At 43.3% G+C, this 61,367-nt stretch overlaps 4 protein-coding genes across 8 annotated transcripts in view; 1 reads left to right on the top strand and 3 right to left on the bottom strand.

Annotated features, from left to right (window-relative positions):
- Nucleotides 1–2,729: 2,729 nt before the first annotated feature.
- LOC311035334 (perforin-1-like) lies at nucleotides 2,730–16,084 on the bottom strand. Of its 3 annotated transcripts, XM_084043481.1 has the most exons (7): nucleotides 15,956–16,068; nucleotides 10,460–10,590; nucleotides 9,758–9,963; nucleotides 9,192–9,424; nucleotides 8,260–8,431; nucleotides 4,580–5,166; nucleotides 2,730–3,905 (listed from the first exon to the last, which is right to left on the bottom strand). In XM_084043481.1, exons 6-7 carry the CDS (start codon nucleotides 5,131–5,133, stop codon nucleotides 3,242–3,244), a joined length of 1,218 nt encoding a protein of 405 aa, XP_083899607.1. In that variant the 5' UTR covers nucleotides 5,134–5,166; nucleotides 8,260–8,431; nucleotides 9,192–9,424; nucleotides 9,758–9,963; nucleotides 10,460–10,590; nucleotides 15,956–16,068; the 3' UTR covers nucleotides 2,730–3,241. The 3 variants fall into 3 exon arrangements, with proteins under 3 accessions (XP_083899607.1, XP_083899609.1, XP_083899608.1); XM_084043483.1 differs by lacking the exon at nucleotides 10,460–10,590 and having other exon boundaries at nucleotides 15,956–16,084; XM_084043482.1 differs by lacking the exon at nucleotides 8,260–8,431.
- Nucleotides 16,085–20,546: 4,462 nt separating this feature from the next.
- On the bottom strand, nucleotides 20,547–27,631 carry LOC311034956 (perforin-1-like). Of its 3 annotated transcripts, XM_084042989.1 has the most exons (5): nucleotides 27,542–27,631; nucleotides 26,976–27,208; nucleotides 26,044–26,215; nucleotides 22,397–22,983; nucleotides 20,547–21,722 (listed from the first exon to the last, which is right to left on the bottom strand). In XM_084042989.1, exons 4-5 carry the CDS (start codon nucleotides 22,948–22,950, stop codon nucleotides 21,059–21,061), a joined length of 1,218 nt encoding a protein of 405 aa, XP_083899115.1. In that variant the 5' UTR covers nucleotides 22,951–22,983; nucleotides 26,044–26,215; nucleotides 26,976–27,208; nucleotides 27,542–27,631; the 3' UTR covers nucleotides 20,547–21,058. The 3 variants fall into 3 exon arrangements, 2 of the variants coding, with proteins under 2 accessions (XP_083899115.1, XP_083899116.1); XM_084042990.1 differs by lacking the exon at nucleotides 26,044–26,215; XR_014599658.1 differs by lacking the exons at nucleotides 20,547–21,722; nucleotides 22,397–22,983 and adding an exon at nucleotides 23,798–23,953.
- Nucleotides 27,632–50,210: 22,579 nt separating this feature from the next.
- Nucleotides 50,211–51,221, top strand: LOC311034524 (V-type proton ATPase subunit H-like; the record flags this gene model as incomplete). The annotated part of the gene is made up of 1 exon (XM_084042403.1): nucleotides 50,211–51,221. One exon carries the CDS (start codon nucleotides 50,211–50,213, stop codon nucleotides 51,219–51,221), a length of 1,011 nt encoding a protein of 336 aa, XP_083898529.1.
- Nucleotides 51,222–60,639: 9,418 nt separating this feature from the next.
- LOC311034523 (leukocyte elastase inhibitor-like) overlaps nucleotides 60,640–61,367 on the bottom strand; it is a gene marked incomplete at both ends in the record, with an annotated part of 3,809 nt that continues 3,081 nt past the window's right edge. The window contains one exon of the mRNA XM_084042402.1: nucleotides 60,640–61,367. This exon is cut by the window's right edge and continues 381 nt beyond it. Coding sequence (XP_083898528.1) covers nucleotides 60,640–61,367 — 728 coding nt within the window.

Here is a 61,367-nt window from a genome sequence, read left to right as displayed (position 1 = left end):
ATTCTTCCAGACCATGATGCGTTGAGGTTTGGGGCCTTCTTTCTCCTGGTATGCGTGGTCAAAGGCATCATCTTCTGTCTGTGTCGTCGGCTCTGAAACAACCTTACTATTCCCGTTGCTGATGCTGGACCTGATGATGCGCTTCACCGGATAATCTGAGCTCTCAGCCTCCGTCATGGTTGGTTTGGCTGCTAATAATATTGTCTGCAAAAAAAATCTATAGAAAATAAAAAACAAATAAAAAACGACATATATTTTTATATTTGTATATATTTTTTTAATATATATTTTATATTTTTTTACATTAGATTTTTATATATATATTATTAAAAAAAAAAAAAACGACATATATTTTGTTATTATATCAGATCCTTTGTCAAGACCATACGGTTACAAAAGCACGTCTGCATTAATTGCAGTGCTGCTGCTTTGCCTGGGCTTGGAGACAGTGTTGCCAGATTCAGCGAGGAAAATAAGCAACCAGGTCTATGAAAACAAGCCCAAAAGAAGCGACTATTATAGGCCACCTGAGCGCCATTTGAAAATAGAGCTTGTAGAGCTGCTATTTAAATAAAATCATGGGAGGGAAAAAAAGAAGGGGAAATGTGGAATAAATGAACACAAAATCTTGCATGGGGGGCTGGTGTCCCTGTTACAAAATCTTTTTAGATGGGGAATTGGGGATGGATGTGCGGACGATTACATATTAATCTGGGGGTCCTTGACATGAAAATATGTGAGAACCACTGGTTTAAACAACAATAGGAAACAAGCCCCAAATAAGCAACTACACTTTAGAAACAAGCCCAAAAAAATAGCCGCAACAACCAATAATTTACGTGTACGCGACAAAAACAAGCCCCAAAGTCGCGTCTAATAAGCGGACATGGCAACACTGCATGGAGACAGACAGGATGGAACGTGATGATGCTGTTCAAGCTGTTGCATAAGCATAATATTTATATTTACAGGGAAAAATCGAATATAGGAAACGCGCAGCCAGCCACCCACGCCTATTAATTCATACTCACCAGATGTAGACTTTGACGAGGGTTGAAGGGTTTTTTAATGAGTGGTATTAAGTTATGTTGCCACCAAAACTACGACTTACAGAAGAGGAAATAAACGGACTGCTGCTGATGTTGCATCTGTGTGAGAATTAGATGAAGTGCGGCTCGTCTGGCAGCGATTGGACAAGCGGGCAGTGTTGCCAGATTGCATGAGAAATAAGCAACCACTGCCAACCAGGTTTTTTTTGATTGATTTAATACTTTATTAACAGTTTGCATTTCCTGGTGTTAAGCTTAGACGTTAATAGGACCAGACCAGTTACCATTTGCAGGCAGATGCTCTTTTATGGTGGTTTTGAAGGAGAGTAAGGAATCACACTCTTGGTAGGGCTTAATTGATTGATTGATTGATTGATTGATTGATTGATTGATTGATTGATTGATTGAATACTTTATTAACAGTTTGCAAAGACAAGCACAGTTCAATACAAGGTCTGTTAAGAGGATTTTAAACCCAAGAAAGCACTATATGGCTTGTTTCCATTGGGGTCCTTTCTTTGTACTCAATTCATCATCAATTCCACATTTTGGTGGCATATTAGCAGTAGAATGAATTTAACCCCGCTTGTGCTGAATCTGGGTTGAGTGAGATCAGTGGAGCTCAATGAATAGCATGAATAGCATCCCAAAATAAGGGACTATATGCTACAGCTAGTTGAAAATAGCAGATCTACAAGCTCACAATGCGTTGCGACGCGTTGTGAGCTTGTAACTCTGCTATTTCCCCCCAAAAAATAAATATTTCTTAAAAAAGAGGTCATTTTGGAATGTTTTTGAAACATAACAACACAAATCTTGTATGTATTGGGTTGTTAAAATATTTTCAGATGGGGGGCCGGTCTGCAGACAAATATAATTAATCTGGGTGTCCTTCCTTGCCATGAAAATGTTTGAGAACCACTGGTTTAAGCAACATTGATTGATTGATTGATTGATTGATTGATTGAATACTTTATTATCAGTTTGCAAAAAAAGGCAAGAAAACCGCAAGATACCAATATTTAGAAGCAACTTTACAGGGGGGGAGCCCAAAGTAGCTTATAATAAGCGGACATGGCAACCCTACTCGATGCCCACCTTACGACGCGTCTCATTGGCTGTCCTTTTATCTGCTGTTCACCGGTTTATTCATTCGCTGCCAGCATCCCATCCCATGGCCCCGAGGGATGGCAGGCCTGTCGCGCTGCGATTGGCCCGCCGTTGGTTGTCAAGCAACCACCACTGGGGCTGGTCTGGTGGGTCTGGTCTCTGGGTCTGCAGAGTCAGTGTTGTTATTATGAGTTTCCACTAACACTCAGTGGTGGTGGAAAGTAACTAAGTACATGTGCTCATCAAGTACTGTAGGCTACTTAAGTACACTTTTGAGGTATTTGTACTTTACTTCAGTATCTCCAAATTCCAATACTTTTACTTCTACTCCACTACATCTCAGAGGCAAATATTGATGCATATTCATGCAATGAGCTGACAAGCTCATTGCATGCACTTTCACATGAGTATGAAATGAAAACAAAAAATGACACATTCACAGCCCCCCACTAATATCTCTGGTGTAAGCCACCAGTCCCCGTTGATATTGTAGCCCTCTCCAACGACAACTGTGTGATAATAATAATAAACTTTATTTGTATAGCACCTTTCATGACATGAAATGCAGCTCAAAGTTCTTTACAGAGAAAGAATATAATCACAGAAGAAGTACAACCATTTTTTTTTTCTTTACATTTTTATCCCGCGATTTTTGTAACCCATTTTTTTCACCCGGTGCCAATTTCCTAAGTGATCCTGGGCACTACACCAGCCCTACACCAGCGCTACACCAGTCCCCCACAGCCTAGGGAGGCCAGGGCCGAGCTTATGCTTCGTTCAATGCATGAGAGCCAACTGACCTTCTTGTCACCTGAAAGGGGGGAGTTTCCTCGGTAGGACGTAGCGTGTGGAAGGAACACGTTATTCCAACCAGTTCCCTTCCCCTCCATCAGGCGCCCCGGCTGTCATGGGGGAGGCGGTATAGCGACCAGGATTACTACATGTTTTTGTGAGGGTATTAACTACCCTAGGAGACACGGGGAGAACATGCAAACTCTACACAGAGTAGGCAGAAAAGTACAACTAATTTAACAATGAAGCAAAAAAGAAAAGCAAAAGCATAAAACAACATTAAAATAAAATCAAAAAAAGGCATGACCCCTCCCAGGGGGAGCAGCAGTCGGGAGAGGGCAGCTGTGTATCATCTGTGGATCATTTGTTTGAATGCCATTATCAATTATATACTCTCTAATGGCTTTTCGCAGGTTGGACTTAATCTTTGCGTCTGCAACCAACTCGTGCAGTGGCGACAGATTGAAAGACAATATGTCAGGCGACGTTTTAAGGCTGTCCTTCCATTTTGTGAAGCCGGCCGAGTCCTCTGTCGTCAGAGAAAACTCTCCGCTCCAGCCGTTTCCTCCAACCACCTCAGTCATATGCTTAAGAAAACCGTTTTCGTCATTTGTCACAGTGTCGCGGTTGTTGAGAATCTTTCTACATGCCTCACTAGTCATGTTGGGGGCCACTTGGGCCAGTTTCACGAGCCCCTGCCCAACCATGATCCCCATGTTCATGCAGTGCTCCACCTGACCTACAGTGACAGTATTCAGGGTGGCCAGACAAGTGTCTATGGTCGTCACTTTGTTCATTCGACCCCCCAGGTCCACCAGACGAATGTAGTGCGTCCCATAGATCTCAATGAAGCTGCGGTATGCCTCAGTAGTGTTGGCCATGTTCTCCAGTGGAAGAGACTGGATGTCTTGCTGGAACTGCACTGACAGAGGACTTCTGTTGGGCACTCGAAATCTACAGTATGAAGGAGAAGGATGGCATGTTTCATTAGCTTTGAAATATGGTATGGTTAGTTGTTAGTCGTTGTACAGTTTGTGTCCTCAAGTGTTCTGTTACCTTAACGTTAAACGTATTCATTGAGCACCACAACTACTCAATAACTAATAAATAAATAAATAAATAAATAAATAAGTATTCTGTGTGTAGTGATTCGCGCCAAATGTATACGTTTTATAAGAAATTGAATATAATACACAAGATAAGGAGGGTAGGGTGTATATTATCATTTTAGATAATTATATATGAATTACATTATTACATTATTTAATTATCTGTTTAATTTCTCTGTGGTGAAAGATTTAAATGTTTATTTAAATGTACAGTATACCATGTTGGTATATGTGAAAATGTACACATCAAGCGATGCCGCTTGACGTCTCCTTTTTCAACATGTAGAATTATAGTATTTTGTTGCCTGAGGCTTGTTTTTGATTTGTTTTGTATTTTTTATTATATTGCATATATTACATTTTTTGACTTGGTTGTCTAATTTTAACATGTTCGAAATAAAGATTTTCATTTATATAGGGTTTAAGTGATTAAAGACGATGGAGAGACATGGGGATGATCTTGGATCAGCCCTAATGACTTTAGATAGAACAAGCAAAGAGCAAAAAACATGATCTGACCTGTAGTGTTTGCAGTGGAACTGGTTGACGTTGAGAGAAGTTTTCTCTGACTGGAAAGAAGAGGATGAAAAGCTTTGCACCTTAGACTTACTGCCCGCCATCTGCACCTCACCCTTCAACCCACCCCCTTTGACCGGCAGTTCTAGCCCCAGACGCCAGTTATTCATTATCACAGAACTGGCACTCTGCACCGCAGAGGTAAGCGAGGAAAAGGTCTGATTTACACTCTTGCAACGGTCCGAGTGAGTGTGCCAGTCTGCCATGTAGTGAGGAAGCTTCTGGAACTGGTCGTCCATCAGAGGATTAGTACAAATCGTGCAGGAGCTTGTTGGGCTCAGGTATTTGTTGACTTCAAACACATAAGCACCAGTAGGCTCCAGCTTCACCACATCGTAGCCCTCTCCCGCTTGGTCGTGCCCCGGTACGAACGGGAGAGTGTGACATTGTTCCAGGGTACCTGCGCGGCACATGAAAGCTCCATCGATGGCATCGAGGTTAGAAATGATCAGGAAACCCAGGGTCATCAGGGTGTGACACATGACTGAGGTCACCATTGTCTTTTGCCTCCAGCAGTCTACAAGGTCTCACTAAAAGAAATTGGTACCTGTTACTTTACTACAAAATGCACTTAGTCTGGTCATTGATAATAGCTGAGCTTTCTTGTGGCCCCTGGAACATACTGTATTACATGTTCCAATGTAAAATTAGATGGTTGGTTCTACAGGATGACCCTTTTAATGTTTTTTCATAACCGTTAACCAAAGCTCGTTAATGGTTAATCAAACATTAACAGATATAAGAATAAAATGTAGGCTACTATGGATGAATATTAGTGACTCACTCAGGGTCCCAAATTAACAGCTACAGTGAGTAAGTCACCCAAAAGAAAATCACTTGAATATACACACAAAACTAAAAAAACATATCAGAAATTCATACATTTATCGTCGTGTAAACACTCAATTCTTACCGTCAGTCTCTCGGAGCTCGCAATGGAAAATGACGAACGCACCAATGACACCCTGTCAACTAGTAACACTGATGCCTGCAGGACACTTCGTACTGACTAGTGAGCATCCACTCTATTTATATGGGTTTGGTCTACCCATGTGGGTGAAACCTTCTGTTGATTAATCACGTGACTTGGTACTGTCTTACATGACGCAACTCAGGCTCCTGCACTGTGCTCTAACAGTGGCTACTGTCCTTATCTGATCTAATCAATCAACACCTGTTTCTCTCATGCAAACCCCACGTCACATCCTCTGCTTTGGAGCCGAGACCACAGGCCAGAGCCGTGGCCCTCACAATCTGCATTTGTTTTGACCTTTTCTACTAAACTTTAGTTTATACAATTTTAAGTAAGCAGAAAAATACACACATATAACATGGCAATAATTATACGCAAACTTCCCTGCTGAAAAGCTCGGATAATTCTACACTCACCTTCCATCTGCCTCCTGTGATTCTTTAGTTGAGACTTTCAATTTGAGACTGACATACTGTTATTAAAGCTGCTTCTGCATTGAAAACCAAGACAGGCAAAGTTCAAGCCCCCTGGAGGAACACAGGAGAATGAAAGTGAAGATGCACCTGTGACAGTATAAGCCTACAGTGGTTTAGCAAGGATGAGGAATGTATAGGTTTTAGCGATTAAATGATCTTGATGGAAGGTGGATGATGGGTAAAGAGGATGGTGGCACACACATGTGCAAATGTACAGCGATCGAAGAAGAAGGGGAAAAAAAGAGATTTACTGATCATTTAGTAAAGTCAGTAGGCTAGCTATAGCTATGGCTCCAAACTCTGGAATTATCTTGCTGAAAACCTTAGAGTCATCAACACACCAAGTTTCATAAACAAACTTAAAGCACGCATGGAGCACGATGTAACTTTCCTCTTCAACCTCGGATTTGAACCCGGTTTACAGCGCAAGTGCTGAATTTGTATTACCATTGAGCTAATAAAGCCAGCTCAGGGGATAAATTGAATCTTGACCATCAGGAAAAAAGTTGTCGTCAGATCCTGTTTCTAGGTGAGACATGACCTTTGACATGATCTAAATGTCTCAAATACTCTCAATAAAAGAGCAGGGAGACAAAATACAACCACCCCAATTATATTGTGCACATACTCTACCATACCAATTGGACAAAAATATTATTGTATTCATGAAAGAAAAGTTAACATAGTTAAAACACATCTAGTTACAGTTGTTTTTAACTAGGCCTATGGATGCATTAAAGGGAGTCCCTGGTTTTATGTTTTTACATGTTCTATGTATTTTTTTATTTACTGTTTTACTTATTATTATTTTGTATATATTATTTGTATTAAACCCAATATCATTTCATATCATATCAGTTTCTGTCAAGTACTTTGTAAACTTAAAGGGATATTTTACTTTCAAATAATAATCACGCCCCCCTCACCCTTTAGTGAAACATTCTAATGCTTGAGGGGGCCGTGATTTTTCCATTATCTTTTCATTTATTTTCCATATCTTTTTGTAATGTTTATTTTATTTGAAAGTGAAATATCCTTTAATGTGGAATTCAAATATTATGAATATTAATATTAATATTAATATTATTATTTCAAACTAGCCGAATAGCCACTCTGTAAGCTATTGGCATACAAGTGTTTGTCTTTGAGTCTACATATAATTCAGTACAATCTTCTCTTCAGCCTCCTATTAATGATTAGTTTGTGTATTTGCTTCACAGGCTCAGAGAAGGAGATAGTAGGCTAACAGTAAAGTAGGCACACCTGCGCCTGAGGACTGAGGTATGTATGCTTGCTTGCACCATATAACTCTATACCAGTGGTTTTCAACCAGTGGTCCGGGGACCACCATTGGTCCTTGAGGGGGTTCCAGGGGGTCCTCAGCCAAATTAATAGTTAGGAACCCAATTGACCCTTATGTGTCTCTGTAACTCTGAGAGTGTACAAATGGAACGGGTCCATTTGGTTCCATTTGTACACTCTCAGAGTTAAATGAACACTAATGAGACCCCCCTAAGGTGGCTCTGAAGCTTTAATCGTTATTCAAGCATAATGAATGTTGTTTTTTACGACAGCACTTCCATTTTCAGTGGCCGCAGCCTAAGTGGAGGCAAAACATTAGCTGTACACGTTAGACAATCAATACATGGATACCAACACGGATACAGGATGGGTGGGCACTAGGGACATCTGGGCACCTCGATGTAAAATCGGCAATTTTGTCCAAAATGTTAATGTTAATTGGTCTTAGTAATGTAAAGTATACATGTACAACATGTACCCTTCAACTTCTTGTTTATGCCCCAAAATGACTGGATATACAGGTTGTGTAGCAATTTGTAGCAATTGTAGAAATATTGGACCTTAATTGTCGAATGTTTAAGCTTGTTCTAATCATGTATACTTTAATTTGCTTAAAAACATTTTCCAAATATATATATTCTTTACATTTTGGAGAAAAAAAAGCCAATTTAACACTGAGGTGCCCACCTATTGTATCTTGTTACTGTACCTTCTTGAACACACACCTGACACACATCATGCGCTACTTGGCTGAGTTCTGAGAGAAAACACCTATATTCCTTAGTTACCCAATCAACTTCTGATGAATAGGCATGACAAACCTTATATCCATTCCATACCTACAACATACAATACTTTTATGTAAACCTTACCTGATTTGAAGTGTGTGCTAGAAACACAAGCACCGCCTCATGTCCAATCCTTTTGTTTTATATCTTTATATTTAACCATTAGTTGTCTTCAATTTATTTGACCAGCAGTGGCAGCTGTTATGCGGTTACACTTGGCTCAATTCGCTTTGTAGATTACAGATCCGGTCTGGGTCTAGAGCAGATATGGAAACGTTATGTGCCTTTATGTCTGTCTGCAAATTACAGGCTAGTAGGCGGGCTCTAGACCGCATCAGACTGGTTTGTTTGGAACATAAACCAGGCTTTCCAAAGCCTGGTGACGTGAGTTTATATGTGATAATTTCTCAAGATGGAGCCATTTACTCCTTTAATTTTGGAACCCAACAACACAGCCAGATGACACGTTAAAGATGGCGAGTACCTAACCTACTACCAAATAACTTTACTACCTTTCTGAGGTGATACATGTTTGCCTCCAATCCAATATTCCTTTGTTTTGCCTCAATCATTCATGACGTAAGAACAAAAGGGGCCTATAGTAATCATTGTTTAATTGTCTCTATACTATAGACTGTAACTTAATCACTTTCAACCTGGCTCATAGCGTGGCACCGAGTGCCGCACTATGAGCTTGTAGATCTACTTTTTTAGATTATTTTTTTTAAGTGGGCATTTGTAACTCCAATCTTTGATTCTGGCGTCCCTGGAACTAAATATTTTACAAATGTTCGCTTTAAAAATATATGTGTATTCCAAGATTTGCACACATTTTGACGATTTTTCAAAGATAGCAGATCTACAAGCTCATAGCGCGGCACAGAGAGTGCCGCGCTATGAGCTTGTAGATCTGCTATTTTTGAATAGCCGAAGAAATCTTAAAATGACACAAATGATGCTTTCCCGGGCTCTATGGGTTAAGAATGAACTAGGGCTTGAGTGGTGAACGTTCATACCTATGGCGCTGAACGCGACAAACTTGTTCTCCCTGGGGTTGATGTTTTGGTCATAGGGTCTGTTCCCCCACATGTGAGCAGCGCTGTTGACCAGCCAGGTGGCGTTCAGAACCAAGGTGTACCTCAGCAGAGCTGGGACGAAGTATGCCACCCATAGTGTCTCTCCCCACAGGTACCAAGGCACGAACATGGGGAGGCCAAACCACAGGAGCAACACAGACGGCTTGTAATACCTATAGAGGGGAAACGGATGGAGTTCAAACCCATGTACTTATTATTTTCCTAAGTGGAATTTGTTTTAGTTTAATTCCCTCAGGACTGACAGTGTACATATAATGTGCTTGTATTTAAGCTCTGATGTAAGTGAATGGCATACACTTTACAACTGGTATTCTTCTATGTCAATCTACCAATGGGCCCCTTCCCATTTTCTTAACCCTTTACATTTTCTAATACAAAACAGGTTCAATCAACAACGCTACAAAAAGAAAAGGAAGGAATGCTAAAAACAGATTGAAGCCGTTTAGACTTAAATACTTCCACTTGACTGATTTAAATGCACTTACTTCCTTTGAAACATCACAACTTTGTCAGCCTTTAGGTCGCTGAGCTCCAACTTTTTTCCCTTTTCAATGACGTCGGGATGCTTGCGCACCAACAACCAGCCAATGTGGGCATAAAAGAAGCCCCGGGTGGCGTTGTGAGGGTCAGCATCGGTCTCTGAATATTTGTGGTGAACCCTGTGGTCTCGAGCCCATTCAAAGATATCATTCTGTGGGTTGATGCAAAGACAAAGATTACATACACTGTGCAGTCAAGATGGTACTTACGCTGTTATGATAACTGCCATTATACTGTTACTTCCAACTGTGCGTGTGTGCATGTTATGACTGTCTGTGACCTTAAAGGGATATTTCACTTTTAACGTGTTTGGGGTCATTTAAACGTCTACTCAGGCTTTTGTGGGCATACAGTTTTTAAGTTGCTTGATTCAGTATTTAGATATTTGATATTCAATTTATCAGACACGCCCCCTTCCTATATAAACCCATTGAAACTTCAAACTCCATTTTAACCATGATAGATTCATCGAAAACACCCGTCCTTGGTTCTGGTGACTGACATTTGTGTTTTTTCAATTACTTTTTTCATTCATTTTATATATTATAAATTTTATATCATTTTCTGGGAAAATGAAAAAAATGAATTTACCAAAAAAAAAAAGACATGTTTGAAAGTGAAACATCCCTTTAACGCTCTGCAGTTACCTGGAAGGCCATGGAGTTAGCAAGAGCAAGGAAGATTCTTAGGGGCACTGAGGCCTTATAAGATCTGTGGCTCCACAGTCAATGAGCTCCTGCCGTCACTCCTAAAGCACTTACCAAAAAGCAAAACACAGCTGCGGGAGAAACAAAGGAGTTCGTCATCAAACAACACTATAATAACTTTCTCGCACATTCACACCCCATGGCATGAATCGTTTATTGTACTTGGATGACTCACTGTGCAAAAATGAATTTGTGGGGGCGTCAACACATGACTACTAAAGTCGACATCTGGGTGTACAAGGAACTAATTGGAGCGATGCTTTTCAACCAGCGATCAGTGAAAAGGGAAATAGTATCAATTACTCCAGACTATTCACAAATGAGTTCGAAGCCGGTGAATGTAATTGAGTAATTACATGAGTTAAGGGGGGGCATCTTGTGTCATTAACCCATTTAGATCTGAGGCCGATTTTAAAAATGCCTTCTAAATCCTAACCTAGGTTTTCTGAAAATCTTAAATCTTTTATTCAAAATACATATACAAAGCAACATCGAAAATGTCATTTCCCGGTTTTAAAGGTATAACAACGTATAGGCTTTCCCGGTCTTGGGTTAAACTGTGATAATGTCGGTGCTCGGTCCTAGGACACATGGGTATAACCATGGATACAGCCATTCTAAGGTTCAATTCTAGCTGAAAGCGGTGGTGATCGAGCCCTCGGACCTTCGCAGCGTTCTCGCACGTTGGGACATGTGGCAGCCGGCGTGACTTTACATGATTCCAAACCCTCACACTCTTGGGATTCTGCACAAAGGAGCAGACTGCCGTGTCCTAAGAACCACACGTACTGTAGGTGGATGTGAATTCTACTTTAAAAAAAAGTAATGTTTTGTACATGGAGAACAAAATCCTGTATAACGGTTCAATCAGACATGACACCTGAAAGGGCAGAAATAGACAAAGATACCTCTGAGCAGCAGCTAAATAAGAATATCAGAAATCACCAGTCATTGGTAAAACAACAACTGGACGCTTAAATAGGAACAGCCAAGTTCCTGTTTCAGTGTCGTGAAGTGCACAATAATGTCTATAACAAGCTGTAATTAACAGGCGTTATAGTGACGATTCAAACAAAGATTTCGCCACTCGGCTGGGTACAGGGATTATCCGTTTTTGACGCGTTTCCATTACAAGTGAATGTCCAAACATGTGTTGCTGTTGGGTGAGGTTCCCATTTATTCATTTAGGCAGAGAATTACAGCAAGTTTTGTCTATGCATGTTAAAACGGTAAAAACCGTGTGATCTCCTCCTGTGTACCCAAACATTTCCATCATTAAGTGGCTTGTTGCACCTGTGTCTATATGAACCTGCTGGTTGCCACGGCAACCAGCCTCAAGGTGAACCCGCCCACACCAGGCTTAAAGGCACAATGACAGAATGGCTCCTTCACCCCGGCCCCTAATTGGGAAGGTATGATGAACAATTAACAGAACACAAAAAAAAAAAAAAAAGGAGTCATAATAAACATTTAGCTCATAAATTATACAGTGCTTCTTCAAGTAGAGCTTGGATTGGTAGTAGTGAAGCAGTTGATTGACACTGAAGCCCTGACAGGGCCTCCACAAAGCATCTCCACATTGTCCTTCTATGGCGGCTTCTGGCCAAGAGAGTTGGTCTTCTCCCCAGACATGACCAGCTTGAGGACGTTGCAGTCCTCTGTCAACACTGTGGTGCTGTTGATGTTTAGCCTAAAGGCCTGCGCTGTAGGCTTCCACTTCCCTATGGCCCACAAAGGCTGGTGGAAGTCCTCGGACAGTCCTCCGCATCCTGAGAAGACATCCGGCATGCAGGACTTGGACATCTTTGGTTTCTGTGATTGCTGTGCATCTGCTGATTCCTGTGCAGCAGAGGCCGTTCCTTCACAAACAGCTGAGCGGACATGTTGTGATGTTAGAATTTCTGGTGAATCCAGCACCTTATCAGGATCCCTCTGAAATAACTTCAGATCCAAGTCTGCCTTGCTCCTGCGTCCTTGCATCCTTCTGGGAGCAGCGGGGGACCTCCTGGTGTCTGCTTCCTCCAGGTTGATCTTAGTCCTTTTGCCCTTCCTTTTGAGACTCCGAGAGCACCGTTTGACTGTGCACTGGTTTGGCATAGTGACGCCATCCATGCAAGAATGATCTTCCAGCGTGCATGTTGACTTATCAAAGATTTCTGGGACCCTCCAGTCCTCATTTGACGTTTTCTGCTTCTCCAGTGCCTTCCCGTTGACATCTTGGCCATACTGGGCGACCAACAGCTCCTCCAGCCTGACGATGGAAGTCCTATTGGCGTGTATAGTTGGACAGCTTCTCTGGCCATTACTATTGCCCCTCAAAGGACCGCTGATGACCCACCCCAATAGGGTCCTCACGGCATAAGGTCCATCGCCTTGGCTGTTGATTATTTCCCAGGGTTCCATGAGTGTCGGTACATTAACACCGATCAACATTTCAACATCAGCGTCTATTTCTGGGATTTTGACATCTTTCAGATATTTCCATTTGTCGATATCTTGCTGTGTAGGAATGTTACTTCTTGACACAGGGATCTTGTCATGAGTGAACATCTCTGGGAGCTCCACAAATTGGTTACCACCCAATTTGGACACCTCCAGTCCTGTAAGGATTTGGCTTTTGACAACACTGTCTTGTCCCATCGTACGCAATAGAATGTTGGTACTGGTACCCTGCAGATTCAACTTCTTCATTAGGTGATTAGTGCAAAAGGTTGCTGTACTACCAGGATCCAAGAACGCATAGGTCTGCAGAACCTTATCTCCCTTCTTAGATTTTAACTGCACTGGTACAATGGAAAGGGTACAGTCTTGGTCTCCGGCCCCAGTACAACCATACGCCTGAAGAGAGACAAGTGCACTACTGACTGTTGTTTCCTGTTTTTTGTCTTTGTTGTGAATATGCAGAATCGTTGGATGGTTTAGATTACATTCATCGCACGTCAGGTGACTTCTGCATTCCTTACTCATGTGGCCAGCCTTCAAGCATCCAAAACAGATTCCTTTTACTTTCAAGAATTCAATTTTCTCCCTTTGAGAAATTTGATTCAACATTGAACACCTGAACAAGGGGTGTGCCTCTCCACAGTAAAGACAGGATTCTGAGGCCAACTCCTGTGATGTTATGGATTGTTTTACTGTACTGTGTACTGTGGGCTCGGGAGTAACAGTGTGATTGATAGCTGCGATGGTGGTTGCAAAACTGCTTTCCCTGATGTTACTCCTGGGTAGCGGGCTGCTCCTGGTTGCTGGCTGTATTGAGGTGTTTGGTGGTCGTGGATCTGAAATGTCACCAAAAAGAGGATGAGACAAGATTTTGACTTGTTTCTCAAGAAAGCCCACCATATCTGTGAATGTGGCCCTGTAGCCTCGTTGGTCTTGTATGCCACAAGCCTTAGACCTCCATCTTTCCCGCAGCTTGTATGGCCACTTCAATATGACCTGCCTCATGTTTGATGGGATGTCCATTTCCTCCATATATTGGATCTCCATCATCACGTTGCAGCACCCTCTCAGGAACAATGTGAACTCCTGCAATGCCTTAATGTCCTCGGCTTTAATAGGAGGCCATCCGAATGCTTTGTCCATATATGCTGTTGCTATTAGATATTCATTGCCAAAGTGCTCTTTCAAAAGCGCTTTAGCTCTTTCGTAGCCTTGTTGTGGCAGCATGTGTAGGCAGCTTCTCACCAGCGCTCTGGGCTGCCCCTTGGTGTATTGCTCCAAATAATATAAACAGTCTTGGTAAGTGCTTGCTTTTGCTTCAATACAATGTTCAAAGATTCTAATAAAGGAAGTAAACTGTAATGGATCCCCATCGAATACTGCAATATCTCTTTGTGGTAGAGTGGCTGCCATTTGTTGTTGTACAAGCATGGTGGTGATTTCGTTTTGTCGTTGCATGATTCCACAGATAGTATTCTGATCAACTGAGCCTTGTAATGATGATTGCACTGGTGTCTTGTTTTGTGCAGACAGGGGCCGGTTTATAGGTTGTTGCTGTATTTGAGGTTCAGCTGTCGAGGAATTGATATTCTGAATGATGTTCCTTGGAGTAGATACATGTGACAGTCCCATGTTTGGCTGTTTTCTGAAGGTGGGATCCTTTGGTCGTACATCAGGGGTGTATGAGACAGGTGGTGCTATTGAGGCTTGATTCAAAGTAAAGGTGTCCACTTTTGGCACAAACTCCTGTGCTTTTGGATTAAAAGTAAGGCCTTGCCTTCTAAGACCTTTGCTTACATAAGAGCTCATTGCATTTGAAGGGGCTTTTCCACCAACATCACTGCCCTCAAGCACAGAAACCCTTGCATTAGCGGCTTTTATTTGCGTATCAAGCTCCAATTGCTCCTTGAGTTTCCTCAGCTTTTCCTCTTGTGCCTCTATTTCATGCCTCCTTTGCAGAGCAGCAGCTTTCTCCATTAGAGCTGCCTTTTCTGCCTTTGCTTTAATGCATGCAGAGGACACACCAGAACCTTTACTAGAGGCCTTCGACCTCTTTGACCTCTTAGAAACATTAGACACACTGTCTTCAGGGTTAATGTCATCTTGATACTGCTGAACATTTTTACCCAAATCATTATTTCCATTGTCACCATCATCATTTGCAATTCCATTTTCCTGCAACCATTTTGATACGCTCTTAATAAATACATCACCACTTGTCATCTTTGAATGAAACCATGCATTTTGTTTACTCTGCTCATCCTCAGGCATAGGATATTCAGTGAGCAGTGTGTTATGGAGCTCAGTAGCCTTTTGATACAAGAGTTTGAACCTTTCCAAATTTTGATGGACATCAGAGACATTTTCCTGGGAAGCCATGAGATCAGTGATTTGTGCCTTTAATTTGCGTGCCTGTGCAACATTGCCATTCCTTTCCGTTTGAAGCCGTTCCATTATCATTTGGATTCCTTTAAGAGTTGGCGTTCTTATTCTTTTTTCCACCTCAGAAACACCTTGCATTTCTGCAGAACCAGTTTGTTTGGTAACACTCATTTTCAATTTCAACCAAGCAAACCAACAATAAAACAGTGCATATATTTGTTTTCACCCAAAAAATAAAATGCACATTTGTTTGTAACCAACAATAAGACTGTGTATTCATTTGCAACCAAAAAATAAGACCTTAGACAGTGCTCATTTTTCAACCAAAAATAAGACCTTAGACAGTGCTTAATTTTCAACCAAAAATAAGACCTTAGACAGTGCTTAATTTGCAACCAATAATAAGACCTTAGACAGTGTATTTGAATTTGTTTGTCAGAACGCACATTGGTGGTAGTGAGAAAAGCGTTTGAGAATTCAGACAGTCAATAGTCAGTAGCTTTAAAGAACACCTTCGTTCCTCAAAGCAGCCTATACGGCCGCGATCAAAGTCATTATACGGCGCGATGCCGTTCCAAACAAAGGAATGTGTGGGTGTACTGTAGTACTAACCAGCAGCAGCCTGGTATCCCTTGGCTTGTGTCAGTATCGGCGATCCGTTGTCCGTTCGTTGTGGAGCGGAGGAGCGGCGGCGGGGGGGCGGCAGCAGCGGCGGGGCAGCGGGCGGCGAGCAGCAGCGGGGGGGGGGGGGGGGGGCTCTTGCACTGCGACCAAAGTTGTCCAGGAACCATCCAAAGCTCTTCTTCCAGGGCGCTCCACTTATCCAGGAAGAGAGCAGCGATCCAATGTCCAGATGAGATGATAGGTGTTTATCCAGGGTGTGATGACTGTCTTCATTTGTCCAAATGAGACTTGGTTTTTACTTGTATAGTGACGATTCAAACAAAGATTTCGCCACTCGGCTGGGTACAGGGATTATCCGTTTTTGACGCGTTTCCATTACAAGTGAATGTCCAAACATGTGTTGCTGTTGGGTGAGGTTCCCATTTATTCATTTAGGCAGAGAATTACAGCAAGTTTTGTCTATGCATGTTAAAACGGTAAAAACCGTGTGATCTCCTCCTGTGTACCCAAACATTTCCATCATTAAGTGGCTTGTTGCACCTGTGTCTATATGAACCTGCTGGTTGCCACGGCAACCAGCCTCAAGGTGAACCCGCCCACACCAGGCTTAAAGGCACAATGACAGAATGGCTCCTTCAGGCGTGTTGTTTTGATGTTGCGGATATCCACATTACAGTACAATGAGCATGCAAATTTGCCGTGTCACCACGATACCATTCCACGAAAACTCAAGCCCTTCACAATGTCACATCATAGAGGTCTTAAAGGCTTTGCTGGCCAAATTTGAGGCAGATGCTAGGATCAGTTTGTAAAAGTATCATAGTGCCACCAGTGGGAGGCACCATGATAGGATTCAAAATTGGCTTGTCTTCAGGCCAGGACTCTGATCAAACTCGTGTCAGATTTAGGCCTGGTCCGCAGCGTGGCGGTCCAGGCACCCTATAGGCTGCAATGCCAGCCTGACAGCGTGTCGCAGGTTCGATCCCGTTCCCGAAGACCTGAGCTGCGTGTCACTACCCATCTCTCTCCCCATTTGCTGTCAGTCTACTAAGAAACAAACTTGTGTCAGATTTGACCATAATAGTCGAGTTAACCACGTCCTATGGAAATTTTACGCCTCACGGCAAAATGCAGGCAAACCACTCTTCACGATTAGCCTATAACCACCTGGTAGAAAGTGGGCTGGTGTCTTTTGAAGCCATATTATGACATAACGTTAGAGCTGTGACTTTATGGCTTCTAAAATATTATTTAACCCCTCCTCGACGTTATTCGACCACATCTGCACACACAGACTTAAAGATATGCGTTGGCGTTGTGAGTGAGCTTGTAGAATATGATTATTTTGGGGGGTGGTGTGGCCTGAAAAGGTTGAGAACCATTCAGTGGTTCTCAAACTTTTTCATGTCAAGGACCCCCAAATGGACACTTATTAGCCCGCGGACCCCCATTTGAAAAGATACATTTTAAGGGCCCCCAGTTTGACATGCATTAGGGCTACGGAACCACATTTAATGGCATTTCTATCTCGGGACCCCAATTCATGTTGTAAAATCAATGTTAACTTAACTCTGAGAGTGTATAAATGGAACCAAATGGACCCGTCAGGGTCCATTTGGTTCCATTTGTACACTCTCAGAGTTACAGACCCATAAGGGTCCATTTGGTTCCTAATCTATCATTTAGCTGGGGACCCCCTAGAACCCCCTCAAGTATCCCTGGGGGTCCCCGGACCCCACTTTGAGAACCACTACTTTACTCAATACTTACACCAAACCAAGGTCAATGGAGCTGCTGCAGGGACTTGTGAAACGCCATAGGCAGCTCCTACGTGCAATAAAGTCATTAGGATGACATTCTTCCAGACCATGATGCGTTGAGGTTTGGGGCCTTCTTTCTCCTGGTATGCGTGGTCAAAGGCATCATCTTCTGTCTGTGTCGTCGGCTCTGAAACAACCTTACTATTCCCGTTGCTGATGCTGGACCTGATGATGCGCTTCACCGGATAATCTGAGCTCTCAGCCTCCGTCATGGTTGGTTTGGCTGCTAATAATATTGTCTGCAAAAAAAATCTATAGAAAATAAAAAACAAATAAAAAACGACATATATTTTTATATTTGTATATATTTTTTTAATATATATTTTATATTTTTTTACATTAGATTTTTATATATATATTATTAAAAAAAAAAAAAACGACATATATTTTGTTATTATATCAGATCCTTTGTCAAGACCATACGGTTACAAAAGCACGTCTGCATTAATTGCAGTGCTGCTGCTTTGCCTGGGCTTGGAGACAGTGTTGCCAGATTCAGCGAGGAAAATAAGCAACCAGGTCTATGAAAACAAGCCCAAAAGAAGCGACTATTATAGGCCACCTGAGCGCCATTTGAAAATAGAGCTTGTAGAGCTGCTATTTAAATAAAATCATGGGAGGGAAAAAAAGAAGGGGAAATGTGGAATAAATGAACACAAAATCTTGCATGGGGGGCTGGTGTCCCTGTTACAAAATCTTTTTAGATGGGGAATTGGGGATGGATGTGCGGACGATTACATATTAATCTGGGGGTCCTTGACATGAAAATATGTGAGAACCACTGGTTTAAACAACAATAGGAAACAAGCCCCAAATAAGCAACTACACTTTAGAAACAAGCCCAAAAAAATAGCCGCAACAACCAATAATTTACGTGTACGCGACAAAAACAAGCCCCAAAGTCGCGTCTAATAAGCGGACATGGCAACACTGCATGGAGACAGACAGGATGGAACGTGATGATGCTGTTCAAGCTGTTGCATAAGCATAATATTTATATTTACAGGGAAAAATCGAATATAGGAAACGCGCAGCCAGCCACCCACGCCTATTAATTCATACTCACCAGATGTAGACTTTGACGAGGGTTGAAGGGTTTTTTAATGAGTGGTATTAAGTTATGTTGCCACCAAAACTACGACTTACAGAAGAGGAAATAAACGGACTGCTGCTGATGTTGCATCTGTGTGAGAATTAGATGAAGTGCGGCTCGTCTGGCAGCGATTGGACAAGCGGGCAGTGTTGCCAGATTGCATGAGAAATAAGCAACCACTGCCAACCAGGTTTTTTTTGATTGATTTAATACTTTATTAACAGTTTGCATTTCCTGGTGTTAAGCTTAGACGTTAATAGGACCAGACCAGTTACCATTTGCAGGCAGATGCTCTTTTATGGTGGTTTTGAAGGAGAGTAAGGAATCACACTCTTGGTAGGGCTTAATTGATTGATTGATTGATTGATTGATTGATTGATTGATTGATTGATTGATTGATTGAATACTTTATTAACAGTTTGCAAAGACAAGCACAGTTCAATACAAGGTCTGTTAAGAGGATTTTAAACCCAAGAAAGCACTATATGGCTTGTTTCCATTGGGGTCCTTTCTTTGTACTCAATTCATCATCAATTCCACATTTTGGTGGCATATTAGCAGTAGAATGAATTTAACCCCGCTTGTGCTGAATCTGGGTTGAGTGAGATCAGTGGAGCTCAATGAAAACAAGCCCAAAATAAGGGACTATATGCTACAGCTAGTTGAAAATAGCAGATCTACAAGCTCACAATGCGTTGCGACGCGTTGTGAGCTTGTAACTCTGCTATTTCCCCCCAAAAAATAAATATTTCTTAAAAAAGAGGTCATTTTGGAATGTTTTTGAAACATAACAACACAAATCTTGTATGTATTGGGTTGTTAAAATATTTTCAGATGGGGGGCCGGTCTGCAGACAAATATAATTAATCTGGGTGTCCTTCCTTGCCATGAAAATGTTTGAGAACCACTGGTTTAAGCAACATTGATTGATTGATTGATTGATTGATTGATTGAATACTTTATTATCAGTTTGCAAAAAAAGGCAAGAAAACCGCAAGATACCAATATTTAGAAGCAACTTTACAGGGGGGGAGCCCAAAGTAGCTTATAATAAGCGGACATGGCAACCCTACTCGATGCCCACCTTACGACGCGTCTCATTGGCTGTCCTTTTATCTGCTGTTCACCGGTTTATTCATTCGCTGCCAGCATCCCATCCCATGGCCCCGAGGGATGGCAGGCCTGTCGCGCTGCGATTGGCCCGCCGTTGGTTGTCAAGCAACCACCACTGGGGCTGGTCTGGTGGGTCTGGTCTCTGGGTCTGCAGAGTCAGTGTTGTTATTATGAGTTTCCACTAACACTCAGTGGTGGTGGAAAGTAACTAAGTACATGTGCTCATCAAGTACTGTAGGCTACTTAAGTACACTTTTGAGGTATTTGTACTTTACTTCAGTATCTCCAAATTCCAATACTTTTACTTCTACTCCACTACATCTCAGAGGCAAATATTGATGCATATTCATGCAATGAGCTGACAAGCTCATTGCATGCACTTTCACATGAGTATGAAATGAAAACAAAAAATGACACATTCACAGCCCCCCACTAATATCTCTGGTGTAAGCCACCAGTCCCCGTTGATATTGTAGCCCTCTCCAACGACAACTGTGTGATAATAATAATAAACTTTATTTGTATAGCACCTTTCATGACATGAAATGCAGCTCAAAGTTCTTTACAGAGAAAGAATATAATCACAGAAGAAGTACAACCATTTTTTTTTTCTTTACATTTTTATCCCGCGATTTTTGTAACCCATTTTTTTCACCCGGTGCCAATTTCCTAAGTGATCCTGGGCACTACACCAGCCCTACACCAGCGCTACACCAGTCCCCCACAGCCTAGGGAGGCCAGGGCCGAGCTTATGCTTCGTTCAATGCATGAGAGCCAACTGACCTTCTTGTCACCTGAAAGGGGGGAGTTTCCTCGGTAGGACGTAGCGTGTGGAAGGAACACGTTATTCCAACCAGTTCCCTTCCCCTCCATCAGGCGCCCCGGCTGTCATGGGGGAGGCGGTATAGCGACCAGGATTACTACATGTTTTTGTGAGGGTATTAACTACCCTAGGAGACACGGGGAGAACATGCAAACTCTACACAGAGTAGGCAGAAAAGTACAACTAATTTAACAATGAAGCAAAAAAGAAAAGCAAAAGCATAAAACAACATTAAAATAAAATCAAAAAAAGGCATGACCCCTCCCAGGGGGAGCAGCAGTCGGGAGAGGGCAGCTGTGTATCATCTGTGGATCATTTGTTTGAATGCCATTATCAATTATATACTCTCTAATGGCTTTTCGCAGGTTGGACTTAATCTTTGCGTCTGCAACCAACTCGTGCAGTGGCGACAGATTGAAAGACAATATGTCAGGCGACGTTTTAAGGCTGTCCTTCCATTTTGTGAAGCCGGCCGAGTCCTCTGTCGTCAGAGAAAACTCTCCGCTCCAGCCGTTTCCTCCAACCACCTCAGTCATATGCTTAAGAAAACCGTTTTCGTCATTTGTCACAGTGTCGCGGTTGTTGAGAATCTTTCTACATGCCTCACTAGTCATGTTGGGGGCCACTTGGGCCAGTTTCACGAGCCCCTGCCCAACCATGATCCCCATGTTCATGCAGTGCTCCACCTGACCTACAGTGACAGTATTCAGGGTGGCCAGACAAGTGTCTATGGTCGTCACTTTGTTCATTCGACCCCCCAGGTCCACCAGACGAATGTAGTGCGTCCCATAGATCTCAATGAAGCTGCGGTATGCCTCAGTAGTGTTGGCCATGTTCTCCAGTGGAAGAGACTGGATGTCTTGCTGGAACTGCACTGACAGAGGACTTCTGTTGGGCACTCGAAATCTACAGTATGAAGGAGAAGGATGGCATGTTTCATTAGCTTTGAAATATGGTATGGTTAGTTGTTAGTCGTTGTACAGTTTGTGTCCTCAAGTGTTCTGTTACCTTAACGTTAAACGTATTCATTGAGCACCACAACTACTCAATAACTAATAAATAAATAAATAAATAAATAAATAAGTATTCTGTGTGTAGTGATTCGCGCCAAATGTATACGTTTTATAAGAAATTGAATATAATACACAAGATAAGGAGGGTAGGGTGTATATTATCATTTTAGATAATTATATATGAATTACATTATTACATTATTTAATTATCTGTTTAATTTCTCTGTGGTGAAAGATTTAAATGTTTATTTAAATGTACAGTATACCATGTTGGTATATGTGAAAATGTACACATCAAGCGATGCCGCTTGACGTCTCCTTTTTCAACATGTAGAATTATAGTATTTTGTTGCCTGAGGCTTGTTTTTGATTTGTTTTGTATTTTTTATTATATTGCATATATTACATTTTTTGACTTGGTTGTCTAATTTTAACATGTTCGAAATAAAGATTTTCATTTATATAGGGTTTAAGTGATTAAAGACGATGGAGAGACATGGGGATGATCTTGGATCAGCCCTAATGACTTTAGATAGAACAAGCAAAGAGCAAAAAACATGATCTGACCTGTAGTGTTTGCAGTGGAACTGGTTGACGTTGAGAGAAGTTTTCTCTGACTGGAAAGAAGAGGATGAAAAGCTTTGCACCTTAGACTTACTGCCCGCCATCTGCACCTCACCCTTCAACCCACCCCCTTTGACCGGCAGTTCTAGCCCCAGACGCCAGTTATTCATTATCACAGAACTGGCACTCTGCACCGCAGAGGTAAGCGAGGAAAAGGTCTGATTTACACTCTTGCAACGGTCCGAGTGAGTGTGCCAGTCTGCCATGTAGTGAGGAAGCTTCTGGAACTGGTCGTCCATCAGAGGATTAGTACAAATCGTGCAGGAGCTTGTTGGGCTCAGGTATTTGTTGACTTCAAACACATAAGCACCAGTAGGCTCCAGCTTCACCACATCGTAGCCCTCTCCCGCTTGGTCGTGCCCCGGTACGAACGGGAGAGTGTGACATTGTTCCAGGGTACCTGCGCGGCACATGAAAGCTCCATCGATGGCATCGAGGTTAGAAATGATCAGGAAACCCAGGGTCATCAGGGTGTGACACATGACTGAGGTCACCATTGTCTTTTGCCTCCAGCAGTCTACAAGGTCTCACTAAAAGAAATTGGTACCTGTTACTTTACTACAAAATGCACTTAGTCTGGTCATTGATAATAGCTGAGCTTTCTTGTGGCCCCTGGAACATACTGTATTACATGTTCCAATGTAAAATTAGATGGTTGGTTCTACAGGATGACCCTTTTAATGTTTTTTCATAACCGTTAACCAAAGCTCGTTAATGGTTAATCAAACATTAACAGATATAAGAATAAAATGTAGGCTACTATGGATGAATATTAGTGACTCACTCAGGGTCCCAAATTAACAGCTACAGTGAGTAAGTCACCCAAAAGAAAATCACTTGAATATACACACAAAACTAAAAAAACATATCAGAAATTCATACATTTATCGTCGTGTAAACACTCAATTCTTACCGTCAGTCTCTCGGAGCTCGCAATGGAAAATGACGAACGCACCAATGACACCCTGTCAACTAGTAACACTGATGCCTGCAGGACACTTCGTACTGACTAGTGAGCATCCACTCTATTTATATGGGTTTGGTCTACCCATGTGGGTGAAACCTTCTGTTGATTAATCACGTGACTTGGTACTGTCTTACATGACGCAACTCAGGCTCCTGCACTGTGCTCTAACAGTGGCTACTGTCCTTATCTGATCTAATCAATCAACACCTGTTTCTCTCATGCAAACCCCACGTCACATCCTCTGCTTTGGAGCCGAGACCACAGGCCAGAGCCGTGGCCCTCACAATCTGCATTTGTTTTGACCTTTTCTACTAAACTTTAGTTTATACAATTTTAAGTAAGCAGAAAAATACACACATATAACATGGCAATAATTATACGCAAACTTCCCTGCTGAAAAGCTCGGATAATTCTACACTCACCTTCCATCTGCCTCCTGTGATTCTTTAGTTGAGACTTTCAATTTGAGACTGACATACTGTTATTAAAGCTGCTTCTGCATTGAAAACCAAGACAGGCAAAGTTCAAGCCCCCTGGAGGAACACAGGAGAATGAAAGTGAAGATGCACCTGTGACAGTATAAGCCTACAGTGGTTTAGCAAGGATGAGGAATGTATAGGTTTTAGCGATTAAATGATCTTGATGGAAGGTGGATGATGGGTAAAGAGGATGGTGGCACACACATGTGCAAATGTACAGCGATCGAAGAAGAAGGGGAAAAAAAGAGATTTACTGATCATTTAGTAAAGTCAGTAGGCTAGCTATAGCTATGGCTCCAAACTCTGGAATTATCTTGCTGAAAACCTTAGAGTCATCAACACACCAAGTTTCATAAACAAACTTAAAGCACGCATGGAGCACGATGTAACTTTCCTCTTCAACCTCGGATTTGAACCCGGTTTACAGCGCAAGTGCTGAATTTGTATTACCATTGAGCTAATAAAGCCAGCTCAGGGGATAAATTGAATCTTGACCATCAGGAAAAAAGTTGTCGTCAGATCCTGTTTCTAGGTGAGACATGACCTTTGACATGATCTAAATGTCTCAAATACTCTCAATAAAAGAGCAGGGAGACAAAATACAACCACCCCAATTATATTGTGCACATACTCTACCATACCAATTGGACAAAAATATTATTGTATTCATGAAAGAAAAGTTAACATAGTTAAAACACATCTAGTTACAGTTGTTTTTAACTAGGCCTATGGATGCATTAAAGGGAGTCCCTGGTTTTATGTTTTACTTATTATTATTTTGTATATATTATTTGTATTAAACCCAATATCATTTCATATCATATCAGTTTCTGTCAAGTACTTTGTAAACTTAAAGGGATATTTTACTTTCAAATAATAATCACGCCCCCCTCACCCTTTAGTGAAACATTCTAATGCTTGAGGGGGCCGTGATTTTTCCATTATCTTTTCATTTATTTTCCATATCTTTTTGTAATGTTTATTTTATTTGAAAGTGAAATATCCTTTAATGTGGAATTCAAATATTATGAATATTAATATTAATATTAATATTATTATTTCAAACTAGCCGAATAGCCACTCTGTAAGCTATTGGCATACAAGTGTTTGTCTTTGAGTCTACATATAATTCAGTACAATCTTCTCTTCAGCCTCCTATTAATGATTAGTTTGTGTATTTGCTTCACAGGCTCAGAGAAGGAGATAGTAGGCTAACAGTAAAGTAGGCACACCTGCGCCTGAGGACTGAGGTATGTATGCTTGCTTGCACCATATAACTCTATACCAGTGGTTTTCAACCAGTGGTCCGGGGACCACCATTGGTCCTTGAGGGGGTTCCAGGGGGTCCTCAGCCAAATTAATAGTTAGGAACCCAATTGACCCTTATGTGTCTCTGTAACTCTGAGAGTGTACAAATGGAACGGGTCCATTTGGTTCCATTTGTACACTCTCAGAGTTAAATGAACACTAATGAGACCCCCCTAAGGTGGCTCTGAAGCTTTAATCGTTATTCAAGCATAATGAATGTTGTTTTTTACGACAGCACTTCCATTTTCAGTGGCCGCAGCCTAAGTGGAGGCAAAACATTAGCTGTACACGTTAGACAATCAATACATGGATACCAACACGGATACAGGATGGGTGGGCACTAGGGACATCTGGGCACCTCGATGTAAAATCGGCAATTTTGTCCAAAATGTTAATGTTAATTGGTCTTAGTAATGTAAAGTATACATGTACAACATGTACCCTTCAACTTCTTGTTTATGCCCCAAAATGACTGGATATACAGGTTGTGTAGCAATTTGTAGCAATTGTAGAAATATTGGACCTTAATTGTCGAATGTTTAAGCTTGTTCTAATCATGTATACTTTAATTTGCTTAAAAACATTTTCCAAATATATATATTCTTTACATTTTGGAGAAAAAAAAAGCCAATTTAACACTGAGGTGCCCACCTATTGTATCTTGTTACTGTACCTTCTTGAACACACACCTGACACACATCATGCGCTACTTGGCTGAGTTCTGAGAGAAAACACCTATATTCCTTAGTTACCCAATCAACTTCTGATGAATAGGCATGACAAACCTTATATCCATTCCATACCTACAACATACAATACTTTTATGTAAACCTTACCTGATTTGAAGTGTGTGCTAGAAACACAAGCACCGCCTCATGTCCAATCCTTTTGTTTTATATCTTTATATTTAACCATTAGTTGTCTTCAATTTATTTGACCAGCAGTGGCAGCTGTTATGCGGTTACACTTGGCTCAATTCGCTTTGTAGATTACAGATCCGGTCTGGGTCTAGAGCAGATATGGAAACGTTATGTGCCTTTATGTCTGTCTGCAAATTACAGGCTAGTAGGCGGGCTCTAGACCGCATCAGACTGGTTTGTTTGGAACATAAACCAGGCTTTCCAAAGCCTGGTGACGTGAGTTTATATGTGATAATTTCTCAAGATGGAGCCATTTACTCCTTTAATTTTGGAACCCAACAACACAGCCAGATGACACGTTAAAGATGGCGAGTACCTAACCTACTACCAAATAACTTTACTACCTTTCTGAGGTGATACATGTTTGCCTCCAATCCAATATTCCTTTGTTTTGCCTCAATCATTCATGACGTAAGAACAAAAGGGGCCTATAGTAATCATTGTTTAATTGTCTCTATACTATAGACTGTAACTTAATCACTTTCAACCTGGCTCATAGCGTGGCACCGAGTGCCGCACTATGAGCTTGTAGATCTACTTTTTTAGATTATTTTTTTTAAGTGGGCATTTGTAACTCCAATCTTTGATTCTGGCGTCCCTGGAACTAAATATTTTACAAATGTTCGCTTTAAAAATATATGTGTATTCCAAGATTTGCACACATTTTGACGATTTTTCAAAGATAGCAGATCTACAAGCTCATAGCGCGGCACAGAGAGTGCCGCGCTATGAGCTTGTAGATCTGCTATTTTTGAATAGCCGAAGAAATCTTAAAATGACACAAATGATGCTTTCCCGGGCTCTATGGGTTAAGAATGAACTAGGGCTTGAGTGGTGAACGTTCATACCTATGGCGCTGAACGCGACAAACTTGTTCTCCCTGGGGTTGATGTTTTGGTCATAGGGTCTGTTCCCCCACATGTGAGCAGCGCTGTTGACCAGCCAGGTGGCGTTCAGAACCAAGGTGTACCTCAGCAGAGCTGGGACGAAGTATGCCACCCATAGTGTCTCTCCCCACAGGTACCAAGGCACGAACATGGGGAGGCCAAAGCACAGGAGCAACACAGACGGCTTGTAATACCTATAGAGGGGAAACGGATGGAGTTCAAACCCATGTACTTATTATTTTCCTAAGTGGAATTTGTTTTAGTTTAATTCCCTCAGGACTGACAGTGTACATATAATGTGCTTGTATTTAAGCTCTGATGTAAGTGAATGGCATACACTTTACAACTGGTATTCTTCTATGTCAATCTACCAATGGGCCCCTTCCCATTTTCTTAACCCTTTACATTTTCTAATACAAAACAGGTTAAATCAACAACGCTACAAAAAGAAAAGGAAGGAATGCTAAAAACAGATTGAAGCCGTTTAGACTTAAATACTTCCACTTGACTGATTTAAATGCACTTACTTCCTTTGAAACATCACAACTTTGTCAGCCTTTAGGTCGCTGAGCTCCAACTTTTTTCCCTTTTCAATGACGTCGGGATGCTTGCGCACCAACAACCAGCCAATGTGGGCATAAAAGAAGCCCCGGGTGGCGTTGTGAGGGTCAGCATCGGTCTCTGCATATTTGTGGTGAACCCTGTGGTCTCGAGCCCATTCAAAGATATCATTCTGTGGGTTGATGCAAAGACAAAGATTACATACACTGTGCAGTCAAGATGGTACTTACGCTGTTATGATAACTGCCATTATACTGTTACTTCCAACTGTGCGTGTGTGCATGTTATGACTGTCTGTGACCTTAAAGGGATATTTCACTTTTAACGTGTTTGGGGTCATTTAAACGTCTACTCAGGCTTTTGTGGGCATACAGTTTTTAAGTTGCTTGATTCAGTATTTAGATATTTGATATTCAATTTATCAGACACGCCCCCTTCCTATATAAACCCATTGAAACTTCAAACTCCATTTTAACCATGATAGATTCATCGAAAACACCCGTCCTTGGTTCTGGTGACTGACATTTGTGTTTTTTCAATTACTTTTTTCATTCATTTTATATATTATAAATTTTATATCATTTTCTGGGAAAATGAAAAAAATGAATTTACCAAAAAAAAAGACATGTTTGAAAGTGAAACATCCCTTTAACGCTCTGCAGTTACCTGGAAGGCCATGGAGTTAGCAAGAGCAAGGAAGATTCTTAGGGGCACTGAGGCCTTATAAGATCTGTGGCTCCACAGTCAATGAGCTCCTGCCGTCACTCCTAAAGCACTTACCAAAAAGCAAAACACAGCTGCGGGAGAAACAAAGGAGTTCGTCATCAAACAACACTATAATAACTTTCTCGCACATTCACACCCCATGGCATGAATCGTTTATTGTACTTGGATGACTCACTGTGCAAAAATGAATTTGTGGGGGCGTCAACACATGACTACTAAAGTCGACATCTGGGTGTACAAGGAACTAATTGGAGCGATGCTTTTCAACCAGCGATCAGTGAAAAGGGAAATAGTATCAATTACTCCAGACTATTCACAAATGAGTTCGAAGCCGGTGAATGTAATTGAGTAATTACATGAGTTAAGGGGGGGCATCTTGTGTCATTAACCCATTTAGATCTGAGGCCGATTTTAAAAATGCCTTCTAAATCCTAACCTAGGTTTTCTGAAAATCTTAAATCTTTTATTCAAAATACATATACAAAGCAACATCGAAAATGTCATTTCCCGGTTTTAAAGGTATAACAACGTATAGGCTTTCCCGGTCTTGGGTTAAACTGTGATAATGTCGGTGCTCGGTCCTAGGACACATGGGTATAACCATGGATACAGCCATTCTAAGGTTCAATTCTAGCTGAAAGCGGTGGTGATCGAGCCCTCGGACCTTCGCAGCGTTCTCGCACGTTGGGACATGTGGCAGCCGGCGTGACTTTACATGATTCCAAACCCTCACACTCTTGGGATTCTGCACAAAGGAGCAGACTGCCGTGTCCTAAGAACCACACGTACTGTAGGTGGATGTGAATTCTACTTTAAAAAAAAGTAATGTTTTGTACATGGAGAACAAAATCCTGTATAACGGTTCAATCAGACATGACACCTGAAAGGGCAGAAATAGACAAAGATACCTCTGAGCAGCAGCTAAATAAGAATATCAGAAATCACCAGTCATTGGTAAAACAACAACTGGACGCTTAAATAGGAACAGCCAAGTTCCTGTTTCAGTGTCGTGAAGTGCACAATAATGTCTATAACAAGCTGTAATTAACAGGCGTGTTGTTTTGATGTTGCGGATATCCACATTACAGTACAATGAGCATGCAAATTTGCCGTGTCACCACGATACCATTCCACGAAAACTCAAGCCCTTCACAATGTCACATCATAGAGGTCTTAAAGGCTTTGCTGGCCAAATTTGAGGCAGATGCTAGGATCAGTTTGTAAAAGTATCATAGTGCCACCAGTGGGAGGCACCATGATAGGATTCAAAATTGGCTTGTCTTCAGGCCAGGACTCTGATCAAACTCGTGTCAGATTTAGGCCTGGTCCGCAGCGTGGCGGTCCAGGCACCCTATAGGCTGCAATGCCAGCCTGACAGCGTGTCGCAGGTTCGATCCCGTTCCCGAAGACCTGAGCTGCGTGTCACTACCCATCTCTCTCCCCATTTGCTGTCAGTCTACTAAGAAACAAACTTGTGTCAGATTTGACCATAATAGTCGAGTTAACCACGTCCTATGGAAATTTTACGCCTCACGGCAAAATGCAGGCAAACCACTCTTCACGATTAGCCTATAACCACCTGGTAGAAAGTGGGCTGGTGTCTTTTGAAGCCATATTATGACATAACGTTAGAGCTGTGACTTTATGGCTTCTAAAATATTATTTAACCCCTCCTCGACGTTATTCGACCACATCTGCACACACAGACTTAAAGATATGCGTTGGCGTTGTGAGTGAGCTTGTAGAATATGATTATTTTGGGGGGTGGTGTGGCCTGAAAAGGTTGAGAACCATTCAGTGGTTCTCAAACTTTTTCATGTCAAGGACCCCCAAATGGACACTTATTAGCCCGCGGACCCCCATTTGAAAAGATACATTTTAAGGGCCCTCAGTTTGACATGCATTAGGGCTACGGAACCACATTTAATGGCATTTCTATCTCGGGACCCCAATTCATGTTGTAAAATCAATGTTAACTTAACTCTGAGAGTGTATAAATGGAACCAAATGCCAGAAGGAGCGAGTGCATTCTCCGGCAGCGGCAGCAGCCGCGGCATCGCCGGTAACTGCCGACTACAGCCACGGCAGTGTTTCCTCTGCCGCGGCAGTGGCTCCTATTCCGCGGGACCTCCGCACGCCACCCCGCCCCCCCCCACGGCTCCGACCGGCAGAGAACCCGCCCCTCCCACGCCACCCACCACCACCCGGTTGTGTTGTGAGCTTGTAGATCGGCTGTTTTCAAATAGCCCACGCCACCCACCACCACCCGGTTGTGTTGTGAGCTTGTAGATCGGCTGTTTTCAAATAGCCTCTGTAGGCCTTGTTGTGAGCTTGTAGATCGGCTATTTCCAAATAGCCTACACCTAATAATGTATAAATAAATAGCAGATGTACAGGCTCATATGTTGGGAGCTTGTAGATCGGCTGTTTTCAAAAAGCCTCTGTATAGGCCTATATAAAAGTAAAAGTACTAACATCGTGTCAGCTTGTAGATCGGCTATTTTCAAATAGCCTACGCCTAATAATGTATAAATAAATAATCAAAAATATACTTATAGCAGATGTACAGGCTCATATGTTGTGAGCTTTTAGATCGGCTATAAGACCAGCAGGTGTCGGCAGCTCCGGTGCTCTCCGGTAGCTGCCGCGGTGAGACCGGCAGGTGTCGGCAGCTCCGGTGCTCTCCGGTAGCTGCCGCGGTGAGACCGGCAGGTGCCGGTGAGACCGGCAGGTGTCGGCAGCTCCGGTGCTCTCCGGTAGCTGCCGCGGTGAGACCGGCAGCTGCCGGTAAGTCTGCCGGTAAGACCGGCAGGTGCCGGCAGCTCCGGTGCGCTCTGGCAGCTGCTGCGGCTCCAGATGGCGCTTGCCGACAACGGCCGCCACCGGGGCACCTATAGTTCGAATTAACTATTACATTTATGAATTGGACTCTGCATTGACAATGTAGTGGTTTCGTATTGTAATGTATCCTGAATCTTGTGTTCAATTCTGTCTTTATTATTATCATCATCATCATCATCATCATCATCATTATATAGCCTACTGACAGACAGTGAATGATTGGACTCAGCTCTTTGCTCTTATAAGCTATAGGCCTATATATAGCTCTTATATCGGTCGTAAGTCATATTCAGATAATGTCCTCATAAACAAATGCAAAGTATAAATTAATCTCCCGAGCAGGGTCTCTCTCTCTCTCTCTCTCTCTCTCTCTCTCTCTCTCTCTCTCTCTCTCTCTCTCTCTCTCTATATATATATATATAGGCCTATACGGCACTGTCCTTGGTGCTGAACCCAACTAACAGCAGCCCCGCCTTGCGCGTCATGTTTGGTGGAATACTTTTCTGGCATTGTGCCTTCAAATAACCTACGCCTAATAATGTATAAATAAATAATCAAAATATACTTATAGCAGATGTACAGGCTCACATGTTGGGAGCTTGTAGATCGGCTGTTTTCAAATAGCCTCTGTAGGCCTATATAAAAGTAAAAGTAGATCGGCTATTTTCAAATAGCCTACGCCTAATAATGTATAAATAAATAATCAAAATATACTTATAGCAGATGTACAGGCTCACATGTTGTGAACTTGTAGATCGGCTATAAGACCAGCAGGTGTCGGCAGCTCCGGTGCTCTCCGGTAGCTGCCGCGGTGAGACCGGCAGCTGCCGGTGAGACCGGCAGGTGTCGGCAGCTCCGGTGCTCTCCGGTAGCTGCCGCGGTGAGACCGGCAGGTGCCGGCAGCTCCGGTGCTCTCCGGTAGCTGCCGCGGTAAGACCGGCAGCTGCCGGTAAGTCTGCCGGTAAGACCGGCAGGTGCCGGCAGCTCCGGTGCGCTCTGGCAGCTGCTGCGGCTCCAGATGGCGCTTGCCGACAACTAGATCACTGTTGTCAGATCAGGGGGATTTATTGATTGAATACTTTATTAACAGTTTACTTATAGTACAGTGGTACATTATACAATGGTGCTAGAAGGATAGCACAGAAAGCCCTTAGGGCTTGTTTCCATTGTTGTCCTGTGTATTCAATTCCAGCAATACAGGGAGGGGTGCTGTTTACTAAACATGTTTAGATTATTGAACCAACTGATGCACATTTCCCTCTTTGTTGCAGTTGCCAACCCATATTCAACCAATAAATCAATGTGATGTGAAGTGATACCATAGCCTGAGAGGACGTTTGGCTTAAATCAGTGTTTCCCCACCTTTTCTTTCAGAGCACACTTTTTATTTCAAAAGATCAGACAGACTTAGGCAGACATACAGACTTATGATGCTTCATAACACTCGTTATAAACGTTTATAAGTATGCATATAAGTATGCATATAGATATTTTATAAATAACTAAGTTATGGTAGTTATAATGCTTGTTCTATTGAGCATAATATTGCATTATGTCCAGCACTTATAATACGTTATAAACGTTGTTATAAGTTGTTATGCATAATTATAAACATTTATAATGAGTGTTATAATGCCTATTATAATAATCCACATTATAATGCACTATAAACATGATTGTAATGCATTTTAGACCAGTAGCGTATGGTGGGTTCTAACGTTGACCGGGCCAGATTCTTAAACCAAGTATGCAAGTATAATCAGTGTATGTTTTTTTATTTTCAAAAGTGTATTTACAACAAAATGAATGAAGCTGCTGTTCTTTAACTGTTACACTAAAAACACTGCCAGAGACATTGAGAGTTTTTACCATTTCAGTTACATCAGCATGGGGACTTGTTAGGAACACACTAGCAGATGTCATGAAACCATAAGAGTCTTCTTGGAACCTGGCATTCAACTCACCAAGTTGACAGTCTATAATCTGGTTTAAAATGATGCGTAAATCATTGTCACACCTGACTCTTGTTCGCTTTCCCAGCGAAGTTCTAATAACACTGTGCTCAAATAAGAGAGGTCTGTTGGCGCAACTGCGCCGTTGGGTTTGGTGATGTTCTATATTGTCTGAATCAACTTTGTTTGCGTTCGTTTTTGTGCTAAAAGAGTGACTTTGAGAGCAGTTTTACCGTACAATGTAAGTCAATGAGGAGCATATTTTGAATTATCAATTTCTAATCAATGGAGCAATTCTTTTTTAATTCTTGCCCACCTTTGAAGTTACATCATGGCAAGGTAACTACACAACCCAAACCTCTACCAAAGTGGTCTTGCCCTTTAATAATTCGGCCGAATGCAAATAAGCCCGATTTGAAAACAAAGGAGACTTTCTGTGGTTGGCTACATATAGAATAGGGTGAGGGGATGCTAATGTTATGTTGATTTTTTAGGAGTAGGGGTTTACAGGCCGGGCCATGGCCTTGTTGGCCCCAATGAGAATACGCCCTTGTTTTAGACCCGACCTTTAAGTAAAGTGTTACCCAGATTAATTTACACTTTGCATTTGTTTATGAGGACATTATCTGAATATGACTTACGACCGATATAAGAGCTATATATAGGCCTGAGTCCAATCATTCACTGTCTGTCAGTAGGCTATATAATGATGATGATGATGATGATGATAATAATAAAGACAGAATTGAACGCAAGATTCAGGATACATTACAATACGAAACCACTACATTGTCAATGCAGAGTCCAATTCATAAATGTAATAGTTAATTCGAACTATAGGTGCCCCGGTGGCGGCCGTTGTCGGCAAGCGCCATCTGGAGCCGCAGCAGCTGCCAGAGCGCACCGGAGCTGCCGGCACCTGCCGGTCTTACCGGCAGACTTACCGGCAGCTGCCGGTCTCACCGCGGCAGCTACCGGAGAGCACCGGAGCTGCCGGCACCTGCCGGTCTGACCGGCAGACTTACCGGCAGCTGCCGGTCTCACCGCGGCAGCTACCGGAGAGCACCGGAGCTGCCGAAAACCTGATGGTCTTATAGCCGATCTACAAGCTCAAAACATGTGAGCCTGTACATCTGCTATAAGTATATTTTGATTACTTATTTATACATTATTAGGCGTAGGCTATTTGAAAATAGCCGATCTACAAGCTGACACAATGTTAGTACTTTTACTTTTATATAGGCCTACAGAGGCTATTTGAAAATAGACGATCTACAAGCTCACAGCATATTTTGATTGTTTATTTATACATTATTAGGCGTAGGCTATATGAAAATAGCCGATCCACGTTTACTTTTATATAGGCCTACAGAGGCTATTTGAAAACAGCCGATCTACAAGCTCCCAACATGTGAGCCTGTACATCTGCTATAAGTATATTTTGATTATTTATTTATACATTATTAGGCGTAGGTTATTTGAAGGCACAATGCCAGAAAAGTATTCCACCAAACATGACGCGCAAGGCGGGGCTGCTGTTAGTTGGGTTCAGCACCAAGGACAGCGCCGTATAGGCCTATATATATATATATATATATATATATATATATATATATATATATATATTAGATATATATTAGATATAGAGATAGAGAGAGAGAGAGAGAGAGAGAGAGAGAGAGAGAACCCCTGCTCGTCAAGCAAAAATATAGGAAATTAATTTACACTTTGCATTTGTTTATGAGGACATTATCTGAATATGACTGACCGATATAAGAGCTATATATAGCCCTATAGCTTATAAGAGCAAAGAGCTGAGTCCAATCATTCACTGTCTGTCAGTAGGCTATAATCATAATATAATGATGATGATGATGATGATGATGATGATGATAATAAAGACAGAATTGAACACAAGATTCAGGATACATTACAATACGAAACCACTACATTGTCAATGCAGAGTCCAATTCATAAATGTAATAGTTAATTCGAACTATAGGTGCCCCGGTGGCGGCCGTTGTCGGCAAGCGCCATCTGGAGCCGCAGCAGCTGCCAGAGCGCGCCGGAGCTGCCGGCAGGTGCCGGCAGCTGCCGGTCTTACCGGCAGACTTACCGGCAGCTGCCGGTCTCACCGCGGCAGCTACCGGAGAGCACCGGAGCTGCCGGCACCTGCCGGTCTCACCGCGGCAGCTACCGGAGAGCACCGGAGCTGCCGACACCTGCCGGTCTCACCGGCAGCTGCCGGTCTCACCGCGGCAGCTACCGGAGAGCACCGGAGCTGCCGACACCTGCTGGTCTTATAGCCGATCTACAAGCTCACAACATATGAGCCTGTACATCTGCTATAAGTATATTTTTGATTATTTATTTATACATTATTAGGCGTAGGCTATTTGAAAATAGCCGATCTACAAGCTGACACGATGTTAGTACTTTTACTTTTATATAGGCCTATACAGAGGCTTTTTGAAAACAGCCGATCTACAAGCTCCCAACATATGAGCCTGTACATCTGCTATAAGTATATTTTGATTATTTATTTATACATTATTAGGCGTAGGCTATTTGAAAATAGCCGATCTACAAGCTGACACAATGTTAGTACTTTTACTTTTATATAGGCCTACAGAGGCTTTTTGAAAACAGCCGATCTACAAGCTCACAACATGTGAGCCTGTACATCTGCTATAAGTATATTTTGATTATTTATTTATACATTATTAGGTGTAAGCTATTTGGTAATAGCCGATCTACAAGCTCACAACACAACCGGGTGGTGGTGGGTGGCGTGGGAGGGGCGGACATGTGGGGGGTGGGTGGGGGTGGGTGGGGCGGGTTCTCTGCCGGTCGGAGCCGTGGGGGGGGGCGGGGTGGCGTGCGGAGGTCCCGCGGAATAGGAGCCACTGCCGCGGCAGAGGAAACACTGCCGCGGCCTGCCGCAGCAGAGGAAGCACTGCCGTGGCTGTAGTCGGCAGTTACCGGCGATGCCGCGGCTGCTGCCGCTGCCGGAGAATGCACTCGCTCTCCCTCCATTTTTAAGCTTAATTTTTATAGTGTTCCAGTTCCAATTTTGCATGCTCATTTCTTAGTGTCATCACTTCCAATTTCACTTGTTTAATCTATATCCTGATTGAGTTCTCTATCCTGATTGGATAAAATTGGAAATGAAACTGAAACTGAAACAAAAATGCATTTTGTGAGCTGGAGCTGGAGAGACAAGGAGACTCCTTTTACTGAACAAACACTCTATAGCAATTGAGTACTATCAGAATATAGAGCTATTTAACACTTATTTTAACCAAAGAAAATCACTTATCCTACCTTTAAGCTTTTACTCAAGGAGTTAACATTGCAGCGGCCGACCGGAAATATTTTTGACATGGATCGACATCCGGCCTCTCCTTCTCAGAGACTCCTTGGATGATCCCAAAGTTTCGTTAGAGCGCCCCACGTGGGCCCCACGTATAAAAAAAAATGGGCCAAAAACGGTCCGGACCGTTTATGGCACTGAATGTGTTAAAATATATCTTGGGAAACAATATTTTCTGAAACATTTCAACAACACAAATCTGGAACCTGGCACAAAATATTTTCAGATGGGGGGGTCCGTGGACAAATACATAATACATTTGGGGGTCCTTGATTTGAAAATGTTTGAGAACCACTGGTTTAAACAACATTAGTTTTGAGGTTTGAGCAAGTTTTGAGGTTAATAACACCATTGAGGCACAGATGCCCCCACCATGCCCCAGTGAGCAGGGGCTACAGCTGTCAGCAGGTGGAGTAAAAAGGCCCTTCGTCAGCGTCAACCCACGCAAAAGGCGGCGGGACCAGACAACATTCCTGGGCGTGTGGTAAAGGAGTGTGCAGAGCAGTTGAAGGATGTTTTTTCAGACATCTTTAATATCTCGCTCAGCCAGGCAGTTGTGCCCACTTGCCTCAAGAGCGCGACCATCGTTCCAGTGCCTAAAAAGTCAAATCCTGCCGGTTTAAATGACTTCCGACCTGTGGCCCTTACACCTGCGATGAAGTGTTTTGAGCGGCTTGTCTTACAGCACATCAAGGGCAGCCTCCCTGCAAAACTCGATCCACTACAGTTTGCATATAGAGCCAATCACTCCACAGACGACGCTGTCTCAACTATACTCCATCTCACGTTGTCGCATCTAGAGACAGAGAACACCTACGCCAGGCTCCTCTTCATCGACTTCAGCTCAGCATTCAACACCATCATTCCACAACAGCTGGTGGAAAAGCTGCGGTCGCTGAATGTGGACTATGGCACCTGCACCTGGATCCTCAACTTCCTGTGTCAGAGGCAACAGAGAGTCGACAGCCAAACATCAAGGACAATCACAGTGAGCACAGGATCGCCCCCAGGGCTGTGTCTTGAGCCCCCTGCTGTTCAGTCTGCTGACCTACGACTGCACTGCCAAATTTGGCAGTAATCACATCCTCAAGTTTGCTGATGACACAACCGTGGTGGGACTCATTAACAAGAACGATGAGTCTGCCTACCGGAAGGAGGTGGAACTATTAACATCTTGGTGCAGTTCACACAACCTCTCCCTTCTTCTTCTTCTTTCGTGTGTCATCATCAGATGTCCAGTTCAGTAGCGTACAGCCACGCCCTCGTCTCAGGTCCCACATCGAAGAGGCCGGCCTCCGAGGGTGGTTTATACAGGGGACAGACTGTGATTATGTGCTCAGCGGTCTGCTCTGGCTCCCCACACTCGCATGCTGCTCCGTCCGCCAGGCCCCACTTCCTCATGGATGTTTTGAAGCATCCGACCCCGGTTCGCAGGCGGTTCAGCAGGGTCCATTGCCGGCGTGGCAGTTCCTCTCCTTTAATGCCGCCTCCCGGGTCCTGGATGTAACGGTGGATGCGTGTGGGTCCGGCCAACTCCCACTCCTGCTTCCAGGCTGCCGCCAGCCATGCCTCTGTAGACAGGTCCTCAGGGATGGACCTGAGCAGCTCTTGTACCGCCTTGCTGTACGGGTGGCGGGACTTGAGCCTATCTAGAGGCAGCACTGTCGTGGTGATGTTGTGCAGGATATGCCAGTCATGTCTACGGGCTTTCCTTGCAAGGGCGAGGGTAGCAGCCTCTCGTCGGAGGCCGGCCGGGGCAATTCCTGCTAGTACTGGCAGGTTGAATACAGGGGTGGGCTTCAGGCAGCCAGTTATGGTCCGAAGAGCGTTGTTTATGGTAACGTCGACCTTCCTGGCATGTGGGCTTCTGCACCAGGCTGGGGCACAGTACTCAGCTGCGGAGAAGACCAGGGCTTGAGTGGAGATTCGAAGCACCTTGGCAGATGCACCCCAGCTGGTACCGGCGAGACGTCGGATTAGTGAGACCCTTGATGACACTTTAGCTGTCACTTCTTCAAGGTGTTGTTTGAAGGAAAGTGTCCTGTCCAGACGTACACCAAGGTACCGCGGGGCTTGCTGGAACTCCAGTCGCTTGTTGTTGACAGATACTTCCAGTTCCCTTCATGCTTCGCGGTTGTTGAGGTGGTAAGCAGCTGACACTGTCTTGCCAATGCTGAGCTGTAGGCGCCACTTGCGCAGATAGGCTTCAAGGATACCCATATCCTGGTTCAGGCCGACTTCCATCGCCTCCCATGTTGGTCGTCGCATCATGATGGCCAGGTCATCAGCGTAGCCATATTTCCGGGATGTTGTCTCCGGTGTATCATGGATGTATATATTGAACAACATCGGGGCGAGGACAGAACCCTGCGGAACGCCATTCCTCAGCCTCCTGAGCCTACTGCATTGTCCATCACTGGTCTTTAAGGTGAAGCTGCGGTTCGTCAGCATCTCCATGATGAACGTGACCATATTCCGGTCGGGGATGGTCTTCAGTAGCTTCAGGTGGAGTCCACGGTGCCAGACGGTGTCATAAGCAGCTGTAAGATCCAGCAACACTACTCCAGCCTTCTCTTTTAGCTGAAAGCTGTCCTCAATATCTTGAGTGAGCAGTGTCACCTGGTCGACCGTTGACCGTCCGCGACGGAAACCGGCCTGTTCCCGTGGGAGTTGTGGGTCCACTACTGGCTCGATGCGGCTGTGAATCATCCTCTCCAAGATCTTGAATGGGACGCACAGCAGTGAGATGGGTCTGTAGGATTTAGGGTCCTCAGCAGGTTTGTTTGGCTTTGGAAGGGCTATGACCGCAGCACGGTGCCAGATCTTTGGGAGCCTGGACCTCCGGAAGCATGCCGAGTAACCTCTCCCTGAATGTGGACAAAACAAAGGAGATGGTGGTCAACTTCAGGAGATCCAGGATCTGCCATCACCCACCGCTGACCATCGGTGGCGCCCCTGTGGCAAGGGTAAATAACATCAAGTTCCTGGGGGTTCATCTGGCAGACGACCTGACCTCCACTACTAACACCACGGCCATCATCAAAAAGGCCCAGCAGAGGCTATACCCCCTCCCGAGGCTCAAAAAGGCAGGCCTCCCTACTCCTCTCCTCACCACCTTCTACAGGGGCACCATTGAGTCCATCCTGGCTTACAGCTTCACCTCCTGGTTCGGCAGCTGCAAGGCAGAAGAGAAACATCGGCTGAACCGGGTGGTGAAGACAGCTGGGAGGATTATTGGTTCCTCTGTTCCCTCCTTGGTGGAGCTCTATGCTGAGCGCTGTACACGAAGAGCCACCAGCATTATAAGGGACCTCCATCACCCTTCCCATGGCCTGTTTGCCCTCCTACCCTCTGGGAAGAGGTACAGGAGCATTAAGGCTCGATCAAGCAGATTGCAAAATAGCTTCTTCCCGAGTGCAGTAAGGACTGTCAATGAACTGCGCCCCCTGCCAATCCCCCCCCCCCCCCAGGCCTACTGACCTAAACTGATGCGATTGTGCTTGACTGGACATGATGTGATATTGCACTTTTGAAATGCATAACAGCACTTTACTAAGACTATGCTGGATTGCACCATGGCACTTTACCTACCATACCTACTGACGTGCTGTGTTGGTAGCTTTTATCTAGATGAATTGCACGTCAATACATATTGGGTTTTTTAAATGTTTGTTTATGCTGTTTTTATGGTTGTATGCTGTTTTAGTCTGGGTCTTTTATGTTTTTAGATAGGCTTGATGTTTTATGTTACACTGCTAGTGACTGAGGGGGAACAATATTTCATTCTTGTATGTATGTAAGTACATGGAGAGAGTGACAAATAAGGAGTCTCTCCCGGCAGACTGAACTTCTCACCTAATCCCGGTGATCACCTCTGTCAGGTGTCGACACCTCTCAGGAGAGACAGGAGTGAGTTTTCAACATACTGAGCCTATACTACATATTTTAAAACTTTTAATTCAGGGCACTTACCTGTTTTAAAGACTCCTATTGCTCCACTCTACCAAGATCACAGATTACAGAGTTTAAAGTTAACTGCTGCCGGCCTAGCAAGGCTCGTCTTTAGCCTGGCGACTAGGTCGGCCCTGCCACCTCCGGACTCCCTTCTCAGTCGTGGTTTATCCACTAGAGAGACTGAGACAACCATGGCTGCTATCCTTAGCCGTGGATCTTCCACTGGAAAGCCTGAACCTACCATGGCTGCAGCGGAGCTAGCGAGTTTGAAGGCTGAACTCCAAAACATTGAGAGTCTGATGAATGATCTCCAGCGCCGACGCCTGCAGCTCAGCGACCGCCTAGCTGCCCTGGGACCCTCCGACCTGGACGTCCACGCTGACGGCGCGGCCTCGATCCCAAACGCCGTTGAAGCTTGGTCCACAGTTGTAAAGAGAGGTCGTAGACGGGCCCCCCTTCCACTTTTTGATCCAGGCGTCTCGGTCGATGTCCTGCCTCTCACCAACTCCTTCGGGCCACTCACCGAGCTAGCTGAAGTAGCGGATAGCATGCCATCAGCGCAACGCGCCGGGAAGCGTCCAATTCCTGACTCAGATACTTCAGGAAACTCCTTTTTAGCCTCAACGACCTCCATCCCCGCTTCACCCGATAGCAAACGCCCCAGGTTCCATCCACCGGCATCCACACCCTCCAAGTCAGCAACCAGAGAAACTGGAGTTTCACCTGCCCAGCATAGCGCGAGTGCTTCGCCTGCCTCTGCTCCAGCTTTGTCTGTTATGACGGATGGTGCTACAGTCAACCCGGTCCGTCTCAGCGGTGCACCGGCTAAACTGGCCGTGTACAACGGAGGCTGTAAGGAACCTCAGTTCCTACTGATAGGAGACTCATTGGTAAGGTTTTTAGAGCTCCCGAATGGAATAACATATTGTTTATCCGGTGCAAAAGTTATGGACCTGCATGAGCTTATTCCATCTCTCATCAATCACCACCCAACTGCTCACACCATCATTATTCACGCAGGAACCAACGATATTAGGCTCAGACAATCTACCAAGCTTCACCATGATATAGAATTATTATTAGCAACAATTGAGAGCTTGGGAAAAAACGGAATATTTTCTGGCCCAATTCCCACACTTAGGAAAAATAGTGAAAATTTCAGCCGCCTCTATGCTTTGCACTGTTGGCTCACTAGTTTTTGTCCAGCAACGGGTCATGGATTCATAAGCAACTTCGACTCCTTCTGGACCAGAAGAGACCTGTACAAGCCAGACAACCTCCATCTAAATAACAAGGGGATTAGTTTACTTGCATGTAACATCAAATCCCAGCTACATAGCTCATGATGGGCCAGGAGGACAGGACCCAATAGTGACCCCTCTACCCCTATTTTGGTATTACATCCCCTGTCCCTCCTTGTCTCAGCCCCTGTCTGTCCCCCTGCCCCAGTGTCTCCTGTTCCCCTACCCCACGACACCTTAGCCAGTCCCTCTTTCAACCGGGACACAGAGGGGGAAGAGACACAGGTGTTTTCATGTAAAGGCCTTCACTGTCTCCACCTAAATGTTCGTAGTTTATATCCGAAGATGAGTCAAATACGTGTTCTTGCAAACAAAGGGAAGATTAGTATTCTATGCTTCACAGAAACATGGTTAGATCCTTCTATTAGTGACACTGAAGTAGAAATAGATAATTTTGTAATAATCCGCAAGGACAGAAATAGACAGGGGGGTGGTGTATGTATATATGTAAGGTCTGATTTAAATTTTAATGTTAGAACAGAATTAAATGTCGATAACATTGAAGCAGTTTGGCTAGATATCCTTCCTATCAAAAGCAAGCCTATTTTAATTGGGGCACTATATAGACCCCCGGAGCAGAGAAATTGTATTGAATCCTTGGAAAATGTATTGGCCAACAACCTGGATATTTTAAGTAAGGAATTAATATTAATGGGAGACATAAATGTTGACATTTTAAATGTAAAAGGGCAGCATTATAATGCACTGGTACAATTTTTAAAAACAAATGGCCTGGTCCAGTTGATAACAGAACCCACAAGAATCACAGAGCATAGTCAGACTGTATTAGATTTAATAATGGTTTCTGATAAAAACAACATTTCTCAAAGTGGTGTAATTGTATATGGAATAAGTGACCATTTTATTACCTTCTGTGCGAGGAAAATAAGGAGGTCCACCATAAACAGCCACAAAACCATTACGTGTAGATCACGCAGCAAGTATAATAAAGATAGTTTCATAGAAATGCTCAAAAGAACAGACTGGTCTCGAGGTATCCTGAATTAATCTGGCGCATGCTCTGCGGTGAGCGGTCACGGCAGAGCTCTACTGCGACAACACTGACTGTACCCTATGTTATGTGTCTTGTCTTAACGTCTAAATGTTATATGTGGGCTAAATCAGACTGATTAGCCATGACAACAAGCTACAAGGCGATCGCTGTTTTCCTCGCAATCCTATGGCTGATTTGCGATAGTATCGCACTCCAGCCCGACGCCGGCAATGGGCTACTCACCTACAGCCGGGATGAACTCCTGCTACACCGGGCTTCTCTGTGGAGCAACATCAAGCCTGCCGTGGCTCTACCGTCGGAGCTTAAGCCGAGGAAAAGGGGGAAGCGTGGTGGTATCCGAAGCCGCAGGGTCGCACTTTCAGAGTACATTTCTTAATGTTTTAGATAAAATCGCTCCAATTAAGAAGGTTAGAATAAAACAAAGAACAGAGCCATGGATAAATAAAGCCATTTTAGATACTATCTACTTAAGAGATAAAGTATTGAAGGACTTTAAGAGAACCAAGGTAACAGATCTATATAGTAAATATAAAAATCTTAGAAATAAAGTACAAAGAATGGTAGATGAAGCCAAGAGACATTTTTTTAAGTATAAAATTGATGAACATAAAAGTAACTCTAAAAAGCTTTGGGCAACCCTGAAGTCATTAGGGACCACAGGAAAGCCCAAAACAAAAAATGATAAGGGTCTTATGGTAAATGGGTCCTTAACCTTTGATAAGGCTAGTGTTGCAGAGAACTTTAATGAGTTTTTCACCACTATTGCAAATGACTTAGTCCAGAAACTTCCTGTCAGTACTGGTGAATATGGTGAATCACAAGTCAATAATTATTATGAGGCCAAAGGGATTGGGAAAGAACAGTTCTCTTTTTCACAAATATCAGAGGAATCAATTGTAAAGATACTTAGAGGACTAAATACTGATAAAGCCACTGGCTTAGACAACATCCCTGCAAAATATTTGCAGGATGCAGCAGAGGTGATAGCTCCATATGTAACACACATTATAAATCTCTCAATCTCCCATAAGCAAAGGTGCCACACGACTTTAAAAAGGCTAGAGTCAATGCCCTATATAAAAAAGGCAGGAGGGATGAAGTAAGTAATTACAGGCCAGTATCTATTTTAAGCATTGTTAGTAAAATATTTGAAAGAGTTATTCATGAGCAAATTTTAAGTTATGTTAACCAGCTTAATATTTTTTATGATTTACAGTCCGGATTTAGACAGTCGCACTCTACTGAGTCCTGTCTATTATACCTGACCGACCTGATCAAAAAGGAAGTTGACGGAGGCAGGTACTGTGGAATGGCCATGCTTGACCTCCAGAAGGCCTTTGACACAGTGAATCACCAGATTTTATTATATAAATTAAAGGCCATAGGTTTTAAAAGGGAGGCGCTGTCATTGATACAGTCTTATCTTTCAGATAGATTTCAATTGGTCGAAACAGGGGGTTTGCTCTCCGAGCCAAAAAAACTCACCTGCGGAGTTCCTCAAGGAAGCATAATAGGTCCTTTATTATTTTTGTTGTACATTAACGACATGGAGGCAGCCTGCTCATGTCCTTTATTTTTGTATGCTGATGATTCCGCATTACTGGTGATAGGAGAGTGCCTTGAAGCAGTCAGTCTCTCGCTTGAAAACAAGTTAAAAAAAGTAAACAGATGGTTAAGTGATAACAAGTTATCCCTGCACTTAGGTAAATCGGAATGTATCGTCTTTGCATCAAAGCACAAGTTAAGGGAGGTGTCCAACTTTTCAGTCAGATGTAACGGAGTACAATTACAAGAGAAAACGTCAGTTACCTATCTGGGCTGTATATTGGAACAGAATATAAGTGGTGAGTCAATGGCTCTTTCAGTTATTGGAAAGATCCATGCAAGGACCAAGTTCCTAGCTAGGATAGCCAAATTCCTTGATAAATCCACCATGAGGACACTGGCATCAGCATTAGTCCAATGCCATTTTGATTACACCTGCCTAACATGGTATAGTGGCATATCTAAAAAACAAAAGACAAACTACAGACGGCACAAAATAAATTAATGAGGGTAGTCCTTTATCTCTCCCCAAGAAGCCACATTGGCCAAAACCAGTTTAAAGGATTAAATTGGCTCCCCGTAGAAGACAGAATAAAACAACTGAGACTTATAATGGTCTATAACATTTTAAAAGACCAATGTCCAAATTATTTTAAAAGTTATTTTCAGAGCGTTAGTGATTACCATAGCGTGAATACAAGGGCCAGTGTAGCAGATCTTAAACCACCAAAATCAAAAAACAAGGTAGGAAAAAGCTCATTCCAATACACAGGGGCGGAGGAGTGGAATAAAATCCCACACGAAATAAAATTTGCACAGTCACTAAACAGTTTTAAAAAGACGTTGAAACATTGGCTGATGGGCAAGTTAATTTAGAGTCAGGGTCAGCATTGGTCTTTTGTGGTTTGTTGTATGACTGGTATTGGATGTGATAAATGTAATGTTCTATTTATTTATTTATTTTATTGGTTATTGAAGAATGTCTATGTTGTTGAGTGCTTGTTGCAATGATTTTATTTTAGTTAAGGTAAAATGACAAATGTGTTGATAGGTAGAAAACATGATGTAATCACTTATGTGGGACCTCAACGGAAATAAGTCCTTGGACTTTTTGTGATATCCTGATATATATACTGTACTGTAATTTGTACCAGAAATTATCGAATAAAATCAAATCAAATCAAATCATTCATTAGGAAACAAGCCCAAATAAGCAACTACACTTTAGAAACAAGACCAAAAAAACGCAACAACCAATATTTACAAGCAAGTTTACAGACGAACGAGCCCAAAGTCGCTTATAATAAGCAGACATGGCAACCCTGGTCAGCACATCCTGACTCACAGAGTCAGTGTACCCTGAATGATTAAGTCAGCAAACACTGAATGATAGAGTCAGCAAACCCTGAGTTACAGAGCCAGTCACTCAGGGTGTGCTGAGTCACTAGCTCACATTGGTATTACAGACAGAGGCACAGAGCTCTTCAGTTGTGTTCTTTGTTTAAACCACCTATTAAAGCATGACAGAGACACTGTCGTCCCATGGGTCTAGCTTCCGAGTTCTAAATTGAGGCTGTATAGGAAGTGACATTTCTTATGAATGGCCTGTAGTCTCGCTGTTTCACCCCTGCTGGTGTCAGAAGCAAGTAGGCTCCATTCAAGCGGATGGGTTTTTGCCAAACTTTACACTTGATTTTATTACCTTAATAAACATTGCCATAAATACTATGCTTCCAGTTGCTATTTTAAAGTCTTCTTTCAATCACCATGATATGTGTTTTGGTAAATTATTATCCCTTTTATTTTAAAATCGATGATAAAGTAGGGTGTGTTGTAGGAGGGGAGTGACATGCTCCAAGATGGCGCCATGCCAGGGCGACGTCTCACAAGCAGCGCTGTCGTTTTTATTGTTATGTAGTCTGTTTGTTCTATTATGTGCGCAGTATGCACCGGCCTCAGCTGAAACTGTTGTCTATAGCCGCCAGGAACTTTTAAGTCTGCGAACCAGCAGCATTGCAACGATCAGGACGAGCCCAAACTTTTTCTACCATCCACCCGTGTTTGAAACACGCCAGCGCTTGAGGAAGAGGGGGAGACGAGGGGGAGTATTGGCAAAACTTTGCCGGCATCCGTCTAAACCACCTCTACCGAGCATCTTTCTGGCTAATGTGCAATCTCTACGTAACAAGATGGATGATCTTTTGTGTGGCATCTCCTCTCGTCGGGAAATGAGAGAATGTTGCTCTTACAGCTTCACAGAAACCTGGCTAACAGCCAGCACTTCCGACTCGGCGGTGCAACCATCAGGTTTCACTGTTTTCCGCAATGACAGGACGAGAGAAGCCACCAGCAAAACTAAAGGAGGAGGAGTATGTTTTCTAATAAACAACTTATGGTGCACCGATGTGGAGGTGCTCTCCTCGAGCTGCTCACAGGACCTGGAGCAACTAACTATTAAATGTCGCCCATTCTATCTGCCGCGCGAGTTTACCTCCGTGATTATGACGGCAGTTTATATTCATCCACAGGCAAGTGAGCCTGCTGCTCTGAATGAGCTGTATAACGTGATAACAAAACACGAGAACGCCCATCCTGACACTGTCACAGTGGTGGCAGGCGATTTTAACACATTGCCTGCCAGAGTTTTTTCAGAACAGTCTGTAGCCTCTGCCAGGGTTTTGCCATGATTTTGGTACCTGTTCGCGTAGCCACAGATTTTTTTCCTCCAGTATGATTGATCCCCAGATGGTTTCTAATCACAGATGAGATTCAGGTGTGGTTTCACAAATGTCAACGAGGTCATTTTGACCTTGTTGACATGTTTGGTTGATGTTTCAATATAGCTCAAAAGCAGTAGTTTTAAACCAAAAAACAAAGTGAATTGTTTGTCCGTTTGAATTTTAACATTGAAGTGAATGGAGCAGCAAATCTTCGAACATTTTTAGCTCCTAATCTGTTCATAATTCGACAAGGGTTGAAATTATAAAAAAATGCAAAAAAAACAAAAACAACAGCTGATAATTAAAAGACGTATATATACGTCTTTGGCAGCTAATGTGTCGGCTGTAAGCTGAAAAAAGTCCTGCCTAAATACTATCAACATGTTAAGTGTGCCACCCGAGGCAGCAAAATATTGGATCATTGTTATTCAACAATCAAAGGGGCATATCGTTCTCTGTCCAGACCGCACTTCGGCAAGTCTGACCATTCTTCAGTCCTCCTGTTGCCTGTCTACACACAGCGCATTAGGAGCGAACCGTCCACAGTCCGCACCGTTCAGCGCTGGACTGACGATTCGACAGCACAGCTGCAGGGGTGCTTCCTTGCAACTGACTGGAACGTATTCAGGGACTCCTCTGCTGATCTCCATGAACATGTAAGTGCCGTCACAAGCTACATCAACTTCTGTACTGACTTATGCATCCCAACAAAAACTGTGCGTTTTTTCCCGAATGAAAAGCCGTGGCTGAACAGTGACGTCAGGAGCAAGCTGAAAGCTCGCTCTACTGCTTTTACGTCCGGCGACCCCGGACAGTATAAAAAGGCACGCTATGACCTGGAAAAGTCTATCAGAGATGCCAAGCGTCGATACAGCTCCAAATTGGAGAGTATGATCTCTGACTCTCGGAGTGTATGGCAAGGGCTCCAGCCCCTCACAGGCTATAAGACTAACAACAGCATGGCCACTACAACTGACTGTACCCTACCAAAGGACTTGAACTCGTTCTTTGCCCACTTTGAAGCGAGCGCTAATCCGGCAGTTTCAAATTATGATCATTTTGACAACAACACTGTTTTCACTGGCAACAGCTCTAATGTAAATGATTATTTAAACAACAGCAATGTTGTAACCGACTTGGTGGTTTCAGAATCTGAAGTAAGGAGGGTCTTTGACAGAGTGAATGTGCGCAAAGCAGCAGGGCCAGATGGGATATCATCCCGAGCCATAAAATTATGCTCTCGTGAGCTGGCTCCTGTTTTTTGTGAAGTGTTTAACCTGTCCCTTAAGTCCTCCATTGTCCCTCAGTGCTTTAAGAAATCAATCATTGTTCCTGTCCCAAAGAAATCTAAAATTGACTGTCTGAACGATTACCGCCCAGTGGCTTTAACGTCTGTTTTAATGAAATGCCTAGAGAGGCTGGTATTAAAGCACATTCAATCTGTGATTCCTCACTCTTTTGATCCTTATCAGTTTGCATATCGCTCGAATAGGTCTGTTGAAGATGCTATTTCCATTGCTCTGCACACTGTGTTAGAACATGTCGACTTACTCAATGTATACTGCAGAATGCTTTTTATTGATTTTAGCTCTGCATTCAATACAATTGTGCCAAGCAAACTTATTGTCAAACTGAGAGAACTGGGCCTACCCTCCTCAATCTGTGATTGGATCCTGGACTTCTTGGTGGGGAGGGAACAGGTTGTGAGAATAGGAAGTTTTACCTCCTCCAAAATCATAACAAATGTTGGTGCCCCCCAAGGCTGCGTTCTTAGTTCTTATCTTTATCTTCTGTACACCCATGACTTTGTAGCAAAGAGTGGAACCAACCTCAAATTTGCGGATGACACCTGTGTGATTGGGAAAATTAAGAATAATGATGAATCTGCCTACCGTCAAGAAGTGGTAGACTTAACAGTATGGTGCAGAAACAACAATCTTGAGCTAAATGTGTCCAAGACTAAAGAAGTCATAGTTGACTTCAGACTAAACAGAGAAGCACCCACTCCTATCTTCATAAATGGTGCTGAAGTAGAAATTGTTGACAGTTTCAAATACTTAGGAGTGCACATCTCCAAGGACCTTAAATGGCACCTGAACTGCACATCTATTGTAAAAAAGGCACAACAACGTCTCTACTTTTTGAGATGCCTAAAAAAGGCTGGTGTATCCACCAAGACCCAGACTAACTTCTATAGATCTACTGTGGAGAGTCTCCTCACCGCAAATATAGCGACCTGGTACGGAAGCTGTTCTGATGAGGATCGCACACTAATTAACAGGGTAGTTCGAACTGCCAAGAGGATCATCGGTGTTGACCTGCCCTCAGTGGCAGACATATACAGGCAAAGGTGTTGTGACAGGGCCCTGAAAGTAATCAGAGACCCCAGCCATCCTGGCAACGGTCTGATAACCCTGCTACCTTCTGGCAGACGCTACCGATGGGAGCGCTGCCCTGATAAGAAATCAAAACACAGGGTTCGTACAAGTAGGTTAGTGAACAGCTTTTATCCAGAGGCAGTTTGTTTCCTAAATGAGAAGAAGTAACTTATTCATCCCTTGCCTAAAGCAGGCTACGCTGCTATTCTCGCACTTTATTTTGGTCTTTTCACTTTGTACTTCCTTTTATCCTATGAACAGTCATATCTGACTAGTTTTCTTTTTCTTACATGTTGTTCCTTGACAACCGTTGCACTGAGGCGACATGCTGATGTCCAAACCTGTAATGTCTTATTTGTTTTTTTCTTCTATTTATTACTACGTGCAGCTTGTGAACAAAACATTCCAGTGTATTTTAATGTAAATTTTAATACAAATGGCGAAATAAACTTGAAACTTTGAAACTTTGAGTGGCTACCTTTTTATAACTTATGACAAATGACTGAAAAATAGGCTTCATTTACGGTCTGTATAGAGTCTATGGGCGTAACGCTGTCCGTATGTTTTATGGTCTATGGTTGAACTCCATATTTGGACATTAATATGCCACTATACTGATGACGCCAGATTCCCTGGCGGAGATATACACTCGACTAGGCGCACTTTTCTAGTTGTAAGTATTTTTTAACGTAGGTATGTCTATGTCCAAGATAAAGTTTCCTACGGGCAGATAAAGAAGCCTTCCAACCTTGAACAATTCCAGTCTGGTCACTCAGGGAAGTGGGTGGCGTGACATTCAGGACACGTTCTGCTAGTTTACACATTCAAAAATGGACGTTCGTGATGCTGTGGCCGCCGCAGCTTCCTCAAACAGCATTGCCGCAGAGGTAGGCGAGGTTCGAACCATTGATATCTACTGGTATTCCTACAAGGGTAACACGATTTCTGCGGAGGACTTTGAGTTCATTAAGAGGTTCGACGATGCTCAGCCTGAGGTGCAACAGGAAATTCTGAACGACGAAGGACAAAAGTGTGTGGAGACGTTTTTGAACCTGGTTACACATATCTCTGATGAGAAGACCGTCCGGTACATCCTGACTATGATCGATGACGCTCTGGATGAGGATAAGCAAGAGAGGGTAAACATCTTCATTGACTGCGCCAAAGAGACTGGGAACATCGCATGGTCCTACTTTCTTCCCATGCTGAAGCACCAGGACCCGTTCACTGTCCACATGGCCGCAAGGATCATCGCTAAACTGTCAGCCTGGGGACGTGAGACAATGCAGGGAGGCAACCTCGACGACTACTTCAGTTGGCTGAAGACTCAACTCGGATCAGAGAACATAGCTCCAGATCCAGAAACAGGTGAAGGCTCTCTTTACGTCCAATGTGCAGTCGGGTGCCTCCACCTGATGCTCAAGGTTAATGAGTATCGCATTGCCTGGCTTGAGGCTGGAGGCATACAATGCATTAAGGCAGTTCTGAGCAGCAATTGCGGCACCCAGCTTCAGTACCAGATGATCTTCAGCATTTGGCTCCTGGCCTTCAACACCCAAATCTGTGAGCAGCTGAAAGGTTACGACATCGTGCCAGGATTGGCCAACATCCTCAAGGAGACTGACAATGATAAAGTGAAACGCATAATTATGTCCGCCTTCCGAAACCTCCTGGATAAGTCTGGAGAGGAGACGAGCCAGGAGTATGCCCAGGCCATGATCAAGTGCAGGGTGCAGGTCATTTTGCAGAAGTATACCAGGCAGGAACTGACCGAAAATGTCAAGTTTGTGCAGAAGCGTCTGGGAGAAGCAAGCAATAAAAGATTCTCCCAGAGAAGATAAGTAGCCTTCGGAACCAATGGTTCAAGTACACCATCGGGACATGGCGCTGCTATGTCATAGGGCCATACCCCCAATCAAACCCTTGATGTTGAGTGGCAAGCAGGGAGGCATTTGGTAACATTTTGATAGTCTTTAGTATGCCAGGATTGAATCCCAACTTCCCAATCCTTATATAAACTCTAACCACAAGGCCACACAACTGAGATGGCACGCTTGACCTTAACTCCTTTGAATACAGTTCTAAGCTCAAGTCTGGCAATCTGGATTGGAGTGCACAAGCCCGGAAAGTTCTGGGGTGAACTATGAACGTCTCAAGAAACCAAGCTGTTGGAGGTGTCAGATGACCCACACAGGTCATCGTGGTGGCAGCCCCAGACATTGGCTAGTCTGTGTGCCTCAATCCATATGGCAAACCAGCGATCGAGCACCTGGGCGGAAAGCAAGTGGTGAACCACATGCACCATGAGGATCAGCTGGTCCATTGCAACGCGCCCTGCTGACTGTGCAGAAACTCATGGTCCACAACAGGGAACATCCGGGGTGTACGCGTATGTGCGTCATTCATTGCCATTTTGATTATCAACAGATCGTCCATCAACAACACTCGGCTTTATACTTGATGTTACTCGAGTTTCCTCCTCATGTGACGCAATGTTATTTGCAGTGATTGGAGTCTGACTGATGTGTAAAGAAATGACTCCCCAAACTGGAATAAACTCCCCCTTACAGTCAGAACTGCACACTCACTGCCAGTTTTCCTCCTCTTCAGACTCACCTCTTCAGACTCCACCTCACCACCTAGTACTCGTGTCTTCTTCCCTTGTCACCTTTTCGATAGATGCTATTTTATCACGTAGAAATACAGTATGTTAGTTACTCGTTCACATGTTTTCGTTATTTAGATCTGTTTTGTCTTGGCCAAGAAACAATATTTTAGATGTTGTATATGTTTAGACAGATGCTAGGTTTGATGTTTACCTGGCTTTTATCTCGTTTCTGTGAGGCACTACATTTGTTATCTTTGCACTCTATGTATGTTGACTATTGACCTATGTACCTTGTTTATTGACTAGGGTTCATTCTTTGCTTACTTTGATCACGTATTTGTCTCTCTAAATAAGAGCACCTGCTAAATGCCCACAGTATTTTTTGTAAAGCAACACTGTTCTACCACAAAGCATAAATTAAGAAGGCACCACATTTTGAAAATGAAAAACGTTTATAGGCTCTGTAGGAGGCGGGACATCTAGAAATGAGTCTACCTGTGTGTCTGTTTGTCCAGGCTTATCTCGCAAAACCACCAGAACAATCAGTGCCACATTTCACTGCCAGTAGGTCAAGGAAGTACCCGCATGCATTTTATTTGATTCTATTCTCTCTCTCTATTTTGTTATAATTTTAATATCATAGAAGTGAATGGCAGTCTGATCGGGCAGAAACCTTTTCCCAAATGAGACATAATGTAATAGATATGTCACAGTATCTTTTAGTTTTTGAATTTTTAATACATTTTATGTTTTATTTTTGTATTTGTTTTGCTGCTGAAGCTTTCAGGTTTGCATAATGGTATGTGATATGAAATAAATGTAAATGACTGACTTCCTTCCTATGTTCAAGAACACATTACATTTGTTAATAACTACTACAATTATTTTTTTATAAAGAGCTGTTTTTGTTTACTGCTAAGAGGACACCCCAGACAGCTCAAGCTGGACAGACAGAGGGTCGTAAATCCAGCTATTGCTGAATCTGAAGTTCTGAGTTTTCTGAATATTCAACCAGTCGCTCATTGACGATAGAGTACCCTTTGAAATCATCTACAATAATTCCAGTGCTGAAAAAAGTAAGGTAACTAACTGGTTTAAATGACTGGTGAATCCTACCTGGAGAAAAACATGTGAGAATGCTGTTCAGAGATTATAGCTCTGAACAGCGTTTAAACACCATAATCCCCTCCGGAATTGACACCAAGCTCAGAAACCTAGGACTCAACCCCAGCCTGTGCGGCGGAATGCTGGACTTTCTGTCAAAACAACTCCAGGAGGTGAGGAATGAGGATGGGCTCCAACACCTCTGCCCAATAACCCTCAACACAGGAGCCCCCCAGCGCTGCGTTCCGAGCCCCCTTCGCTATACTCCCTGAACAACACCCATGACTGTGTGGCCATGCACAGCTCCAATTAGTGAAGTCAAGTAAGCTGACGACATGACAGTGATAGGCCTGATCTCTAATGATGATGAGACGGTCCACAGGAGAGAGGTGATGATCTACATCAATGGTGCCATAGTGGAGAGGGTCAGGAACTTCACATTCCGTGGCGTTCACATCACTGAGAAACTCACATGGTATGTACACACCGACAAAGTGGCGAGAAAGTCACAGCTACGACACATTGTCATCATCTCAGGCGACTGAAAAACACAGTCTACAGAGGTACCACTGAAAGCATCCTGACCAGCTGCATCTGTTCTGGCATCAACTGCAAACCAATGCAGAATACTGCTGATTCATCTATCTATCTATCTATCTAGATATCTATCTATCTATCTATCTATGGCGGCAGCTTCTCAATCAGCCCAAGCTAAAGCGTCACCACATGCTGAAGTGAAATCTGACCGTGAGTAAACAGCAAACACTGACAAAGGCCAGCCAAAATGTGTCTGTGTCATCATGACTGCTGCTGCTGAAGGAACTCACCACATCAACAATGCACCAAACTCACCAAACAAATAGTTGCTGCAGATTGGTAGAATTCACGGCTGAGAAAAGTCCTGAGTGATAACTGAACCCGTAAGGCCCCAATTTCACTCACAAAGGGGTTATGTGGCTTTTGTGCTGCTAAACCAGTGGTTCTCCAACGTTTTCATGGCAAGGACCCCCACATTGTTATGTATTTGGCCATGGACTCCCATCTGAAAATATTTTCTTCCAGGGACCCCCAGAAGAGAAGATTAAACACCTTCCAATTTTTAAAAATATTTTAAAACACATTTAAAAAATAATATTGTACAAACTCATAGCGCAGCACGATATGACGTGCTATGAACTTGTATATCTATTCATTTTTTGAATAGCCAAAGTCTATGGTTGAAGTGGATAAAATGATTGTGACGCTATATTAACTAGTTTTGCTGGGGACCCCCGGGTACCTGCACGTATTTAATTTCTATGCAAACAAGCGTCATTGCAAAAAAGATCACAAACGTCAGCGCTAATAGCACATGGACAGTAATTAAGCGTCTTCAGAGAGTTGGTGGTAAGGAGGTGTCACATCCAGTGTCCAGTGATCATGACAGCACTTGAGTAATTGTATAGGGCATAGCAGTGGTGGCCATTCTGTGGTTCCACAGATAGACATACCATTCATTTTTTAATTGTATTATCTACTATATTTGATAAATACCCTGTTTTGTGCCGTTTTCAAATATTTTTTGGCACAATCAAATATTTTATTGTCATGATTCACCAGGAGCCAGGATGGCTTGGTTCCAGGCTTACACTAATTAAGATAAATATTTTCAGAAATCTCTATGGGAGAAAAATAATGGGCTTTCCATTTGTGGAACCATACAAATGTCCACCACTGCTATGCCCTATAGCCAGGTGAAGCAATCATCATGCCAGGGACGTTCACTGTGTTATTACTGAAAAGAGTGATTTGATTAGACTGTGACCAATATTGTGTCTTGTGTTGATGACACTGATCATACTGTGACAAACTTCTAATACGATGTATTAGAAGTTAAGGTTGCACACTCCAGTGGGTCTCTCTGCCTATAAGAGAGACTATTGTTCAGCTAAAAGAAAACAAGTTCCTGGACCTCTGAGGTAGATGTGCGCTGAAGGGAATTGTTGCAACGTTGCATGATGGGACATTGGGTCACATCCTCGCGGGGGACCAAAGTCTGGACAGAGACAAAACGGTCATTATGCAGCAAGGTCTTATGGTGGCATCCTGCACCCTCCTCTGCTTCAAACACAACTCAGCTACATGCTGTTTACCTCAGATGGCCTTGAAATAAGACCCAAGCACCACCAGAAACAATAGTTCCATGTTTTAACTCTGGTTCTATGATCACCATTGGTGGAAAAAGTACTCAAATGTTTTACTTAAGTAAAAGTATCGATACTGCAATGTAGAAATGCTGCTCTGTTACAAGTTAGTCAGGAATTCAAAATTGACTTGAGTAAAAGTACAAAAGTATTGGCATCAAAATGTACTTAAAGTACCAAAAGTAAAAGTACTAAAATGTTTGAAAATAGCAGATCTACAAGCTCACGACGAGTTGTGAGCTTGTAGATCGGCTATTTTCAAATAGCCTAGGTATAAAATAGGGCTGAAGTGGTTAAAGGTAGGGTAAGTGATATTTTTTGGTTAAAACAAAAAGTATTTTGTTAAAAGGTTAAAACACTATATTCTGTTAGTAATCATTGCTATAGAGTGTTTGTTCAGTAACAGGAGTCTCCCTGTCTCTCCAGCTCTTTAATAAACAGAAAATACATTTTCCGGTAGGTGTCAGAATCTCAGCCAATCAGGAGAAAGTACCAATTTTTAAGCTTAATTTGTATAGTGTTCCAGTTCCAATTTTGTCTGCTCATTTCTTAGTGTCATCACTTCCAATTTAACTTGTTTAAACGATATCCTGATTGAGTTCTCTATCCTGATTGGATAAAATTGGAAATGAAACTGAAACGAAAATGCATTTTCTGTTTAATAAAGAGGTGGAGAGACAAGGAGACTCCTGTTACTGAACACTCTATAGCAATGAGTACTATCAGAATATAGAGCTGTTTAACACTTATTTTAACCAAAGCAAATCACTTACCCTACCTTTAATGTATGTTTTATAATGTAGTGGAGTAGAAGTAAAAGTACTGTACCCTGGAAATACTCCCGTAAAGTAAAAGTGCCTCAAGATTGTACTTAAGTACAGTACTTGAGTAAATGTACTTGGTTACTTCTTTTCACCACTGATGATCACAGGCTGAGCCCTATGTGTACCGTCCATGAGACTTAGCTCAACAGGGTCTTCCTCCCCCGCTGATTCTGTCAAGCCCGTTCCCTTTGGCTGTGGCTTTGGTAGATAGCAGGTAAAGGGACAGTGGGAACTTCGTTAATCCATTCATGCTTGTCACTAATTCGATTAGTGGTTCTCAAAATGTTCAGGCCGTGACCCCCCAAAATAATTATATTTGAACTGGGGACCCCCCCACCCTGATAAGCACTTGGAATGTGGTAGTTGAGGCATAACATTTAGTTTGACTTGAAAATAGCCAATCTATATGCTCACAATGCCTCACGTTGCGAGGGTCATATAAGAACTATGTGCCAAACATAAACACACCACCCCGGCGTTTTTGTCAGGGGGGTGGCTCTGCATCGTTTATGATATTCATTCATATTTGATACAGCCTGTTTCTGGCGAAAATGGAATGAATTCTGCCTTAAAAGTCTTAAGAACTACTACTTCCGGGTCTGATATCACTGTCCCTACAGCAACCGCGTTCATGGGAAATGTAGTCTTTGGGTTGTTTGAGTCGTTTCTAGTGTTTATATTGTGTTACTCTTTGGGTAAATGTGTACATTGACACCTCCAGTCGATGCTTTATATCCATATGAGTAAAATCGCTGGGGTGGTGTGTTCATTTTTGGAACACAGTTCTTATATGAAGCGATCTAAGATTCCCCAATGAGGATAAAAAGTAAGGCCACGAACCTGCGAAAAGCGCCCTCTACTGGTAGTGATGTCAGGACTTCGGTGCTCTATAGTAACTTAGTTGACATCAAAACAAAAGGTTCAGGCACCGAGCACTACAATTTGTAAAGAATGGGGCTGGGGAATGTTTGTTTTCATTCCTAATAACAACAACAACACTACACATTGTAATGGGAGTTGCTCTGCAGATTCTGCTGCGGAGCTCTGAATCTGTCTTTAGATGCTGACAAACAGGATTTGGGTGCAAAAAGGTTTAGATGTGCCCCCTAAGAACCATCACCCACGCAGAGAGAGAGAGAGAGAGAGAGAGAGAGAGAGAGAGAGATGTACCCCTGATCAACATTCTCATGGCACCCACACTGCAGACGCCTGAGTGGCGATTTAACCATGACCCTTACGGGTTCATTTTCACAGTCAGGATTTGTATGTGGGTTCTGTAATGAGTAGCTCACAAGACGTGTGTGAGTGTGTGGGGGGGCATTTGGCATGCCATGTAGTGCTCAGATCATTGCTCGCTGCAAATAAAGTCAGAGGCAATGTGCGCACACGCCGCGGACTGGCGCATTACATGTAAGAAATAATGAGCACCCTGGAGTCCGGTCTAACAAGGGTCATGTACTGAAGGGGCGACTAGAAACACACGCACGCACGCATGCACGTACGCACGCACGCACGCGCGCACACACATACATACACATCTCTCCATGTTGAAGGTCTATCTTATGTGTGTCTCACTCTGTGGTGTCAGTGTTTGTGTTTCTACAGAAAATGTTTCAATGTATATTCAGTCTCGCCCGCAGTTCAATGACGAGTTTCAAAGAAAAGAGATACATTTTCCAGTTTACATCCCAGCTTTCATCATTCTACCCCCTCTCTCCCTCATCCCGGGTTTCTCTACACCCTCCCGACCTCCACCAGCAGCAACCATCACCGTTCTCTGCCCATGGAGGTGGAAAGGGGGGAGGAGAGGGGGATTGCATGGGCGAGCGGGACACAGATATTGAATGAAATAATTGCCTTTTGTGTGTTTTTGCATGTGTGTTGGTGCACGTGCGTGTGTGCGCGTGCATGCGTGCGTGCGTGCGTGTGGGCGGGCGTGTGTGTGTGTGTGTGCCAGGCGGCAAGGAAGCTCCACTGGATCTGAAGCCCAGGGAGTGATTCTTTTAAGCATGCAGTTGTCATCTCCTGCTGGCTGCAGAAGCATTTACACACCATTCAAGTGAATGAGGTTTTGGCCGGACTTTACACTTGATTTTATTACCTTAGTAAACATTTTCATAAATATTTTATGTTTTCAATCGCTAGTTTAAAGTCTTTGTTCAATTATCATGGTATGCGTTTAGTAGATTATGGTCCCTTTAATTAACAAAATTAATGATAATGTAGGGTATGTTCCTAGGGCTTCTACTGGTTCTACCGAGTGAAAACCTGCCCTCACTGTGATTGCAGCCAATAGCAGTCGAGAGAGAGAGAGAGAGAGAGAGAGAGAGAGAGAGAGAGAGAGAGAGAGAGAGAGAGAGAGAGAGAGAGAGAGAAGGATGAATACATAATATGGTGAAGAACAGAGCCTACGGAACACAAACGGCTATCTAAACTGCAACATGCAGTACCTGCTAATGTATTGTACTGGAATGAACTGCTCTAATCTCAATCTGTGGTCCCCCACCACCCTCCCCCTCACTCAGTGCATCCCGCTTCCTGGCCTCACAGCTAAATTGAATCATCGCTATCAATGATTGCCATCAAACAAAACCGAGAACCAAATTGTGCTGAGTAATCACAGAGACGGTCAGGGTTACTGGTATCTTGTTGTACCGTGCAGAGCGTGGCTGGGTAGAACCATGCGGGAGGGAGGGTCTAATATGGATCCAGACAGCAGCAGGACAGATGTCTATCAGCCTGCACCTGACTGCACACAGCATGCATTCATCTGATCGAATATACACAGTCAAATCCAATGACACTCTCAGAGAATGTTCCTGTCATAAGTTGCTGTTTTAGTGACCCTAGGGGTCTTCAACGTTTTCAGGCCAAGGACCCCCTAGCTGAGAGAGAGATGAAGCAGAGACCCCCTCCTCTATATTGTATAAAATTGTGTTTCAGATTCAACTTTTTTTGATCACTTGGTCTGCTCCTTTTTCCCTCTACGCCTCTTTGCCAAAAATAGCCGTTCTACAAGCTCACAACGCCTCGCAGCGCGAGGCGCTGTGAGCTTGTAGATCTGCTATTTTTGGCTCAAGTTCTCCTCAGAAAAGGGATATTAGGGTTCAAGTGGTTAAGGTAAACAAAAAAAAAATCATAACATAAAGATTTGGCGGATGCCGCAGACCCCCTGTAGTAACTCTGAGGACCCCCTAGGGGTCCCGGACACCCTGTTGAAGACCCCTGCCCTATACTGGCTTAGGTCGAACTCTAGCTCTGGTCCATAGCGTTGGAAGGATTTCTCCTTAACGCTGTGTGACTTTTCGGGCATTACCGGGATACTCCCGGTAGCGTAGCCTCTCGACTTTAGTAAAAATGAAGAATACACTTTTGCTACTCACCAAAACAAAGACGGTTTTAATGTGTTGAAAGTTACTCCACTGTGCCCCCTACATATCTGCATATGATTCTGATCAGGATTTCTAGACTCACTCATATGGACATGCAGCAGCGTTTCAGACAGAGAGGGTATTAACAACACTCTCAAACAGGCTCATGACATAGCCATGTCACTTGAAATAAGGAATGTGCTCACCCCCAAACCACCAACAAACCAACAAACCAACAAAAACACACCTCACATGCTATAGCAAAGAAGCTCTTCAGATCAAACACATCATAAACAAAAACTGGGAAATTATTGAAAGTGACAGTTATTTACGGGAGGTATTCAGTGAACCCACAGGTATCAGTTTCAGAAGGGCCCCAACCATCAAAGACAAAATATTTAGGAGTTACCTTCCTGCTTCCAAACCTGACACATGGCTTTGCCGACGTAAGGGCAATTTTGTTGTCGTAATTGCAATTACTGTGCAAATATGGTAAAAACTGACACTTTCACACATGTGTTTAACAACAAAACCTACCCTATCACCAGTTTTATAAACTGCAATACCACCCATGTTGTGTATCGACTTGAATGCTCTTGTGGTTGCTTTTCTATAGGTCTTACAAAAAGTGAGTGTCTGGTATTGAAGTCATCAGCTCTGATGCCACGGGTGCGGACACAATCAAACGATATTACCTGTATAAAAATGAAGGTAAAACATTATTTATACTAGAGGTTGGGCCCTCACACATACGTTGCACCGCCGATCTGACTGATACACACATATGGAGATCTCTTTATCTGTCAGTCCTTGTCCCTTTTATGCCCATATATGGAGATCTCTGTATCTGTCCTTTTTACGCCCATATATGTAGATCCCTGCTGTCATCAGTATATCCCCAGGCCCATATTTGGGCATAGCTGCATTTTGGTAACTCCTTATATGGTTATGGCTGAGTCATGGTGCCAATTTTAATAATCTACCCCAAATGTGGGTGCCTCGGTGAGGAGCCTCTAAACAATGCAGAGCCAAGAGCAAATTCACTTTCACCATAGACGGCATGACAATGCTACAAATGTCAGTGTTTGTCGCAGAAACATTTTGAGTGAGCATGCAAAACAATCTTTGGTCCGGGTAAGCAGGACCAGAGTTGAGCTGAGAGATCCAACTCAAGGAGGGGAGCTGTATCGGCCTGCAAAGAGGATGCTCATGGTGGGGTTGTGTCGAATGAAGAAGAGGAAGGGGTGGTCAGCAACCAAGCGGTGAGGAGCGGACATCATGAAAATGGCAGCAGTGGCGGCAGCTGCCTCAGTGCCCTCCTCGTTCACTTCCACAAAGGCCTTGTGCACCACCTGGGAGAGCACCAGGTCGTTGGCTGGAGACATGCCGGAGAAGTCACTCTGTATGACGTCAAAGGCGTCCACCATGCCCAGTTTGATCAAGGTCTCTTTCATGTCATATGTCGCCTCCATCTTGAAACGAGGCAGGCCCAGCTCAACCTTTATGTGATTCATCATGCCTGGATTGGTCCAGTCCATAAACCTTTCATAGGTTAGCTCCTTTTCTAGCTTCTCCAGGCCTGTCGTATCATCCTCAATCTCATCGGGGAGAAAGATAAGCATGCTGAGGTCTTTCCCCATGTAGGGCAGCTCCAGGACCTGACAGTTGACCTCAGGAATGAAGGCAAGAGGGAACCTATACTCCTGGTGCATCATCTTCACTGGCTTGCTTTCAGTCTTGCTAAGGCTGAACTGTTCATCCCTGGTGCGGTCCTCATCGAATGACTCCTCCCACTTGGCTTTGAAGTAGATGGCATTGACCAACACCAGTCTGGTACATCCATCCACCACACCCGGGGCAAGCAAGTCCTTGATTTTATCTTGTGTCTGTTTCTCCA

The sequence above is a fragment of the Gymnoscopelus microlampas genome, assembly GCF_963454915.1.
Source record: "Gymnoscopelus microlampas genome assembly, chromosome: 19".
NCBI classification, from domain to species: Eukaryota; Metazoa; Chordata; class Actinopteri; order Myctophiformes; family Myctophidae; genus Gymnoscopelus; species Gymnoscopelus microlampas.
Note: the sequence above shows the minus strand (reverse complement) of the source record. Positions and strands in the feature narration are given on the sequence as shown.

What these genes read in the sequence shown, in the direction of transcription:
- LOC311035334 (XM_084043483.1), bottom strand. Translation starts at nt 5,133, where the DNA reads ATGGTGACCTCAGTCATGTGTCACACCCTGATGACCCTGGGTTTCCTG. An exon ending in TTCCACTGCAAACACTACAG is followed by an intron (nt 3,906 to 4,579) that starts GTCAGATCATGT and finishes TTCATACTGTAG; the next exon opens with ATTTCGAGTGCCCAACAGAA.
- LOC311034956 (XM_084042989.1), bottom strand. Translation starts at nt 22,950, where the DNA reads ATGGTGACCTCAGTCATGTGTCACACCCTGATGACCCTGGGTTTCCTG. An exon ending in TTCCACTGCAAACACTACAG is followed by an intron (nt 21,723 to 22,396) that starts GTCAGATCATGT and finishes TTCATACTGTAG; the next exon opens with ATTTCGAGTGCCCAACAGAA.